A 72,089-nucleotide genomic window follows, 5' to 3' on the forward strand; every position below is an offset into this window, starting at 1 on the left:
GGCTATGGTCGGGCCTCTTCCGCCTCGGGAAGAGGCCAAATAAGATGGCGAAGGATGGCGAATTCCAAACTTTATAGTGAGTGCAAATGAAACTTAGGCATATCCCCGCTCTAACCGCCGTATAACAGAGAAGGAAAGGGGTGAACTAATGCTAAGTCGGGTCATATCGATTACTATAGTCCCTGCCGGATGCCAGATGGCAGGGACTAATAAGGAAAAATGCTCAGGGTCAAATGATCATAGGAAAACATTACAACAAAGATCTTGGACACATATTCTAGAAGTCTTAGGGACCCAAATCAAAGATTCAAGTGGAAATGCCTCAATGAAGACCTCGAAAAAATGAAATAAAAATTAGTTCATTAACCTAACTTGTGAAGATCAGAAATTGAATCTTGGGAACGAAAGTTGATTATGCATCTTTTAAAGTGTAAACACACATGAAATTAAGATAATTACGCCCATGTGTGTTATAGTATGGCTAGAACACACGAAAGAAAATTAATTAGAATAAATTAACTAAAGGAGTGAGAACTTGCTACCTAAGTGCTGGTAAGAAAAATGAAATAAAAATTATTTCAATAACCTGACTTGTGAAGATCAGAAATTGAATCTCGGGAACGAAAGTTGATTATGCATCTTTTAAAGTGTAAACACACATGAAATTAAAATAATTACCCCCATGTGTGTTATAGTATGGCTAGAACACACAAAAGAAAATTAATTAGAATAAATTAACTAAAGGAGGGAGAACTTGGTACCTAAGTGCTGGTAAGAAAAGTCGTAGGGAAGCCTGTGAAACACTGTACAATATTTATGAATTATCAATTAGTAACTTGAAGAAAAAACTTGTGAGAAAGGGGAAGCATTCCACTCTCATTTTTGTAATGAATCTCACATTTCCACTTCAGAAAAAGGAAAACAAAGCAATTAGAGGAACGATTTTACACTTACCTGTCATAGAGGGAAATCTTGATGGCTTGAAAGACACACATTCTGCAACCTTCAAGAAAAATTTGGAAAGACAACCATGATTGGGGTTGCCCAAAACCCTAGCCATTAGTTCCAGGCACTATAAATAGAAATCAAATGATAGTTTAGGAGGACAAAAAAATATACAAAAACACAAAAAATAACTCTAATGGAAGACTTAGCTATTAGGACACATGATTACCTGAGTGAACTAGAATAGAGAAAGGTGAATTTTAGACTTTGAAACCCTATTCCTTCAATGGTTTGCAGAAGTTATTTCCGTAAAGGGGAAACAAACAATTGAGTGGTTTGCTATGATAGTAGGTGAGAGAAATTACCCTGTAATTGTTTGAAAATCAGAAAGGTGGAAATATTTTCCTATACTTTACTTGTTATGTTCTTGATTTCTTATTAGATTTCCTTTATATCTTATTTCTTTAGTTTGTGAAGAAATTACCAAAGGAATAGAACATAAATACATGGACACCAGATATAGGCACATAGCTAGGGAAAAACCCCTCTATGGGGGAAAACCTTGTGAGTAATTCTTCCTTCGATAGTTTTCCTAAAATAATCCAAGACCCTAGAAGTTGACACAAACTTTCCTCCACAGCAAGTTAGCCTTTTTCTTCCTTTGCAGATGACCCTATTTGACTGTGTAGTAGTAGCAGTAGTAGCAACACTATGCAACACTTTCTTGGACCCAGTAACTTCTACCTTGCTTTTGACACTTCCATATTTACTAAAAGACTTTGATCTCAGCTTAGGAACTTCGATCTTGGCCCAATACAACTTCTTGAGGCAACAACACCCAACAACAACAACTTCGACCTATACTTGTTCTAGCAGCAACAACTCGTAGTGAAATCAACAAGAGAACTTTGATCTTCCAATCGAGGGCATGAGGGAGAGAGACGCATCAAAATTTTGATTTTACTTCCTTCTTTCGCCTGGACCAAACTCTCACTTCTTTAGTTCTCTTCCGTCACTTTTCAATTTTCCCAGATTCGAGAGAGATATCGAACTTTCTTGAGTTGATATCCTCCAAGTGAATTCAAACTACTTCTTTTATAGCCTTTAGGTGAGGTGGAATAGCTTTCCTTGAGGCCAACTTGATCATCTTAAGGAGGACTTGGTGTGGAGGCAACATATCCCATTTTTTACTCAATACTAAACCTTTTACATGATTCAAAATCCCAAGAATGGTCTCTTTAAAAGTAAAATGATTCTATTAACTCAAAATAAATCCTGTAAGTCCTCAATAGGGACTTTTACCTAAAAAATGATGACCAAAGAATGAAACTCATGCTTTAATAATTCATAATAATAATAATAATACTTCTTTTTAAATTATTTTCACAAGTGCATTACATGATGACTCAAATGCATTAATGAATACTGAACTTAGTTACATTTTCCAATGCTCCTCTTAATTAGGGAGGTGTTAGCTCCCTATACTACTAGTGTAGCCCCTTATTGTTATTAGTGCAACCACCTTATTATATTTCCATTCCCATGTAGTCCCCATATTTTTATTATTCTGCCCCATAGAAGCCCCCTATTATTATTATTGTGTTCTTACAATATTATTGTTATGTAGGCTCTGATTATATTTTGACCCCTTACACTCCTATATATAGAAAGGAGGTATTGTCATTTGTATCATCTAAGGATTCTTCATTTTTGTAATCTAAAGGTGGTTTCCCCCTCGAGGAGGCTAATTTTCAAGTCTTTGATCTATCTCTTCTTTTATTCTGGGACTTGGTATCACAACATTTGGTATCAAAGCTTTGGATTCTAGGGTTTCAGTGCTTCAAACATGTCATCGTGGAATATTCACTATAACGTTTTTTCTATGAAGCCTCAGATTTTTAAATTAAAACCCATTTGAAATGAAATCGTGATGAAGCTTGTGATTGAATTTTAGATCTTTTGTCACTATAGTTTCGCAGATATGAAATAAGGAAGTTAGCATTTTTACAGGCTCTAGAATTAGATCTCAAACAGGTGACCTTGGGAAAATCATCATAACTTTCACTTTCAGCATAAGATTAAAATTTCGTAAGATGTGTTAGAAAGAGGACGGATCATAGTTTTTGGGGTAGTATTTTGTGGGCCGCAGATTAAAATAGTGACACGTGGAACTTCTTACAATTTTTCTCTACTGAACCAATCTATAATCAACTCATTATGGAAGATTGGGCATAACCCTTTCTTGGAGAATCTAGTCTTGATCATAATTATTGAGCTGGAAAGAAGAGTCACTAGGTTACCATAAGATGAAATTATAGACCTTGGAGATATGAAAATACAGAGATATAACAGATTCAAGATTGAGCTCTTAAAAGCAGAAAAAAATGACTTGAATCAAGAAAATAGAAACATCTAGTAATCGAAATTGTAGGGATGATGTGAAGAATTAGATCAAAGCTATGATCAATACAATCAATGGTATAGAATAAAAATTGAATGGTAACATAGAATATTTGAGGAAAGATATGGAAGGTTTGAAGGAAGGTGGGACAAAGTCGCTACAAGAAATGCTTCCTAATGGCTAAAAGGTAGTAGAGGAAACTCATGATGAGAACAAAAGAAATGGTAATCATGATTTAATAGAACCTAACATTGGATTGAAGACCCACCATATTCTAAAGACCGATATGAGGAAGTTTGATGTCAAGGATCCTGTAACATGGATACTATATATGGAGCAATATTTTGATCTCCATAATGTGAAAAAGACACAAAAAGTACGTATTTCATCTTTATATTTGGAACTGAATCAGTTTGTTTGGTATAAAAGGCTTTGTTCTTTTAAAACACTTGTCACTTGGTCAATTTTCACGAAGGAAATGATAGCACATTACGAGGATACAAAGAGAAACCCCTTCTTTAGCTAAGTGATAAATCTCAAACAAAAGGGTTAAATGGTAGAGAACGATGAGAACTTCCAAAAATTGAATATAAGGGTAAATGATATTCCAGGAAAGCATAGGATTGAGCTCTTCATAGGGACTTTAAAGGATAACATCCAACATGAGTTTTGCATTTTGGAAGATTCATTGGATAAGGCATACAGGTTGGCAAGAAAAATTGAAACCAAAATTATGGCAACAAGGAAACCTACAACTCATAACTATAAAGATGGAAGTGTTTTTTCTCCTAGCCTTCCACAACATACAAGCTTCACACCACAAAAATTGGAATAAAAAGGAGAAAAAGGTATTTGTTACAATTGTAATAGAAAATGCACTAAAGTTCATAAGTGTACTGAGAAGTAATTAATTTACATAGATGGGGAAGAGGAGGGAGAAAAGAAACAAGGAACGTCAAAAGAAGAAGATATACACTAGGAACCAAACCCAGAGAAGGAATAAATTAATATGACCATATCTTGTAATGTATTGATAGGAATTACTACTCCTCAAACACTCAAGATGGAAGGACATATCAAGAAGAAAAATGTAATAATGTTGATTGTTTTGTGTAGTACCCATAATTTTATTCATTGTAAGATAGCCAAGGAATTGAATTGCTTCCTATATCCAGCACCAAAGTGTCAAGTAATGGTTGCAAATGGAGGAACCATAAATTTCTTTGGAAAGTGACATAATATCAAGATATCCATTAGAGAATATGTCTTGAATGGTCAAATTATTTCCAATCCAATGGGTATTCCTGATGTTGTACTAGGAGTCCAGTGGTTACAGTATTTGGGGATGATAACTTTCAATTTTCAAGAAATTTTCTTGAATTTTTTTGGGAAGGAAAGGAAGTTGAATTAAGTGGTATTTCAAGGAAACCAGGAAATATAATCATCTCTAATAGCATGAAAAATCTTCTAAAGAAATAACAACAGCGTGTAATTGCACAATTATGTTCACTAGAGGTTCAGACTGTTATGAAACCAACTCACAAAAAGATAGAAAAGAGAGATAAACGCCTTAGAATTCAGCCTCTTCGAGGGGGAAACCTTCTTTACATTACACAAATGAGCAATTCTTGAATGCCACAAATGAAAAGACCTCCTTTCTATATATAGGCGTCTAAGGGGTCATAACATAATCAGAGCCGACATAACAATAATAATGTAAGGGCATAATAATAACAATAGTGGGCTTCTATGGGGCACAATAGTAACAATATGGGCACTACATGGGTACATCAATATAATAAGTGGGTTGTACTAATAACAATAAGGGGTTACACTAGTAGTATAGGGGCCTAACATGCCCCTCTCACTACAACAAAACCAGCGATTAGCGTCCATTTTTACTTCTTTTTTTGCATCTAGAGCCCATTTTTGGTGCTATTTGCATCCATTTATCAAATATGGTGCAAAACTTGACACAAAATTTGCATCAAGTTTTGCACCAAATCTTACACCAAGTTTAGCACCAGGTATTGCAATAGGTTTTGCACCACGTTTTGCACCAAATTTTATGCCAAGTTTTGTGTCATCCTTTACACCAGGTTTTGTTCCAGGTTTTGCATCAAGTTTGGAACCTAATTTTGTTTGACATACTTTTGCATCCTCATTTGCATCCACTTTTTGCACCTACACTTGCATCAACTTTTGCATCCTTTTTAAAATCATTTTTTGCATCCATTTTTTCATCCATTTGTGCATCCCTTTTGCGCCAAGTTTTACATCGAGTTTTGTGTCTAGTTTTGCATAAAATTTTGCATCTACTTTTGTTGCATCCACTTTTCCCTCTTGTTTGGCATCCATATTTACATCCTCTTTTGCATCTATTATTGTACCCACTATTGCATCTAATATTTTTGTGCCACAATTAGCACCTAGTTTGGCACCTCCTTTTGCACCCACTTTTGATTATAATTTTGCATCCACGTTTGCATCCTCATTTGCGTCTAGGATTTCATCAACTACTACATCTATTTTTGCATCCCTTTTTGTATCCAATTTTGGACCGGGATTTGCATCGGGTTTTGTGTCTCGTTTTGCATCTACTTTTGCATCGACTTATATTGCATCCACTTTTGCACACAATTTTGCATCCACTGTTGCACCCATTTTAAATTTCACTTTTTGCATCCCTTTTTACATCTTCATTTGCATCATACTTTGATTCTTTTTTTGCATCTATCATTACATCCACTTTTGTTATGCCACAATTTGCACCATGTTTTGCACTCACTGTTGTATCCATGTTTGCTTCCAATTTTGCATCCATGTTCACATCCTCTTTTGCATCAAATATTGCATCTATTTTTGCATCCACTTTTATGTCAGGTTTATGCATTGGGTTTTGCATCTCGTTTTGTATCTACTTTTGCATCTACTTACATTATATCCATTTTTTGCATCCAATTTTGTTTTGCCTGTTGCATCAATGTTTGCTTCCACTTTTACATCCATTTTTGCATCTTATTTTGCATATTTTTTGTCTATTGTTACATCCACTTTTGTTGCACCATATCTTACGCCTACCATTGCAACCACATTTGCTTCCACGTTTGCATCCACTTTTGTTTCATCCTTTTTTGCATATACTTTTGTTTCCGTTGTTGCATCCACATTTGTTTCACCACAATTTGTGCCAAGTTTTACACCTACCATTGGACCCATGTTTACTTCCACTTTTGCCTTCATGGTTGCATCCAAGTTTGCATTGACAATTGCATCTACTTTTGCATCCACTTTTATGTCAGGTTTTTCATGTTGTTGTGCATCTACTTATGTTGTATCCACTTTTCATCCAATTTTACTTCTATTGTTGCCCCCATTTCTATGTTCGCTTTTGCATCCCTTTTCCAACACTCATCATATTTTCTGCATTGATGATATTCCTTATGGCATTGACAATTATGAACAATTGATGACAATGTCAATAATATTGACAATGATGAAAATGAAGATGATGGCGATGACATGAATTGTGATTATGATGATAAAGACGATAGTGGTTACAATGACAATGATGATGATGGCAATGATTATGATGATGACGATGCTAATGACGTTGGCGAATCTTCCCAATTTTAGATGTTGTCATTGTCATAATCATAAGCATTATCTTTGGTGTCATGATCATCATTTTCATCTAGGTCATCATCAAAAACAATAATGGCATGAATGATGATGATGCATGATTACAACAATGTCGATAGAAATTACATTAATGATGATGATGGGGATGATAAAAATGACAATGACGATGATAATGGTGGTGATGATGATCATCATCGATCATCTGTCAAAAATAGAGTTGTTATTTCTCTTACGTATATCAATGTGTCCTAAACAACCCTTTTCTAGCACTGATCACATTTTTTGGGTTGATGATATTTCTTACAACATCTACAATTATGAACAATTGCAAACAATGTCCATAATGATGATGATGATGGCATGAATGGTGATTATGATGATAATGTAATGATGGCAATAAAAATGACAAGGATGATGGTGATGATGATGACAATGATTATGATAATGAGAATGACCTTACAATCTTATGGATTCGTGAACAATTACTAGTTTCAATACCATCTTCTGGATATGTATTGCTATCATTCTTCATGCATTACATTTCCATCGACATCTCTACTCTGAGTAGTGGATGGCATGTCATCAATGTATGCTAATTTCATCAATTCCTCAAATTTTTCACGTGGTAGTGCTCTCTTCAATGCTTCTCTTCTTCTCCTAGTATGGTTTAAAGGATGAATTGGATCATCTCGTTGAATTCTTAATGGTCTAGTTGGATCTTGATCATTAATAGGTGTATCATCAACATCGTTTACCTATAATTAAATGCAACCATTATTTAATGTTAGATAGCAATTACTGTATAGAACATGGATCCATTTCAAAGATATACACAATAAATTACTCAACAAAACAACATTATACATGTATACAATAAATTAAAAATATTATTTTTGAACACATTATTTTAAAAACAAGCCACATTAATTTCATATTCTTAGATTTTCTACCTTAGGAACATCCAAAAACAACAATTGTCTCAAATTATTCATCTATGCATGTAGTATCATCATGACCAACCTCTTGTTCATTGTGTTGATTTTCTATTTCATTTACAAACTCCATTGTCATATCCTCTTCCACCCATTTCTTTTTGCGTGATTTAATTGTACGGCGTAGGCCACGTCCATATGCAGGTATTTGTATTGGTCTATCAAAATGATTAAACTCCTCATTTGTTCTAATTCCATTGCCAACCTAAAATAATTGATACATGCATTATTTTTTCCAAGGTTAGAGATTAGACTATATGATGTACTTATATCATCCATTAATTTATAACTAAACTTATTTATAACACCCACAAAGTATAACAATTGTATCAAAGTATTCATTCCATGTATTATCATCATGACTAACCTCTTGTTCATTCCCAACTTTGGTTGAAGATTAAGATGTCATCTAAATACACCACCACAAATGCATTGGTGAAGGGTCACAAGATGTCATCCATCAACTTCATGAAGGTTGCAGTAACATTCGTCAACTTGAAAGGCATGACCAACCATTCGAAAAGTCCCTCCTTGGATTTGAAGGCAGTCTTCGACACATCAGAATTAACCAAACTTCAAGTTAATATTGCTGGAATATTTGGCCCCCTTGAGCTGGTCCAGAAGGTCATCAATCCATGGGATTGGGTACCTATTATAGACAATGATTTTGTTTGGCACCCGATAGTCAATATAGAGTCTCCAGGTCCCATCCTTCTTATGTACCAATACAATCAGACTCCCACAGGGTGATGAGATTTTCCTAATGTGCCCTTTCTGCAACAACTCCTGAATTTGCCTCTTGATCTCATTCTTCTCCAAAACACAACGTCGATATATTGATCCATTGGGAAGGACGCGCTTGGGGTCAGATCGATGGAGTGCTTGACCTGACAATGGAGAGGTACCCCCGCAGGTGAGGTGAAAATGTCCTTGTACTCCTCCATGACCTTGTCCATCTGCTACTACTGTGCGGAGGAGCCATGTTTGGAATTTGTGGCCACAATCTTCTTCTTGTCCTGAGGGTGAATCATAAGGAAAACAAATTTCCTAGTCTGTGAAATGATCTTACTACATTTCTTTGCAGAGATCAAATAGATGGTGGTAGGCGGGGCTACTCGAGCTAAAGGAGTTGGAGACTTTTGGCTAGTCTAGAGAATATCACAAAACAACTCCTAAACTTCAATGCACTCGCTTTCCAACACATACTAAGAAAGGGCAACAAGTTGGTAAACATGCTTGCCAATGAAGGGCTCAACTTCACTTTAGAGGTCATGGAATCTGTATGGGAACAAATTTTTGTTGCTCAATGGAAGCATGAATGTCAGGACATTGTTGAACAAGACAAAGTTCCCTAAGGTGGGTGCACAACATTAATTTTCCTGATTGACCATGATCTGTAGTAATCATATGAGAGGGAGGCAAGATGCCCACACCTAGCGACCTGCATGGCATATCTGCCACCACCATCACAATTCTCAGTAGAGGATGATATTTATGGTATTAGAGGCATTTGTACGAAAGGAGGTGGGCTACTATCATTTCGTAGATCTCACACTCTTCGAATCGAGCACACATTCATGGTTTTGTGTAGGTGAGTACACCACTGTCATTTAAAGAAGCAAAGCATATCATGTTGGATCATTAAGAGAAAAATATAGCCAATTCTCGAAGCCTTTAAAATAGGGCATATGGTCATGGGGTCCTGCAACACTCTATCAATGACTCTAGCTTGCAAGCGCCATGTAATCCCCGATGTTTGCACTTGCAATCAACCCCTTAGGATCTCCACTTTCGGTTATCATCCATGCCTCTCCTTTACAAGGATCTCTATCAATCAAGTTTGGTCTTCTCCTTTACTCCCCTTGCAACTCACTTCAAGATTGGTTCTTTTCCACAACCTCTCTTCTTGCTCCGATTTGGAATTTAGGATCTTGTCTCTCTGTCCCCATGCTTGGCTTTATTTTTGTTGCAGGTTTCCTCACCTGAGCCTCCTCACAATTTTAACCCCCCCCCCACTTTCAGTTAGAAAGGTTAACCTCTATCTAGTTTATTTTTACCCACCATCGACTTGTTCCTCCTTTCAATCGACTTTCTGCCGCCCCTACCTCTCACTCAGTCATGGTTCGATGTTGCACCACCATCTCCACAGAGGCAGAACATAGGGGCAGATCGAGTCAACTCCCCTCTCCTACTCCTCCCTCCCTGCATGCCTCCCATGCTCAGGATTCCACCGGAGCCATCGTGGACCATTATCAACGTCTCGTTCTTGAGGTCATGTAGTGAGCTATCGCTTACATCAAAGGGCAAGTTTGTTAGGCTAGAAGATACGTGCCAAATCATCACGTGGAGCGAGAAACACAAGATTATATTCATGATAACAGAAACTCCACCAGGGCGAGGGCCTCTGCTTAAGAATATTAACCTGTAATGGCATACTGAGACACTCATGGGCCGGGTACTTACTGACAGGGTTGACACCTAACAAGAGCTCCTTATTTGATGTTAGAACTCCTGGACAGAATGAACAACATGGAGAACATGCTGAATGACATGGATGACAACCTCAACCAAATTCTATCTACTACCCAGCCTCCATCAACCACAGGAGATGACTCTCACCCTCGAGCTCATACTTAACACCCTGTAGAATGACAACTCAAGTGCAACTCTAGGAAAAATGATAACTCTCTCTATACCGTCTCTATTCTTCTACTTGTTTCAGAATGTATTTTGGTCTCTTAGTTTATGTAATTTTGTCTATGTATATCCTTGTTTTTGGTTTAAATTCCCAGACTCTCAGGTCAGAAAGAATGCGAGCAATATGAAAATTTTGTTTATGTGCTATTGCTTTGACCTCCCTAACGATAGACCAAACCAATCCATCTATGTTATAATCACGTTTTTTCTCGCAGTAATATAATCTAAATCCTCTAATATTACAAAAATATGTCATTATTAGCTCAAGGCTGAACTCTTATGGGATTAATACCCTTACTTACCGGATTTTATTTTAAAATACTCGTTTATCTAACTTACTTGCTACATTAACCCAACTACCTTGTTATTTACTGCGCTAAGCGCATGAAATAACTCCATTCTTTCAAACAATTCTATCTCTTTATTTATCCTGTAAACTATTTATAACAACATTCTTTAACCCTACCTTATACCTTTATAAAAAGATTTAATTATCATTATAAATCTCCATCAACAATTATATTTTTATAATATCTTTCCTCAATGATCTTATTACCTTGAAATAAAAATTAAAAACTATCCTAATCCCTAAATATAAACCTTTCCCTTTCCCTAGAATGGAAAATGGTCCTTCGCACTCTTATAACCCCTAAAAACATATTCTTTTAAAATATATAGCTATCTCAATTATCACTCCCTTTTAAAAAACACCCTAACATCATATTCACCACTTTTAAAGATTCTCTGCAAAGATTCACCACTTTCGAGGATTCCTTGGGATTGGACTATTCGACATACATAACAAACAACTAAAATGGTCCAATATCAATCAAAATATCCACAATATGACATATTCCATAAATAACTAACACCACTGAAAAAAAAAAAAAACACTTTCCTTTTAAACACACCGAGATTTGCAACACCGAGATTTGCAATGTTTAAATACATTGTAAACTAGTCTGACCCCTAACCAGAGTTTGATAAAAATCTCCTAATATTATTAAATTTATTTAAAAAAATAAAATAAAAAATATCTCTATTTTATAATAACTTAATTAACATTTGACCAACTGAAAATTTCGATCACATGATGTTCCATTCCCGAACCTCGTCCCCCCAAAAGAGGGATTTCTATCACGAGCTGCCTGATTGTCAATAACTAAGAATTTCGCAATAAAATAGATTAAACCAAAGCCCTGCATAGTACCGTGAGGCTTTAAAATCCCTTTTAACAAAGTCGTATCCACACATCTCCATTGATTCGGCCTTTAAGCTCTGGAATCTCCCCCTTCTTCTTCATCTGCCTTCAGCTTGCATTCTTTCAGTGTTACCAGCGGCAAAAATGAGTTCTGCAATGCGACGATTGGTGGGATCTGCACTGAAGAATGCATCATCTTCTTCTTTCAAAACTAATGTTATGCCGAGAAGGTTTTATTCGAGTGGTGGAAGTCCGCCACGGAAGGTTGTTGTGTTGGGAGCTACTGGGGGTATCGGGCAGCCATTGGCTCTTCTGATGAAACTCAATCCTCTGGTGTCAAAGTTGGCGCTCTATGATATCGCTGGCACTCCAGGTGTGGCTGTAGATGTCGGCCACATCAACAGCCGTGCTGAGGTGGGTTCCTCTTTTCCTACCGCGTTTTTTTCGTTCTCTGTATGCTGGATCTGTTCTCTCTGCGAACGATAGAGATGTTTTGATTTTAGTTTCAAGGGATCTCCATTGGGATCGATCGTACGATGACCCACTTGGTAGGATCTACTTTTCGTTAGTGTTTTACCTGTTATTAGTTCTTTGATTTTACATTTCTGATATTGTCCATGGTCAGATAATTTATTTATTTTGGTAAGTGCCTATTTTTTTAAAGGAACCAGGCCTTATACTAGGCTTAGACTCCACTGCTATAACCTGTCAAGGTCTCTGGGATTCTTCGAATGTGGAATTTATTCTTTTGGCCACATTTTTGCAGGAAATATGCCTTCCGGGGATTTTGAACGTGGGTTTGAGCCCTGAAAGCGCAATGATTTAATTTCTTAAACACAACCCAATTCACGTTAATGGTCAACTCAATTCACTTTCATGGTCAGTTTGTAAATGTGTTTGTGCATATTTTGATTGATGAAAAAAAGCACCTAGATATTTATTTCGTGGAAATCCATGGCTGCATCATGTGCACCTACTCGATTAGGGTTTTTAATTTTATGGATCTAGGTGACATTTGGCTCAACAATCCATTGAAGCAACGCCCATCACATTGTCTTTCTAAAACGATTGTAATGTACACTGTGAATATTGGATTTGACTATACCTGACATTCTTTGGGCCATTTCAAAAGAGGCAGATATTGAGGGCTACATTATTATTATTTTCGATTGTTTTCTTGTTGGCAAATGTCTTTCTGTTAACATAGTGGGTTTTGCCCTCATTGTAGATGCTACAAACATAGAATCTCTATTCCACCAATTTCATGCAGGATTTTCTCCTGATCTTGTCTGTTGAATCTCAATATGGTAGTTAACTCCGATGGTGAGATAATGCCGCAACATACTTCTAAGAGGGCACTAAAAGTGCTATGATTTAACTACTTGACTACAATCTGCCTGACATTTATGGCTAGATTGAAATTTGGGTTGTGCTTATTATTATTATTAGCAGTAGTAGTATTTGCTATTGATAGGAGAAGGTTGAAATTGAGGTTGGGCTCACTATTATTGTTTTTGTTTGGTCAAGGCCTTTTGACTGGCGTGGGTGAAACACCTTAATTGCATCTATTCATCAAAGTCACGCATGACTTGCAGATGGGCTCATCTGTGCAAACCTCAATAGCACAGGGGTCATCATTAACAACACCTCTGCATTATCATTGAACTGGTGTTTATCACGTTAACCCGACTTCATATTTTGGAATGACATGGGCAGCCGCATTATCATGGGAATATGCCTCCTCGGTTTTGAACCTGGGTCATCCTCATGACAAGCAACCTACAACTTGCCACTAAACCACAGCCCAATGGACGAGGTAGTTCATATTTTTTTGATGAAAAGTGCATCTATATTTTTAGCAGAATCCACGGCTGGATCATATGCCTCTGCTTAATAGGACTTTTTGATCTAATGGATCTAAGTCATACTTGGCCTAATGACTACTTAGAAGTTAGAATAGTCTCATTGCATTGTCAATTTGTTATTTTGTGAGGATTGAATTGATGACCCTCTGCATATTGGATTTGCCTCTATATCCAACCTTTTTGGGGTCGTTTAGATTTGCCTCTTTATCCATGAGTAGATTAAATCAAAATATTCCTCGCAGTGTAAATTAAACTAAGGTTGAATAAACTCCCTAAAGTGGCTTGTGAGATGCTAATTATTTATCACAGCATCACTTTTATACCTGGATTGGATAAGACTATACCCTGATTGAAATGTCGTATACCTGGATTGGACAAGATTATACCCTGATTGAAACGTGGGTTGGTATAGGTCTTCAATCTCCTACGAGCATAATCATTGCTTTTGGTGCTCTATCTCCTCGGTAAAAGCCAAAAGGTGGATTTTACTATAGAATACAAATAATCCTATTCTTGTTCACTATGAGGAGGACATACCATTGCTTGGGTCATGGAACAAGGATAACAAGTTTTACTTCTTTTGGAACTTTGCAATAATAATTTCTTTTCTTATTTTTTGGTCTACATATTTATCATTTAATTTGGTACTGCCATATTGATTTTATCATGCTTGTGTCACGACCTTGTCAGTAATTCACAGCAGTGTGACCTGGGTTCAGGTTGCAGGATATATGGGAGAGGAACAACTTGGCACGGCATTGGAGAATGCAGATGTTGTGATCATTCCTGCTGGTGTGCCTCGAAAACCTGGCATGACCCGTGATGATCTCTTCAACATCAATGCAGGGATTGTTAAATCTCTTTGCTCTGCAATTGCAAAATACTGCCCAGAGGTAAGTTGTCATGATTTATGATCTTCTTTGAAGTTTTTGTTTTCATGCGATTTTCTTATTGACTATTTCATAGGAATAAGCATGACGTTCATTGTAAGTTGCTTTGTCGAAGGCTTTGTATGTTTGAGATCTATAAAGATGGCAATATATACAAATACATATTTGCAAGAATCTTTAAGCAAGTTGTTGATCTAGATTTACATATTGTTCTTGTATATAATCAATTCTACTGGAGAGGTTAACGAAGCTTGAAGACTTCTTTGAGTCAAACGAATAGGTGATTGACTCATTATTGACTCTTTATTTAGACAAATTGCAGCTAACTTTTGCCCATAAGAAGGAAATACTAATTGAAATGAACTTAAGAGTAATTAGCTATGTAGTCCAATGCAAGTTTGCAGCCACTGTTAAAGCCCTGTTATTCTTGTTTCTCCTCTTGTAGTTAGTAACTTAGCTTTTGGACTTTTGAGAAAATTGGCATATGAATATCAATATAAAAAATATCCTTGGTCTTCTATTTAACTGTGCACAAATCCACTTGATCACGAGGTATCCTCTATAACATTATATATTACATACAATCAGTATGTACTACCATTAGTGTGGCAAGTTAATAGATAAAGAAGTATGTTTCACAATTATTTGTTTTGTTCATGTACTGGTGTGTGTGTACAGTATGTATAGTATATTGTTACATATTATATAGATAGAGATATGGAGAGGGGGAGAGTGTACTGGATAATGTTTTCCTTCTATCAGGAATGGTATATTTGGATTCAAGAAATCATCTAGAATTGGTTTTTATGGCATTGCTGAGGACTTGATATCCATGGCAAGCAATTGTAAATATGATCAGCAATCCTGTAAATTCTACTGTACCAATAGCTGCTGAGGTTTTTAAGAAGGCAGGGACCTATAATGAAAAGAAACTCTTTGGTGTTACTACTCTTGATGTTGTCCACGCAAAGACGTTCTATGCTTCAAAAGCAGGAGTTCCTGTTGAAGGTATTTAAAATTCTGGCTTGTTATGCTTAGCTACTCTCAAATATTTAGTATTCCGTAAAATATTTTTACTTTTTATAATTTAATCATGAAATATGCATCCTGGGCAAACATGCCAGGCACTTCTCCTCATTTCAAGGATGGTATCATAGGGCTCAAGGCCATCAGAAATATAGTCAGCTCAAGATGTCACTTGAGGGAATTGAACCCGGGTGGGAAGGATAACAGTCTTTGCACACAACCATCTGGGCTAGACCCAATACATGATATGCTGCAGGATCTTACCAACATCATGCTTTTATTAACATTAGATACAATTCTCAGTTTTATGTTTGTTGTTGATGTCATCCTATGCTGTCTGCAGAAGTTGATGTTCCTGTTGTAGGTGGACATGCAGGTGTTACAATTCTTCCACTTTTTTCACATGTATATGACTTTGTTGGATCCTCATCTTGAGTTTGTTCTTTACTCTTGGATATTAGAAGATTAATTTATCAAAGATAAAATGAGATCATAATTACCTACCCTTCAATACAGTTAAAAAGGGAACTAACACTTTTTTGTTTTGATAATTTTTTTTAGGCAACACCAAAGCCAAACTCTGTATTGTCTAAGGAGGACATTAAAGCCTTGACAAAGCGCACACAGGATGGAGGAACTGAAGTTGTTGAAGCAAAAGCAGGGAAAGGTTCAGCCACACTGTCTATGGCGTAAGTTTATGTTTTGGTCCTCTATAGTGGCTAATATGCATTCATATCTTTTGAATGTTTTTTTATTCTTATGTGACTGTCTAGAGTGCTGAATTTTTCATCTTGATGCAGTAGTTGGAGTCAGATAATCTTATCATGGTGTGTGCTTCATGATTTCATGCTTGGCATGCAACATGATTTCATGCTTGATAAGTACCTAATCTGAGATTCACTGTCAGTGAGAATATGGCATGAAGGAGCTTCTTTCTCTTTATCTAAATCTTGTACTTCATACATTTGCATGCCTCAAATCTTTTTCCTTAAGCTTAGGTACTTATCCTACATGAAATCATGTAGCATGCATGTCTCAAATCTTTTCCCTTAGGCTTTCTCATTTGCGTCAAACTCAGCGGGTGCTTTTAACCTATGAGGTTTGACCGATGGATTGTTGCCTTTCATTTACCTTAGTTTGATTGAAATGTTCAGAGTTAATCTAGATTCTGCATGCAAAGATCCTTCCCTAAGAAAAGCCATGAGTCTCTTCAAGGATGTTATTCCTTCTTAAACATAAGATATGTCAAATGGATCCCGCAAAAGTTGTGTGCTTGATGATGGGTAAATCTGGGTATGAGATTTACAAATTTGCACTTACATGTATTCCTGTGGTTGCAATTCACAGATAGGCGCATAGCATCCATTCATTACCTCATCTTGAGCATTTGAGCATGGTTCATGCAAAAAACATTGCTGGTCAGTTAAATCCATTAGTTGAAAACTTGGAAGTGAAGAGTAGTGTTGTAGTCTTCTCTATGTTGATGAATGCTTTTTGAGACTTCAAAATGTTTAGACATGCAATTCCTTTTTCATCTTGCTCCTGTGTTCTCAAAATTTTTTTTTTCTACTGTTTTTTTAGGCCAAATATAAAACATGGGATATATATTTTTCCTACCGCGTTTTTTTCGTTCTCTGTATGCTGGATCTGTTCTCTCTGCGAACGATAGAGATGTTTTGATTTTAGTTTCAAGGGATCTCCATTGGGATCGATCGTACGACGACCCACTTGGTAGGATCTACTTTTCGTTAGTGTTTTACCTGTTATTAGTTCTTTGATTTTACGTTTTTGATATTGTCCATGGTCAGATAATTTATTTATTTTGGTAAGTGCCTATTTTTTTAAAGGAACCAGGCCTTATACTAGGCTTAGACTCCACTGCTATAACCTGTCAAGGTCTCTGGGATTCTTCGAATGTGGAATTTATTCTTTTGGCCACATTTTTGCAGGAAATATGCCTTCCGGGGCTTTTGAACGTGGGTTTGAGCCCTGAAAGCGCAATGATTTAATTTCTTAAACACAACCCAATTCACGTTAATGGTCAACTCAATTCACTTTCATGGTCAGTTTGTAAATGTGTTTGTGCATATTTTGATTGATGAAAAAAAGCACCTAGATATTTATTTCGTGGAAATCCATGGCTGCATCATGTGCACCTACTCGATTAGGGTTTTTAATTTTATGGATCTAGGTGACATTTGGCCCAACAATCCATTGAAGCAACACCCATCGCATTGTCATTCTAAAACGATTGTATTGTACATCGTGAATATTGGATTTGACTATACCTGACATTCTTTGGGCCATTTCAAAAGAGGCAGATATTGAGGGCTACATTATTATTATTTTTGATTGTTTTCTTGTTGGCAAATGTCTTTCTGTTAACATAGTGGGTTTTGCCCTCATTGTAGATGCTACAAACATAGAATCTCTATTCCACCAATTTCATGCAGGATTTGCACCAGATCTTGTTTGTTGAATCTCAATATGGTAGTTAACTCCGATGGTGAGATAATGTCGCAACATACTTCTAAGAGGGCACTGAAAGTGCTATGATTTAACTACTTGACTACAATCTGCCTGACATTTATGGCTAGATTGAAATTTGGGTTGTGCTTATTATTATTATTAGCAGTAGTAGTATTTGCTATTGATAGGAGAAGGTTGAAATTGAGGTTGGGCTCACTATTATTGTTTTTGTTTGGTCAAGGCCTTTTGACTGGCGTGGGTGAAACACCTTAATTGCATCTATTCATCAAAGTCACGCATGACTTGCAGATGGGCTCATCTGTGCAAACCTCAATAGCACAGGGGTCATCATTAACAACACCTTTGCATTATCATTGAACTGGTGTTTATCACGTTAACCCGACTTCATATTTTGGAATGACATGGGCAGCCGCATTATCATGGGAATATGCCTCCTGGGTTTTGAACCTGGGTCATCCTCATGACAAGCACCCTACAACTTGCCACTAAACCACAACCCAATGGACGAGGTAGTTCATATTTTTTTGATGAAAAGTGCATCTATATTTTTAGCAGAATCCACGACTGGATCATATGCCTCTGCTTAATAGGACTTTTTGATCTGATGGATCTAAGTCATACTTGGCCTAATGACTACTTAGAAGTTAGAATAGTCTCATTGCATTGTCAATTTGTTATTTTGTGAGGATTGAATTGATGACCCTCTGCATATTGGATTTGCCTCTATATCCAACCTTTTTGGGGTCGTTTAGATTTGCCTCTTTATCCATGAGTAGATTAAATCAAAATAGTCTTCGCAGCATAAATTAAACTAAGGTTGAATAAACTCCCTAAAGTGGCTTGTGAGATGCTAATTATTTATCACAGCATCACTTTTATACCTGGATTGGATAAGACTATACCCTGATTGAAATTTTGTATACCTGGATTGGACAAGATTATACCCTGATTGAAACGTGGGTTGGTATAGGTCTTCAATCTCCTACGAGCATAATCATTGCTTTTGGTGCTCTATCTCCTCGGTAAAAGCCAAAAGGTGGATTTTACTATAGAATACAAATAATCCTATTCTTGTTCACTATGAGGAGGACATACCATTGCTTGGGTCATGGAACAAGGATAACAAGTTTTACTTCTTTTGGAACTTTGCGATAATAATTTCTTTTCTTATTTTTTGGTCTACATATTTATCATTTAATTTGGTACTGCCATATTGATTTTATCATGCTTGTGTCACGACCTTGTCAGTAATTCACAGCAGTGTGACCTGGGTGCAGGTTGCAGGATATATGGGAGAGGAACAACTTGGCACGGCATTGGAGAATGCAGATGTTGTGATCATTCCTGCTGGTGTGCCTCGAAAACCTGGCATGACCCGTGATGATCTCTTCAACATCAATGCAGGGATTGTTAAATCTCTTTGCTCTGCAATTGCAAAATACTGCACAGAGGTAAGTTGTCATGATTTATGATCTTCTTTGAAGTTTTTGTTTTCATGCGATTTTCTTATTGACTATTTCATAGGAATAAGCATGACGTTCATTGTAAGTTGCTTTGTCGAAGGCTTTGTATGTTTGAGATCTATAGAGATGGCAATATATACAAATACATATTTGCAAGAATCTTTAAGCAAGTTGTTGATCTAGATTTACATATTGTTCTTGTATATAATCAATTCTACTGGAGAGGTTAACGAAGCTTGAAGACTTCTTTGAGTCAAACGAATAGGTGATTGACTCATTATTGACTCTTTATTTAGACAAATTGCAGCTAACTTTTTCCCATGAGAAGGAAATACTAATTGAAATGAACTTAAGAGTAATTAGCTGTGTAGTCCAATGCAAGTTTGCAGCCACTGTTAAAGCCCTATTATTCTTGTTTCTCCTCTTGTAGTTAGTAACTTAGCTTTTGGACTTTTGAGAAAATTGGCATATGAATATCAATATAAAAAATATCCTTGGTCTTCTATTTAACTGTGCACAAATCCACTTGATCACGAGGTATCCTCTATAACATTATATATTACATACAATCAGTATGTACTACCATTAGTGTGGCAAGTCAATAGATAAAGAAGTATGTTTCACAATTATTTGTTTTGTTCATGTACTGGTGTGTGTGTACAGTATGTATAGTATATTGTTACATATTATATAGATAGAGATATGGAGAGGGGGGAGAGTGTACTGGATAATGTTTTCCTTCTATCAGGAATGGTATATTTGGATTCAAGAAATCATCTAGAATTGGTTTTTATGGCATTGCTGAGGACTTGATATCCATGGCAGGCAATTGTAAATATGATCAGCAATCCTGTAAATTCTACTGTACCAATAGAGGTTTTTAAGAAGGCAGGGACCTATAATGAAAAGAAACTCTTTGGTGTTACTACTCTTGATGTTGTCTGTGCAAAGGCGTTCTATGCTTCAAAAGCAGGAGTTCCTGTTGAAGGTATTTAAAATTCTAGCTTGTTATGCTTAGCTACTCTCAAATATTTAGTATTCTGTAAAATATTTTTATTTTTTATAATTTAATCATGAAATATGCATCCTGGGCAAACATGCCAGGCACTTCTCCTCATTTCAAGGATGGTATCATAGGGCTCAAGGCCATCAGAAATATAGTCAGCTCAAGATGTCACTTGAGGGAATTGAACCCGGGTGGGAAGGATAACAGTCTTTGCACACAACCATCTGGGCTAGACCCAATACATGATATGCTGTAGGATCTTACCAACATCATGCTTTTTTTAACATTAGATACAATTCTCAGTTTTATGTTTGTTGTTGATGTCATCCTATGTTGTCTGCAGAAGTTGATGTTCCTGTTGTAGGTGGACATGCGGGTGTTACAATTCTTCCACTTTTTTCACATGTATATGACTTTGTTGGATCCTCATCTTGAGTTTGTTCTTTACTCTTGGATATTAGAAGATTAATTTATCAAAGATAAAATGAGATCATAATTACCTACCCTTCAATACAGTTAAAAAGGGAACATACACTTTTTTGTTTTGATAATTTTTTTTAGGCAACACCAAAGCCAAACTCTGTATTATCTGAGGAGGACATTAAAGCCTTGACAAAGCGCACACAGGATGGAGGAACTGAAGTTGTTGAAGCAAAAGCAAGGAAAGGTTCAGCCACACTGTCTATGGCGTAAGTTTATGTTTTGGTCCTCTATAGTGGCTAATATGCATTCATATCTTTTGAATGTTTTTTTATTCTTATGTGACTGTCTAGAGTGCTGAATTTTTCATCTTGATGCAGTAGTTGGAGTCATATAATCTTATCATGGTTTGTGCTTCATGATTTCATGCTTGGCATGCAACATGATTTCATGCTTGATAAATACCTAATCTGAGATTCACTGTCAGTGAGAATATGGCATGAAGGAGCTTCTTTCTCTTTATCTGAATCTTGTACTTCATACATTTGCATGTCTCAAATCTTTTGCCTTAAGCTTAGGTACTTATCCTACATGAAATCATGTAGCATGCATGTCTCAAATCTTTTCCCTTAGGCTTTCTCATTTGTGTGAAACTCAGCGGGTGCTTTTAACGTGTGAGGTTTGACCGATGGATTGTTGCCTTTCATTTACCTTAGTTTGATTGAAATGTTCAGAGTTAATCTAGATTCTGCATGTAAAGATCCTTCCCTAAGAAAAGCCATGAGTCTCTTCAAGGATGTTATTCCTTCTTAGACATAAGATATGTCAAATGGATCCCGCAAAAGTTGTGTGCTTGATGATGGGTAAATCTGGGTATGAGATTTACAAATTTTCACTTACATGTATGCCTGTGGTTGCAATTCACAGATAGGCGCATAGCATCCATTCATTACCTCATCTTGAGCATTTGAGCATGGTTCATGCAAAAAACATTGCTGGTCAGTTAAATCCATTAGTTGAAAACTTGGAAGTGAAGAGTAGTGTTGTAGTCTTCTCTATGTTGATGAATGCTTTTTGAGACTTCAAAATGTTTAGACATGCAATTCATTTTTCATCTTGCTCCTGTGTTCTCAATTTTTTTTTTTCTACTATTTTTTAAGGCCAAATATAAACCATGGGATATATATATTTTTACCCTGCAGACCTCCAAATCATTTGGAAAAGGAGGTGCTGCAGCAAAAGAGATGGGTTGAATTTGTTGTTTGGATGGACTCTATGGTATGTAATCTTAGTTGGATTTCCAATATACTTTTAAACCATATTTTCATTTTATTTTTTAGTACTATTAGATATTATATCTTACCTCATTTTATGGTTAACATTGTATAACAAAAACATGCGTTGTGTTATGTAATTAATACTAACATGTAATATTGATTTTTTTTGTCAGAATGCTATAGGTAATGATTGCCAAGACGATGATCCAAATTATGTTCAACATATATCAGGAGATGATGAGGATGAGGATGAGGATGATGGTGGTGAAGGAGGAGATGATGATGATAGTTGTGGTGTTGGTGATGATGTGGATCAGAGTAATGAGGATGGTCAAGATGATCATGATGATCTTGGTGGTGGTAGCTAGGCATGCACATGCATTGTTTTTTATGAAGAAATTATTGTGTAGAATGACATTGTTATGTTTAGATGGGTGTTGTGAATTTACCCTATATCAATGAGACATTTTGATTTTGTAATCATACGATGAGTTTGATTTATGTATGTTGTTAATTTATCGTAACGATATTCATGAAATATTTTGATTTGTTAATCATATTTGAATTTTAGTTGTTTTGATTAAAAATAATACTGATTTTATTAGTATTATGTTGCTATTTTATACATGTTTTGAAAATTGTTAATGACACATTGTTATTTTTTTGGATGGATGTTGTCAATTTCTCTTAAATGTCTTTACAAATGATTTTGAATTGTGATATCTGCTTTAATGATATTTAGAAACTATCATATATTTCACTATGAATCTATAAAGGGGGTCATATATGTAAAGAAAAATATACTCTATATAAGAAGTCAAATGCGGATGTAACCATGGATGCAAAATTGAAAGTAAAATTGGATGTTAAACTAGGAATTCATACAAAATGCAAACAATTGACATACAAAGTGTTTTAAATTAGAAGTGAAAAATTGTGCAATAGTTGACACAAAGAAGGGAACAAAACATGGCATACAAAAGGATATCAAATTGGGCAAAAACAAGGACACATAAATGGGCACCAAATTAGATGCAAAAAAAGACAACAACTAGATGTAAAATAAGATGCAAAGTTGAGCGTTAAAAAGAAACAAAAAATGTCACAAATTAATATGCCAAATGATGATGCAAATAATGGTGTAAATTTGGGATGCAAACTTGGGTGAAAAAAAGGAAAAAAAAAAGATGTAAGAAAAGACATAAAACAAGATGCAATATGGGGCTGAAAAAAGGTGAAACCAAGGATGCCATATTGATGTAAAAAATGATTCCTAATCACATGCAAATTTAGGCTCGAACTCAGACACAAAATTATATGCAAATGTGGACACAAAATGAGGCAAAAAAAGATGCAAATTTGAATGGTGAAAACGATGTAAAACTAGACACCAAAAAAATGCAAAATTGGATGAAAAAGTTGGTGTAAATAATGGTGCAACATTGGACACAAGTAGACACAAAAAAATGGTGCAAAAAGGGGCATAAAATAGCTTAAAATTGGATGCAAAACTTGGTGCAAAAACAAATACAAAAGTAGACGTAAAAAATGGCTCTAAATTGAATGTACCATTAGACACAAAATAAGATGCAAAGGTGGACACAACACATGACTCAACATAAGATGCAAATATAAATGCAAATTTCGATGCTCAAAATGATGTAACATTAGATGCAAGAGATGGTGTTAAAAATGATGCAAAATTGGATGAAACAAATGACGCAAAATATGGTGCAAAATGAGATGGGAAAAATGGAGACAAATCAAATGTAAATGTGGATGTAAAAAATGGTCCAAAAAAAGATGCAAAAATGGGCACAAAAATGGATGCAAAATTTGGTGCTAAATCAAATTCAACACATGGTGCAAAGATAGGCACCAAAGATGGTGCAAAAATAGAAGCAAAAACTAGTGTAAGACTAGATACAAAACCTGGCGTAAGACTAGATGCAAAAACTGACACAAAATGGATGCATAAAAAGACGTTAAATTGGATTCAAAAGACAGTGTAAACTTGATGCAAATGATGGTGGAAAAATGGAAGCAAAGAATGACACAAAATAGGAAGCAAAAGAGAATGAAAAATAGATGCAAAAAATGACACAAAACTGGAAGCAAAACCTGTCATAAAATAAGATGCAAATCTTGGTTCAAAATTTGACACAAAAAATGATGCATAGTTTGGTGTAAAAAATGATGCAAAATCTAGCGTGAAAAGGGATGCAAAATCAGGTGCAAAAAAGGACGCTTTAAAAATTGTACAATAGAGCCAGATTTAGCGCTAGGTTGCTCACCACAATTACAAAAAAAATGCACTAAAATCTGGCGCAAATCGCTGGTTTTGTTGTAGTGTCTCCTTCAAAAAGCATTGTCCTCAACGCTTGAGTAGTTCTTGATGCTTCTGTATAAAATTCTTGTCCTCCCATGTGGAATCTCCAGTGTGTAAGTTCTTCCACTTGATGAGATACTCTAAAATTGATCGATTTCGTAGTTGTCAGGTTCTTGTTTCTGTGACTGCTCCAGGTTCCAATATGATTTTTCCTTCCTCTTCAATTTCTGGCAATATTGTTTGAATTGGGATCTTTTGCAACTTTTGAATAAGTGGCCATACTTCTTCGTCCTTCTTCCGTTCATCCCTTGCTTCGTTTATCCAATCTAGTTGGATAATAGAAATAGCACAAAATAATGCTTCCACATCCTCATCCTTGAAGAGTCTTCCCATTCGGTAAGGTCGCCATTTTTTAAGTGCATGTAGTATTGCCAACATTTCCTTCTCATAAATAGCTTTCTTGAGATGTAGCAGTAAAAATACCCAATCACCTACATCAAAACATTTTTCACTACGATGTTGATCTACCTATTGTTTCGTTTGATTTTGCACAGAAGTGGCGTTATCCTTTAAAAGTTGGAGAACTTGTTGTTGATGCTTGATGTGATCTTTCACTACTTGAACCTTTTTCTTCTTGATATGTCCTTCTATCTTGAGAGTTTGAGGAGTGGTAATTCTTGCCAATGCTTTACAAGATATGGTTTGATTCATTTATTCTTTCTCTGGGGTGGGGTCCTGGCATATATCTTCTTATTTTGATGTTTCTTGATCCTTTTCTTCCTCCTCTTCATATTCTATGTAAAATAATTTCTTCTCAGCACACTTATGACCTTTAGTGCGTTTGCTATCACAATTGTAACAAAGCCCTTTTTCTCTTTTTTCTTCCAATTGTTGTGGTGTAACCCTTGTAGGTTGTGGAAGGCTAGGAGAAACAACACTTCCATCTTTATAGTTGTGAGGGTTATGCTTCCTGGTTTCCATAATTTTGCTTTCCACTATTTCACAAAGCCCTTTTACTCTTTCCAATTGTTGTGGTGTTGCTCTAAAGAAGGTTTTTCTCTTTGTATCCTCATAATGTGCTATCATTTCGTCCATGAAAATTGACCACGTAACAAGTTGTTTATGAGAACAAAGCCCTTCATACCATAAAAATTGATCCGGTTGTAAATATGAAGATGCAATACATACCTTTTGTAATAGTGGTATACCATGTAGATCAAAATATTTCTCCATCTGAAGTATCCAATTTATCGGATCCTTGCCATCAAACTTCCTCATCTTACTTTTTCTTGATCTTAGGATCTCGATATTGAAACAACTGTAACTCTGTACTTTCATATCTTTAAGTTATGAAATTGCCATCTATAGTAGCCCTCTGTGTCCTCTTTCCAATGCCACCAGTCTGATCCAAATTGGATTCTCCAAGAAAGAGTTATGCACAATCTCCCAAGATGACCTGATTATAGACCTTTCCAGAAGAGCGAACTTGTATGAAGTGCCACCTGTCACTGTTTCGACCTTTGGCACTAAACAATATATACAAGAAACTAAAATCTATCCTATTTCTATACCTTCTTACAAAATTTCAATCCGATGCTCAGAGAGAAAGTTATGACGATTTTCCCCAGGTCACCTGTTTGGAATTTAATTCAGGAGTCTTCAAAAGGACCAACTTCCTCAGATCATATCTCCACAAATATAGCGCAAAAAGCTCTGAAATTTGGACCCAAGGTTCAATGCGATTTCATCTCAAATAGGTTTTTCTTTTAGTTTCTGAAACATCGCAGAAAAAAAGTTACAGCGAAAATTCCATGATGACCTATTTGGAGCAACGAAACCCTAGAATCCAAAGCTCTAATACCAAATGTTATGAAACCAACTCACAAAAAGATAGAAAAGAGAGATAAACACCTTAGAATTCAGCCTCTTCGAGGGGGAAACCTCCTTTACATTACACAAATGAGCAATTCTTGGATGCCACAAATGAAAAGACCTCCTTTCTATATATAGGAGTCTAAGGGGTCATAACATAATTAGAGCCGACATAACAATAATAATGTAAGGTCACAATAATAACAATAGTGGGCTTCTATGGGGCACAATAGTAACAATATGGGCACTACATGGATACATCAATATAATAAGTGGGTTGTACTAATAACAATAAGAGTTTACACTAGTAGTATATGGGCCTAACACAAATAGTGGAAGATCACATTGATCATCAACAACAAGTTCTCAAGCTCTTAAAGGATAACCTCACTTTTTGCACAAAATCAAATGAAACAACAAGAATATCAACATCGCAGCGAAAGAACCTTTGGTGTAGGTGACTGTAAATTTTTAAGGCTATAACGATACAAAAAAATCCCCTCAAGAAAGCTATGAAGGATAATAAATTATAACCAAAGTATTATGGTCCTTACAAGGTGTTGCCAAATATTGATACTATGGCATACAAATTGGAGTTTCTTGCATCTTCCTGAGTGCACCAAGTTCTCCATATTTCATACTTAGATAAGGTTATAGGTGACAAGCTCATAGTTCAAATGATTGTGCTAGAACTTGACGAGGAAGGAAAAATCATATTGGAACCTGAAGTAGTCACGGAAACAAGAACCCGACAACTACGAAATTGATCAATTCCAGAGTATCTCATCAAGCAGAAGAACTTACCCGCTAAAGATTCCACATGGGAGGATGAGAATGTTATACAGAAATATCTAGAACTACTCAAGCATTGAGGAAAAAACCTTTTTTGAAGGAGAGGGGCATGTTAGGTCCCTATACTACTAGCTTAGCCCCTTATTGTTGTTAGTGCAACCCCCTTATTGTATTGTTACACCCATATAGTCCCCATATTGTTATTATTGTGCCCCATATAAGCCTTGTTGTGCCCTTACAATATTATTATTATGTAGGTTTGATTATATTCTGACCCCTTATACCACTACATATAGATAGGATGTATTGTAATTTGTATCATCCAAGAATTGTTCATTTGTGTAATGTAAAGGAGGTTTCCCCCTCAAAGAAGCCAGTTTTGAAGTTGTTGATCTATCTCTTATTTTATTTTGTGAGATGGTTGTATAATAGGAGGTATTCATCATATACAAGTACAAAGAATATCTCAAATATATGAACCATGAAGAATTCTAGGCACCGGAATGCCATGGACTAGATTCCTGACTAAGGAAATCTATCCAGGTGGGACTAAGATGGACTCAAGCTCTCAGCTTCTCTAAGTACCATCAAGCTTACTTGGGAACCATTAACCCAAGGATCAAGGTGTGTATTCAAGGCCATAGCTCTATCCTCGACACCACCTTTCCAACTTCAGGACCTAGACATCAACACAAAGTGCCAAATAGATGTCCTCCTAGGCAATGCTTCACTCACAAATCCTCAACACTTCTTGATCTAGTAGATCAATGAAAAAAATCTCTCTTGATCAAACTGATCGGTAATCAACATGATATTAAAACCTTAAATAAAATTACCTATACAAACAAAACCCCAATCAATAATATACTTTCACATTTTGTTTATAAACAAACACAAACCTTTAGGGTCTTTTAGACAATAGATGTTGCTTCTAATCATAGTAGGACTATCAACCGAATCTTTTACATAATATTCCTCAATCATTTAGTTTCCTTTCCTACTTCACATGTAGCAACATATCTTTCAAAATTCATTCTCCAATCAATTTTACGCTCTCCCTCTCAACCATGGAGATTTCTTCTATCTAGGCTCCCTCTTAACTTGAAGGAGATTTTTTCTATCTGACATCAGAGAATCTTTTGTGGCTTCCAAATATCTCATCAAAGTTATCATTACCATCACTGTTCACATATGCTTATCATACAAAAATTATTTTATGAACATCTTCACTTTCTTGAAGATTGTGTACTTGCACAACTTAAATATCAAGTACAACCAAATCTATAGAAGCAAGAAGTTAGCCATATCTGAATCATGAAAGAATTTCAACTTTATATATATCAGATACCCAAACAAGATATGCATGCTCTTCAACATCTTACTAGGGACTTTGTCATAAACCCTGGACTACTTCATCAAGGCTTATTTCATAACAACTTTCATTACATATAAGGTTTCAATGTTTCTTCCAATGGTATGACATACCCTACTACAACTTATAGAAAACCCTAGAAACAATTCAAACAAATATAGATCTACAAAGCATCTAACAACTTTCAAAATTCATATGTTAGACTTCCTACTAGGGTTTCATACAAACCCTAGATTTCATATATAATCTTTTAACAACCAAGAACCAATCACAACTCAATCTAGCATCCACTAGGGTTTTATACAAACCCTATATTTTCTTATTTCAACAATCACTATATATATTAATAGTTCCAGATTGTCATATAACACATACTAAAGAGTTTAACTAATATTAGGTTTTTGCTACAAAACCCTAGATTTCCCAAACAACATCATCCTAGAATTACAAACTCACACAAGGGCTTATATTATACCCTAAGACTTATGACCATCAATAATTAGGTCAACACACATATCTAGGAATTCACTATCATGCATAAGCACATCATATGTCAGACAACATCAATAAATTAGATATTACATTGACCTAGATCAAGATAGGGTTTCGATCAAATGGACACATATATATACCAAGCGATTCATTCCCAGGATCTTACATAACAAATGTTTTTCTTATAGGTCCAACCAAACCATAAATACCAAGTAGGTGGCAATCCTAATAGAGAAATGATCACAAGTTGTTTATCTGGAACAATTTCATCAATGGCCAAAAGATCATCTCCGATTTTTTCTATTTTCACAAAGAAGGAGGCCATTGTCTTCTTTATTCATCTTTGTGGTCCTTAGTTCATTCTTCAAATGTGCTACTTAACCAATGTTATTAATAGTGAATAACTTTGACAAGGCCTCATACATTTCTTGAGAATGGTCAATGTTGGATATCAATGGGACAAGGGTGTCCTTTATTCCTTATACCATTAGAGTCGTGGCAACTAATTCTAATCCTCTCAACTTCACTTTATCAACACCACTGGAGTCTTTTGTAGGCTTATTTACTTTTCCTCTGACCAAGTCTAGTACCTTGTTGTTTTCAAGAATGAGGTCAATCCTCCTTTTCCAAGACATGTAGTTCGAGGCTCCTTCAAGTTTGTTTTCTCAGTTTATTGTATTAAATATTTTCCTTGAAGATAGTAGACTCCTTCCCTTGAATAATTATTTTGAATGATTCCTTGATCAAGTGCTTGAGACTACCCTTTTATTCTTTCCTCACCAAAGCTTTGATACCATGTTAGAAAATCAGAAAGGAAAAAAAAAATTCTTATACTTGATAATTACTTATGTTGTTCTTTATTTCTTATTATATTTCCTTTATATCTTATTTTTTCTATTTTATCAAGAAATTACCAAAGCAATATCACATAAATTAGTGGACACCAGATATAGGCACATAGCTAGGGGGAAACCCCTCTCTAGGGGAAAATCCAATCCATAATTATCCCTTCGTTAGTTTTCCTAAAATAATCCAAGACTCCAGACCTTGACACAAACTTTCCTCCACACCAAGTCAGCATTCTTCTTCCTTTGCAAATGATCCTATTTGATGTGGCAACAACAACAGTAGTAGCAACACTATGTAGCACTTTCTTGGACATGTTAACTTCGATCTTTCTTTCGAGACTTTGATCTTGGCTTAGGAACTTTGATATTGGCCGAATACAACTTCTTGAGGCAACAACACCCAACAACATCAACTTTGACCTATACTTGTTCTAGTAGCAACAAATGGTAGTGGCATCAACAAGAGAACTTCAATCTTCCAATTCAGGGCATGACGGAGAGAGAGAGATGCACCAAAATTTCAGTTTTCCTCCCTTCTTTCACGTTTTTGAAACTCACACTTCTTTATCCCTCTTCCTTCACTTCACACTTTTCCCAAATTCCAGAGAAATGGTGAACTTGGTTGAGTTGATATCCTCCAAATGAATTCAAAATGCTTCTTTTATAGCCTTTAGGTGAGGTCAAATAGCCTTCCTTGAGGCCAAATTGATCATCTTAAGGCCTACTTGGTGTGGAGGAAACATATTTCATTTTTGATTGAATAATAAACCTTTTTACATGATTCAAAAGCCCAATAAGGGTCTCTTTAAAAGTACAATGACTCTATTAACTCAGAATAAATCCTAGAAGTCATCAATGGAGACTTTGACCTAAAACATGATGTGCCAAGCATGAAACCCATGCTTTGATCAGTCATAATAATAACAATAAAAATTCTTTTCTTTATTCTTTTAACATGTAAATTACATGATTACTCAAATACATTAATGAAGACCGAACATAGTTACATTTTCCAGTAATAACCACCTCCTCCATTATCTACTGTCGATCTAACCCTAGCCAACATATACCCTTGATATGTCATACCATCAAAATATTTGTAAGTGGCAGACAATTGTAGTAAATCAAGAAGATTTAGAGAGTTCCCACATTCCAAACATAGGGAATAAACATACATTAACCTTAGGCCTTGTAACTTTATGTAATATTAAGAACCCAGAAGTCATATATGTGTCCATTAGCACGAGGGAAACAAACTTCTAGTTGTTTGAATGGTGAGTGTTTTGTAATGAGAACATATTAACTTTAGTAAAGAAAATTTACAACATAATTTTGGCCTAAAACAATTTTAAACTTTTCAACTCAAAATTACAAGCAATTACTATGACTAAGTAGTAAAATTTGACTGGTGTAATGTTTACTAAGGTAACAAACACATCTTTTGTAGAGGTATGTTACAAGTGGTATCAAAGCCTAAGGTTACACTATTGTTCACTATCATCCAGTCTATAGCTAAGCATAACTTTCAAATGAACAAAACTTGCCATGAAAAATTACTAATTAAGGAGTTGGAAATGAAGAACCCTATCATGGGTACATTGAAAGGAATTTAGTTGCATAAATTTATGAAATACAAATTTGTCGAAATGCCCTTACTTACAAGAGCTGATATGTTAGTTGTGTAAGTGAGAAAAAACAAGGCTATTGAAGGAAAGAGCCCATGTTTGATTTTTGGTTTAGGTGAAGAAAACGAGGGTATGTTACTTCATCTAAAATGTTTTAGGAGAGTGTTGCCTCTGTAGCATTGTGGTTTCTGCACTGTTAAAGCATTTATCAAGGAATAAATAGAATTATGCAAGTTTCAAACACTGGCAACGTCAAAAGGCATAGTGCCATGCTGGTGAATGAAGGGTGAAAAGAGAAGTTTCTAATCATAATTGTGCTAGATACGAGAGTTTGAGATCATTGTTTCACAGGAAGAGTACTTGTGTGAATCCACCAACCGTGACTATGGAAATCTTCAGTCATGATAAAATAGAAGGTCTATGTGCATTTATTTATAGTTTGGGAAAAAGAAACATGTGAGCCTAATCAACTAAATATTTAAATGCAATTTGTTAGAATTTATTACTCTTCTTTGTTTGAATATATTAAATAAGAAAAAGTTCTCATAAATTTTTTGGAATTGTAAAAATTTACATTAAGCATAGTTATCTCCATGTAGTGGTTTTTTTAGAAAATATTCATTCCAAAAATCATTAGGGAATCTAAAATAAAACTCAACTAAGAGAAGAGAAATAAGACCAAAGAAACTCCATGTTGGATGATAATGTTGAAGTGCAAGCCAATGAAGAGGATGTGAGGAAAAATGGATCTTGGACCATTCAGAAATTTCTACAAGAATGTAAAAAGAATAGTGAAAAAAAATTTGATATTCCATTATTATCTTTTGTTGGTGTTTTTGCAATGCTGCTATGTTTGATGATTAGTCATTCCTAAGTTCGCTTAAAAGAATTATAGTAGTTGGAAGGGAGTTATAGTTATGTGTTCAGTTGCATGAACTGTTCGTTAAGTGGAGCACTTTAAATCCTGATTAGCATGTGCATAAACTGTAATACTGAGATGGATACATTTCATATCCAGAATACTTCATAGAGAAGTAGTGAATATAATGAAGGGAACCCATGTATATTAGTAGATGGAAGTATATCCTTATGATTCTTAGTTTATCAATGTTTACAATCAGACCCTGGAGCACAAGAGGCTCTCGATCAATCTAAGGTGTTAGTTGTCTAAATTTTTCTATCTTGTACATGAGAACAACTCTTTAGGTGAAGGAAGAAGCATGTATACTATTTGAGCTATAAGTTACTTTTATTTTTTTCTTTCCTAAAACCAAGATTGGTTATAAGTTGAAAAAAATTGGAAGGGGCTTGGTATATTCAACGAAGTTGTCTCAGCCTAATTAATGAAAAATATTGTCAAATATTGACTGAAGATATACAACACTTACAAAATACATGTATGAACATGAATTGTAGTGGTCTTGGGTGATTAGTGCCAATAATGGGAACACCTTTTATCTAAATAAGAAAATGATATTGCAAACATAGATAAAAACATGTGTGTCAATAGTATAAGATGGGTATAAATAAGTATAATACAGAAATCACCAACTAGTATAGATTCCATCACTGATGAAAACAGCCTTATGAGAGAATTAACAAACTTGCTTACTCGAACAGATTCTTCATGAATAGAGTGGAGCCATAGAGAGACATGTTACAACACTAGAATAATTGATACAAACCATAGCATGAAGAATCTCATAACTCAAGTAATTTATAATTACAATAGAATCACCTGATCAAATACTAGTTTACAAAAACAATGAAATAGAAGTCAGTTGTGATAAGATGTCATAATAAATTGTAATGGAAAGGAGACAAGCCTTGGAAATGGTGAAGTGGTATATAGTAGACTCTTAAGTTGGGAGAAGTACATAGATCACTCCAAGACATTTAATAAGAACGGAAGCACATTAGAACAATGTTCTTGATACTTGAAAGAATATTAGTTTTACACCAATTTTGTAAATATATAGAGAGCAAGATGAGAATTAATTTCAACATATATAATTTTTCTGAGAAGAATATGCAACGACTCCTAAAATATAGATTGGGAATGTTGACAACCTTTGAGTTTCCTCTACCTAATGGATGTAAGGGGCGAATAAATATGGGTGATTTACAAACTTGTAATATTGAATCATGGAATGATTCACTATTGGTTAAGTATGATCACAATTAAGATAACCAAAAAATTTGGTTAATTTAAATAATTCTTGGTGCAATAAAATGAATAGGAATAGAAGCAAGCTAGATCCCTAGGGAAATGTAGTAGGAATATAAAAAAACATATATATTAAAGTTATGGTAAAGAAAAACATTGGTAGTATATTGGCACAAATGTTACATGTGTATGTCATCATGTGATGTGTTAACATGGAAAGTGAAATATACCATCGGTCATTGGTACACGAGATAGGTACGTTAAAAGATATTTGCATGATTTTAAAGATACACATTAAGTCTCATCAAATAGTTGATTATAATGAAAATATGCCTAAAAATCATTATGTCAAGAGAACCACCCTAAGATAGTATATATAGGTGGCTGACATACACTAAGATGGCAAAAGGAAATTCTCGTAGTGCTCATCTGGAATTTCACACATGCTTATGTATTGTAGACAAGATAAGCTGAATATATATATATATCTATGTGTGTGTGTGTGTGGAAGTTCCATTATGTTGGACATGGTTTGCAGGGGTCATTAGAATATAAGATGACTGCTTAGGGTAGCATGAGAAAAAAAAACTACATATTGAACATGAATTAACAAGGAAATTATGATACGAAATAAGCAATTAAGAAAGAGAAATCCTACTAAGTGGGACTCTTATATTGAGCAGAAGAGGCAGTGTGGCCTAGTTTGCATGAATAGAAATGATGTGGTCTCTGAAATTGTATGTGATACTCTATAATATGTCTAGCAATGTGTTTATGTGCATGTGTATTATGTATGGTGCCACATAAACGTGGCAATGGGAACCGGGGAATATGATGGTCATTGGTTATGTGGGAGGTACATATTGGTGTGATAGTTAATCAAATATTCGTTGAGTTTATTTTATAGTATAAGCATGTAAACATTGATTGGATTTCTTGGAGCAACCCAACATAATTGCAAGCTTTTATGACATGAAATAACCAAGTTGAAAAACCAAAGATTGTGGTGAGGTTGTGTATTTATAATTAGGAAGAGAAAACCTAGTTTGTGCGAGTTGAGTTAATGTGTAAATGGGTGCAAAGGAAGAGACCCCATGGATGTACATATAGACACATTAATTGTAACCTTCATTAACAACATGTAATGTAGGATGACAAAGGGCTAAAGCTAAAAGAATGTTATAACACATAATATTGATTTTTCACAAAAGGAAAATAGAAATGCAACCCAAGGTGAGCATATTTAAGTCTAATTGGGCAAGTAGAAAGCAATATAGTTGCCTTAAACATGGAAGGAAAATTAGGTTATCCTAAAAATTTATTCATGCATAATTAATAGATATGCAATATTTGCTATTAAGCTAACAATATAGTAGTGCTACCTGAACAATAACACATTGGTTGCAATTTATATTTGAAAACAAGAACGATAAATGATTTTTGAAATATTATTACCACTATATAAATAGTGCAAATTGGATTGGTACTTCCATGGTTAAAATCTATGGTGGAACCATGTGGTGTGGTCATTGTCATTTGGTATCACCACTCGGTAAGTACAAGTAATTTATTGTCATTATAAATGAGATTACAATGATGCTACTAATTCATAATGAAAATAGGTTGTTAACCCTGGTTGGGTTATGATGCATGTCGAAGACCCTTGCTGTGTATATAAATAATAATTGATGATGTCTGTAATAAAATTGGAACAATTATATATGTTTTTTAAATAATAATTAATGGGAATTAATGACACCCATCGTGATAGTGGATGTAGGTCAAACCTGGCGAAGTATTCCTAGTTGAACCTTTGTGAAGAAAAAGTGTACTATAAAAGTGAGCTTTCATCTAGGTTAAAGTGAAATTGAGGCACTCAAGGTAGCCAGAGATTACTTGGAAAGATGAAAATTCTATGAAAATTTTATTTGTAAGGCTGATTCCAACGTGTTTTGAAAAACTGAGCTGTAATACCCTTTAGTGAGTAAGTAAATATTTTAATTTACTTTTACTAAAAGTAACTTGGCACACTTTGGGCTAATACAAGTTCGGATATATTGTTAGACATACATGCTTATTTTTATTGTAATTAAATTAACAAGATTAGTTATGGTCAGCCAAGGAATTGCAGGAAGGCGGAAAATGTTGAATGTTTCATCTATAATGTAGTTAATGTACAATTACTCCCCACCCTAGAGATAAATATCTCAGTTGGGGAAGAGAGAGCCAGATAGAGGAGAAGAGAACTTACTACCTCAGACCAAAGGTTATTGAGGTAAACCTTGAGCTCATTGTGGCCAATGGAATTTCTGTACAGACTTATGAGTATGTGATAAAAAAATGTTTGTGCTTGTTAGGGCCAACGGGATTTCTGTGCGCCCATGGTTGGTCTTTGTCCAAGAGAAAATGTCATTGAGGGAAATTAGCTTGGGGGAGAGCTGGTGTTATTACCATGCACATTGGTTGGGAGGAGCATTCTTACCATGCTGTGCTCATTGTTTGGGAAGAGTATTCTCCCTTCCCTAGAGATTCCTCTGGCAACCTAAGTGACATAAAAAGACAAGTGTTGCTTCATAATTCTTGTTATGTTTTCCTTCCATATTAACTATTTTACGTAAGTAATGTGCCATGATATATTACTATGTTTTTGTAAGTAATGTCTCATGATATATTCTGTGAGTAATATGCTATAATATCTTCTTTTACAAAGACTAATTAATCTTTGTAGGTAACATACTATGTTCTTATATAAGATTGAGTGATGTCTGTAAATAATACGTTACACGATGTTTCCTCACAAAGCGTTGATTGACCGTGCTAGATAATATGATATGTGTTTAAGAAAATTAAAAGGGTTAAATTGTAACCTAAGCCAAGAGAGGTTGCTATAGTACCTAACTATGTTATGGACCAGAGTTTTGCCAGGTAGTTACAAGCAGCCCAGAAAAGTAGTTCTGAGTCCCTATGGTCCCAAGTGGAGAGATGGGCCTCATGAAGGCCACTATGAACTTTCAGAATAAAACAATAACCTGCTAGAAATTACAATGGATACTCAAGGGGAATAATCAAACTGTGTAAATTTGTTGAGGAAAATTTAAAGGCACAAAACCCTCCAACCATGGAAAATTTTAGGGGCTAATATTTGCAAATGGGCTACTTTTCCATAGTTTTTCCTATAAAAAGATTCGTCAATTTCCATCTTTTTCTGAAAATGATTCGCCCAAATTTTATAGTATAAAATTATTTTACCTTAAAAATCACCAAAATTATATAAAGACTAAATATAAAACCATTAGAAATTTGAATGTTTTTGCAAAAATATCAACAAACATTTTATAATTTCCATATTAGGTTCTAATAAGATTCGCCAAAATTTCTAAACTTTAATAAAAAAATGTATCCTTAAAATTGTCCTTACCTCCAACTATACCAAGAATTCATTGCAAAAGTCCCATATTATAACTAGAAAAGTATATACAGAGAAAATGCATGCACAAGTCTTATGTTAAAAGAAAACAATGCATTTATATGTGCTTGACCAATGAAATAAACCGCCATTTTGGAAACAAATAATACACATTTAATTAATGTAAACACGCCCCCAAAAAAAAGAAAAGTCAGTGTGCCAAAAAGTGAAAAGTTGGACAAAGGTTATATTCATATTTAAACAAAAGTCACCATACATAAGAAAAGAGACCCTTGAATCTTCTGGGGTTCATAGTTACCAATGAACTCAAACAATAACAAGAATAAGAGCTGAAGGCTAGACTCAACATCATTAGAGTAACGAGAACTTGACATTAAAGAAATTTTATATAGTTTTGAGGGCTATAATGGAGGAAAGCCCGAATTGGGCTAAAACTAATTTAATAGGGAAAAGCGCTCAGGGCCTAATGGCCGTAAGCAAACATTGCAGCATAGATCTTGGAGACATATTCTAGAAACCTTAAAAAAATGAATCAAAGATTCCAGTGGAAATTGCTCAATGAAGACCTATAAATAATGAAATAAAAATTAGTCCCAGAACCTGGCTTGTGAAGAACAGAAAGTGAAACTTGGGAACCAAAACTTATTGTGCATCTTTAAGTGTAAACACTCCTGCAATTAAAAGAATTACCCCTATGTCAGTTACGGTATGGAAACAACCAAAAAAAAAGGTCAAGGAGTGAGAACCTGGTGCCTAAGTAGTGGTAAGAAAAATCGTAGGGAAGCTCGTGAAACATTGTATAGTGTTCAAGAATTATCAATTAGTAACTTAAAAAAAACAAACCTACAAGAGAGGGGCAGCATTCCACTCTCATTTCTATAATAAACCTCATCAATCTAACCCTCGCCAATAGATACCCTTGATCTGACAGTTAAAAATAATGGAGAAACGGTTATATGGTTGTAACGTATCTCCTTAGTTTAGGATTAGTTCCTAGAGTTTAGGAGGTTGTTTACAACTACCTATTTTTCAGTGATGTATTTAATATTGTAATATTCATTTGATGTAATGTAGAGTGAACGAGAGTGAGAGTCTCCTCTTTGTTTGAGTGCAGTCTCCCAGGTGCCGTACACACCTGTGAGCTGCAACTCCTTCATTTAATTCAAAGTGTGATTTTTATCTTGGTATCAGAGCTTAGGGTAGAGATAGCCTCATTTTTTTTTAGGGATGTATCATTAGTTACATTTTTGTAGTGGTAGGAGTACATGTAAATGTGTCTATGTGATCAGGTGGAACTGCAGTAACACCTGGAGCGAAGGGTCTCAGATGACTGATCATCTCTGAGCCAAAGAAATGGTTGAGCAATTGGCGCGGATTTTTTGAAGATGGTCACGCCAATCCAGAACAAAACAGAAAGGTGTGATTTTTTAAAGAATAGAAGCGCCCATTGGCGCGGGTTTGGGGCTGATAAGAGCGCCAACAAAATTATAACTAAATTGGTGCGGATCCGTGGCTGTTAAGCGCGCCAATTTCCGTGGAAACTGTGAATTTTTCCTTTCTGCAATTGGCGCGGATTTGTAGCTGTCCAGAGCGCCATAGAGCCAACCTCTTTCTCTCTGGAAATCTGCAATTTTTTGTTGCAGATCGGAGTTGCCCCGTGGTGGCACGTGGAGATTTCTGCTTGGTGGTAGCAGATTTGATTTGCCTGGTGGTGGCGAATTGAGGTTCCTTGATCCGCTCGGATCGGACCTACCTGGTGGTGGCGAATTGGGGTTCCGTGATCTGCTCGGAGGTAGCAGATCGGACCTGCCCGGTGGTGGCGAATCAGAGCTCTGTGATCTTCTCGGTGGAAACAGATCGATTTTTTGCCTGATGGTTGTGCAGTGCAGCTCCTTGATTTGTTCGGTGGAAGCAGATCGCCTTTGCCCAGTGGTGGCGTGTTGGAGCTTGCTTGTTGATCTGTTCGGTGGTAGCAGATCGGTTTTGCCCGATGGTGGCACAGTGAAGTCCCTGATCTGTTCGATGGCAGCAGATCGGACTTGCTCGGAGGTGGCATAGTGAAGTTCCTGATATGTTCGGTGGAAGCAGATCGGACTTGCCCGGTGGTGGCCGATTGGAGTGTTCAGTTGGGCGAAAATGAACAACAGTATAGAATCATACCTCCACGAGTCTGGAAAACTCGATGGAACGAATTTCTCCAACTGGAAATTCAAAATGCAAACTTTGCTGGAGAGCGTAAATGCATGGGCGATCGTTGAGGGAAATGAGCCGAAATCTGGAACAGCGACCCAAGAACAAGACTGGGATAAAAGAGAAACGAAAGAAAAAGTTATATTGAAGATGTCCGTTAAGGACAATATTATCCCACATATCAGAGATTCCAAGTCAGCCGCTAATATATGGACAACGATCAAGAGCCATGTATGAGACTTAGAATACAAATCATGTTCTGGCACTTAAGGGAAAGTTGTTTGCATTGAAGATGGACGAGAACGAGTCCGTTGGTGGATTCATGGCCAGAGTCAAGGATCTGAGAGACAAACTGGGAGCTATTGGAGAAAAAGTGTCCGACTCATATCTAGTTACACTCACATTGAACAGAATGACGGATGAATATCAGACATTCATCACAGGACTGTCAGCAAGGGAGAAATCCCCTTTAATTGATGAGCTGACAGCGATTCTGCTCTAGGAGGAGGAGCGAAGACAGAATCTGAAAACTCAGAGCAATGACCTAGCTCTGATGGCGAAGAGGCGACAGTACAGAGGAAAGTAGCACCAGCACCAACATCAGCACCAGCAACCGTAGCAGCAGCAGCAGAAGGGGGCCAACTCTTTTCGAAAGAGACCATTCAGAGGTATGACTGATAATTATGTTAAGAGATGTTTTTATTGTGGGAAACCTGGTCATCAGATTAAAGAATGTTATAAGAGGCAGGCGGATGAAATAAAAGGCAAATAGAGGAAACATCAGGGTTGTTTTGCTGGAGAAGAGGAAGACCATAGCCATGATCTTCGACTATTTACAGTCGATTGTGCTCTTTCAGCATCAAAGGGAGATGAGGACGACATACGGTATGTCGACTCTGGTGCATCCTCACACATGACCGGTAAGAAGGACTATTTTGAATTTCTTGAAGAATCTGCATGTGGATCAAAAATTTATCTAGGAGATGACAGTGGGTATGAGATCAAAGGAAGTGGAGATATTCCTGTGAAGCTACCTAGTGGCAAAATTAAACATCTTAAAAATGTATTATATGTTCCATGAATTAATAAAAACTTGATCTCTGTCTCAATGATTACAGACCAGGACATGCAGGTGCAATTCTTTAAGAATGGTTGTGTCATTAAGGATAGCCAGATGGAAACAGTTGCAACAGGAGTGCGCGTGGGGAATTTGTACAGACTGGATGCAAAGAGTATGCCACGACAAGAAATGGTTGCAGCTGGATCAACAGTCAAAAATCTCTGGCATCAGAGATTTGGACATCTCAATTTGCAAGACCTCATCTTACTTCAGAAGAAAGGTATGGTCGATGGACTCCCTGTTTTTCATAATGTCAAGCTGGAATGTGATGGATGTGCATTAGGGAAAATGCATCGAGAAGAGTTCCCTTTTCATGTCAACAGAAAGGAAAGAGACATCCTAGAACTAGTGCATACAGATATTTGTGGACCTATGCAAACTAGGTCCTTAGGAGGTGCATATTATTTTTTGCTGTTTACAGATGACTGCACTAGGTTTTCATGGGTGTATTTTTTAAGTAAAAAGAGTCAAGCCTTTCGGTACTTTAAAGAGTTCAAATCTATGATAGAGAACCAAATAGGAAAGAGGATAAAGATTCTCCACTCGGATCAAGGGGGAGAATACAGGTTAGGAGAGTTCATGAACTTCTGCAAGCAGCATGGGATTATGCAGAAATTTACAGTGCCACACACTCCACAACAGAATGGAGTAGCAGAACGCAAGAACAAAACTCTTGTGGAGTGCGCGAGAAGTATGCTTCAAGGTAAAGGTATATCAAATGATCTTTGGGCAAAAGCCATTAATACTGTTGTTTATTTAAAGAATAGGAGTCCTACTAAATGTCTAGGCTTCAAAACCCCCTTTGAAGCATTGTTTGGACTCAAACCAACAGTTAGTCATCTAAGAATATTTGGATCTAAAGCTTATGCTCATATACCAAAAGCAGATAGAAAGAAGTTAGACCCCAAAGCCTTGAAATGTATATTTGTAGGATATGGCACAAAGTATAAGGCATACAAGTTATATAATCTTGTGACTCATAAAGTTTTTGCAAGCAGAGATGTTGTTTCTCATGAACAGAATGAAGATGGAAAGGAAGACTCTAGAAATGACAGCCACATTCCATTGCTGATAGAGATGAACAGTGACGAAGATGAAGAGCAGGAGCAGGAGCAGAAACAGGAAGAAGTAGTAGCAGATAGTGTAATAAGTGATGATGCAGGCCCGGAAAGTGCTGAAACAGATAGAGTTGAGGTAAGTCCTCTACCTAGAAGATCAGGTAGGAAGACTAGACTACCTGAAATATTGAAAGGCTATGCTTTAATGTCCAAAATTTTAAACATTGTAGAACCTTCAAATTATGAAGAAGCAAGTAAATCATATGAATGGAGGGCTGCAATGCATGAGGAAATTGAATCAATATATAGAAATCATACTTGGGATTTAGTTGAGTTGCCTGAAGGAAAAACCCCTATAGGTTGTAAGTGGCTGTATAAACCAAAGATAAATGCAGATGGGAGTGTAGAAAAATTCAAAGCTAGACTGGTAGCAAAGGGTTATTCACAGCAAGAAGGCATAGATTTCGATGACACCTTTGCCCCTGTAGCTAAACTAAATACAATTAGAATGCTAATCTCTTTAGCAAAAAAACATAAATGGAAGCTACACCAGCTAGATGTTAAGTTTGCATTTCTGAAGGGAGAATTAAAGGAAGAAATTTATTTAGTACAACCTCCTAGTTTTGTAAAAGAGGGGCATGAGCATTTAGTGTGTAAATTGCATAAGGCACTTTATGGTTTGAAACAAGCACCCAGGTCATGGTATGAGAAAATTGATTCATTTTTTATACAACATGGTTTTCATAGGAGCCTCAACGACCCAAACCTGTATACCAAGATAAATAAATAGAGGCAAATCATTTTGATTTCTTTGTATGTGGATGACATGATCATAACAGGAAATGCAAATAATTTGATCAAAGAAATCATGCAGCAAATGTCACATGTATTTGAAATCAAAGACCTTGGAGATCTTCATTATTGCATAGATTTGGAGGTGTGGAAAGATTCTGGTCAAACTTTTCTAACCCAAGGAAAGTATGCCAGAACCCTGTTGGAAAGATTCAGAATGGAACAGTGTAAAACTACAGCAACACCATTGCAACAGAATCTCAAGTTAAATAGTGATGATGGCACAAAACAGGTGGATGCCACTTTGTATAGAAAGCTAGTGGGAAGTTTGATATATCTCACGAAAACTAGACCTGATTTGGCATATTCTATTAGTGTGCTGAGCCAGTTTATGTCCAGACCACTTGAAAGTCACTAGATTGCAGCAAAATGTGTGTTGAGGTACCTTAGTGGTACTTGTAATTATGGTATTTTATACACTGACATTTCTGATGTTACTTTAGCAGGTTATTCAGATTCTGATTGGGCAGGTGACCTGGATGATCGTAGATCCATCACAGGTTATGCATTTAGTATTAGATCCAGGGTTATCTCGTGGAGTAGCAAAAAGCAAAGTACTGTAGCATTATCATCATGTGAAGCTGAGTACCAGGCGTTGTGTGCAGCAACATGCGAAGCCATCTAGTTGAGGAGATTGCTTAGCGATGCAGGTGAAAGTCAGAAAGAGGCAACCAACATCAAAACTGACAACCAGAGCACAATAAAGCTTGCATACAATCCAGTTTTCCATAAAAATACTAAACATATTGACACTCAGTTTCATTTTGTTCGAGAAAAGATATAGTCAAAAGAAATATGTGTGGAGTATTGTAATACTTGTGATAATTTAGCTGATATTTTTACTAAGCCTCTAGGGCGAGTAAATTTTGAGTTATTTAGAGGGATGTTAGGAGTGCAGAATAACCCTTTCTCCATTAAGGGGGGGAGTTAAAAATAATGGAGAAATGGTTATATGGTTGCAATGTATCTCTTTAGTTTAGGACTAGTTCCTAGAGTTTAGGAGGTTGTTTACAACTACCTATTTTTCAGTGATGTATTTAATATTGTAATATTCATTTGATGTAATGTAGAGTGAATGAGAGTGAGAGTCTCCTCTTTGTTTGAGTGCAGTCTCCCAGGTGCCGTACACACCTGTGAGCTGCAACTCCTTCATTTAATTCAAAGTGTGATTTTTATCTCTGACATCCCATCAAAATTGATGCAAGTGGTCAACAATTGTAATACATCGAGAAGAATGAGAGAGTTACCACATTCCAAATGTAGGGCATAAACATACATTAACCTTGGGCCTTGTAACTTTATGTAATATTAAGAACCCAGAAGTCATATATGTGTATATTAGCACGGGGTCAACAAACTTCTAGCATGATATGTGAGTCTTCCGTAATTAAAACGTATTAACTTGAGTGAAGAACACTGACGACATAGTTCTGGCCTAAAACAATTTGAAACTTTACAACTCAAAATTACAAGTCAGTACTATGACTAAGCAGTAATATATTATCGATATAATATTTATTAAGATAAAAAAAAAAATTTAGAGGTATAATACAACAACATAACGTTAATTATCATAAATGGGATTAAGTTGAGTTGGAATGCAAACCAATAACTACCATAAATTGGATAGAACTAAAATGTAGAAAAATAATTTATTAACATAAAGGATAAATTTACATTCTCACTATTATACCTTATACATTGATGATAACAAAGTATTTTCCTTAAATTACAAGTGTGACATAACTAATTTCATGAATGAAAGTTTCACTTATGAACGATAAAGGTTCTTATGAGAGAGATACTGGATGGAAGGGGATAACCTCTGAGTTATGACATGGATGAATAAGGAATATTTTTCAAAATTTATAATGATCGAAGATAAAATAAATTATTTATAAAATGTATACTAATGGTGTGTAAGTAGAGAATAGCATTGCAATAATCTTTTTACTTATATTCTTTTTCATATTTATAACAATCTCATTTCCAACTAAATAACTTAAAAAATATGATAAAACTCAAGTATTAGGTATTACAACCATACAAATAGTTTCAATTGACCTTTATCTAAATAGCTCATTAAAATTTAAAACCCAAATTAAAATGTATAATTAACTAAACCTAAAATTTGAGGTTTCAAAATTTTTAACTCATCACTTTTAACATTTCAAAATTTTCCTATGCCATCCATCAAGAATATGGTTTCAAATCTTTAACTCAATCACTGTTAACGTTTTAAAATTTTCCTTCGCCATCCCATCAAGATTTTACCAAAAATTAACATGAACACAAATATCTTTGACCTCATCCGCCGAACGATCTAATAATTCAGTGATCATGTCACTTCTGTGTTATCAACTTTTTTACTTTTCCAAAATAAACACTTTCCAAATATGAAAATGGCCCTCGATACACAACCTTCCTAAAATGTTGATTCTGTGATAAATATGAGCATTAGCCTTAATACACAACCTGCATTAAACATCAATTGTTTGATGAATATCCTTCACCCGATCCATCAAATAATCTAACAATCCACTGGTAGTGTTATTTGTGAACTACTAATTTTTTTTTCATATATAAACACCTTCTAACAATCCAGTGATAATATTATTTGTGAACTACTAATTTCTTTTATTCATATATAAATACCTTCTAACAATCCACTAGTAATGTTATTTGTGGATTACTAATCATTTTTTTCCATAGGTAATTTCCATAATCTATGCCATAATATTTCTTTGATGTTTTAAAGGGTTTTCAATATATTTTCGATCAAAATTGTTTAAAATTTTGTAAAGATTTATTCACATCACAAGCACAAATTGTGAAATATTCACAATTTAAATGTTCTCAATACTCATCAATAAAATTTAAACAACAAAAATGAAAATGTATACAAATTTATTTTCACTATATTCCAATGAAAAAACATCTAACAATTCAACAACACCTTTGTAAACACACAAAAAAAACATCTAATAGTTAAACAACACCTCCACACAGTGACTGAACTTGACCTTACTAAGCAAACCCCAAAACATTTAGTCGTTAAACCACACCTCTATAAAACTACACTAACCTTGACCTTAATACGCTCGCTGGACCCACTTGCTGCCAAAAAGACATATATGTGCTACTGAGTGTTGTCCTCATTGAAATGCAATCTAGTCATCTTACTCACCCATATCCTATCCTATTGTCCTTTGTATCTTTATCCCATAGAGGGCTTCCTCGGTGCCCACTGAGTTATAATATTTGCAGCTTGGCTCCCCATTTTAAACATTCACCATTTGGCTTTCAAATTGTGAAGATATAAAAATGAAGTTGGGTTTAGTGCGACTTTTTGGACTTTCCGGTGCTGGAATCTAGTGAAAAAAATTTAAGGTGAAATCTTGATTTGTGTTATTTAAACTGGTTTTTTGATTGCATATATGGATTCACCACCCTGAAAAACCCCTAGGGCACTTGCATTTTGTAGGGGTTACACATCAAAATTGTGATTTCAATAAATTCCTTCTGGATTTTAAGGAAATTAGACGAGAAAAACCCACTAGAAAAGCTTCCAAAAAGTTGCACTAAATACAACTCGTATAAAAACACACATTCTAATTCGCTAGTTTTTTATTTTGATGGCTTCTGAGGGCTCAATAATAGCATTGGTGTTGGCGTTGTTACTCAGTGAGAAACTCCTACAATAAATTTTTCATGCTCCTCATGTGTAAACTCTAACATGATGAGTTTGGTATATTTATTGGTTTGTTGGTTTTTGTAGGGTGTAGTATAGTGAGCGGGACTATGTTCACATTACTGAACAACTGTAACGAGACAATCTGGTCGGGTATCCTGGTGGGAAACAACAGGGCGTCCCTCATTGGCGACGGTTTTTCCCTCAACACGAGCTAGTCCTTGGCAGTGTTGGATCCACCAGTAGGCTGGTCACGCTGCTTCTGGGGCCACACAAGCTGCACCTTCAGCACTTTAGGAACCATTTCCTATGCCACGAGGGACTGTAGACGTGATCTCAAGTGCGATGTGTGATGGCATTGGCGGGAGTTGCCTGTTACCCTGCCGGAGGTCACACACGACAGCAATGGAAACAAGGATTTCTATGACATGAGCCTTGTCGACAACTATAACGTCCCATTGAACATCACAGCGGAGGGTGGTACCAGAGACTGCCTGACGACTAAGTGCATCTCTGATCTTCGAATCCGCTGCCACACCTCACTCATTATCACTGAAAAAGAGGTGCAAGTGATTTCCTACAGGAGTTCGTGATGCATTCAAGCTTCCAGAGAATGAATGAATGAAATTTTAATGTCCAACACACTAGATATAGTTTATGGGACCACTAGCTTCCTTGCTTTTTGCATTTTGCAATTCAATCTTAATGACTAGATATAGTCTATGGGACCACTAGCTTCCCTATTTTTTGTCTTTTGCAATTCAATATTCTTATTATTCAAATTAATGTTGAGCTAACACAACCTTCTAACAATCCCCTCACTGAAAAGAGAATGCAAGGAACTGATGTTAATATAATGATGTAACTATCTCTCATGTCTCTGAAAGAATCACATTCCAAAATGAAATGTTTTTCCAATTCCACTGCCCCAGAGGTGCAAAAGGTACACACCCACTCTTCCCAAGCTTCTTTAGGTCTTTTACACTGAACTGTTTCTCACTGTAATTGATGCGAGTTAGTTCTTAGTTGAGCAATAATAATCTTTTCTCTCCATGGAATGCTAGCTAGATGTACTCTTTTTGTTGGAGATCACATGTGGGGTTGAACTCTTGAACATAGTACTTCTTCTTTTTACCCAAATCGTTTCCCAATATATGGTTACGAAACTTCTCCATAGCATAACTCTTTAAATCCTTGCTATTTGTGGGACATACATTGAGGTAAATATTCCATTTTTCATCAATTTGTTGTTTTGTCTCATCCAAGATTTCTTTATTTCAGTCATTCCTTAATTGAAGATATCTTTAGGCCATCTACCTTCTCCCATTTGCTAAATCTTGAAGATACCTTATGAGACACACTATAGCAATTTCTTTGATGAAAGTTGCTCCTGTTATACTTAGCATTATCTCATAAGAAATTGAATTTTTTATTTTAAACTTGCTCATGATCAAGCGTTTTTGGATTTTCTTAATTCACTTCCATTTTGAGACATGGATATTGCTAGCCCACAATTTACATCCATATAATATTACTAGACAAACAAGGAGCCAAAAAATCACTTTAATTTTTTTCTAATCCCATAACTCTCCCTCTCTACATCTATTTTGAAGAGGATATAATGCTTTCCACCCTCCTAAAATGCTCTTTTTTCTAGTGTGCTCCCAATTAAGCTTGTTGTTGAAATCCATCTCGAGGTACTTGTATTCATTTACTTCTTCAAGAATGTTTCCTTCAAAGAATAACGTATGTTGCCTCAGCTTCTTTTTATTTGAGAAAATCATTATTTTGTTCTTGTTGATATTGACTTGCATCCCCACTGCTTTACAAAAATGTTTAAGGGCATATAAGTACATCTGCAATCCCTAGGCTGATTTAGCAATCAATACAAGGTCATCATCATATAAAATAAGCTTTATCAAAAACTCCCCCAACCAAACACCATCCCCACCTTTCAAATTTAGCCACTCTTCCAATTTATCAATATATAAACCAAAAAGTGTAAGGGATAAAGGGAATCCTCGCTTGACTCCGATGTCACTTCTAAATATTTATGAGATGCCTACTGAAGTTCTAATTTTGACTTTCACCTCTTCATAAAGCCTATGGACAACAACTCTATAATGTAAAGGAATTTCAAGTTCTTCCATTCTACTCCACAAATTATCTATAGGGACCATGTCAAATGCCTTTTTAAAGTCAACAAAGCAGCAAAATACTTCTTCTTTTCCCTCCCAAAACTTTTGAATAATATGTCTCAACGTGATACCATGATCTACTATATAATTATTCAGCCTAAAACCTTCTTTCCCTTTTGCCCTCTTTTCTTTGACTTCCTCCCACTTATTTTATTTTCCAGCTTGCTATTAAAGAGCTTTACAAACAAAGGATTGATCATAATGGTTCTATAGTTGGAAGCATTATTAATGTCTCCACTTTTGAAAAGGGGTATTGCTAGACTAGTTATCCAATCTCTTGGCAATCCTTGTTGAATGACGTTGTTGAATATTTCCATGATGTGTGGTGCAAGAATGTTCAATCTCCACTTTAGATATTCTACTTGAATTTCAACCAAGTCCTTTGCGTTTCCTATTTTCAACTTCTTAATTCCTATCTCTACTTCTTGTAATGTGAAAAGATTTGTAGTTGTGTTGATCCTAGGAGGAGGCTCCTCCTTTGATTCTTTCTCATAGAGCTGTCTCGCATAGTCAAACCATTGATTAGATGTAATATTATTTTCAATTTGCTTCTTCCTTGGTTGAAGTTCCTACCAAAAATGCTTTGGGTGAGTCTTGCCTAGATATATTAACTCTTCCCACCTTGTTTGCATGAACTCATCTTTTTCCTCTATTAAAATGTTCTTATAGAACTTTATATTCATCTTCTCCCCGCCTTCCTTTTTCAAGGTTTTCCTTTCCATTTTTCATTCCTCATCAAACCAAGCATTTACAGGAAAACAATTTGATTCCGATTTCCTATTTTCTTCTCTTTTGCACTTCTCAAGTGCACTTTGAATTATATTTGTTAACTTATGACTATTGACACTTTGGGAACCGCTCTTCCTCTTTTGAATTGATCTCTTCGACGTCTTTTTGAAGATAGTGCAATTTTCTTGTGTTAGAAGAAGTTTGCCCCTTGATATCGATTGTCGAGAACATTGGGTTTTCCTCCTATGTTGACTTTCTTCTAACCAAGATAGCATTATATAAATTGGGTTATGGTGTTATTGAAAGTCCCATGTATGCTCTTGAATCTTAACTTCATCTATCCTTTCTATCAAGCTTTGTGAACAAATAACGTAGTCAACAACACTTGCCCCATTGTATGTGCTGCAAGTGAACTTCCTAGACCTTTTCCATTTATCTAGACCATTGAAGATAATTAAGTTGAAATCACCACACAAAGTGAGAAACTCCTCTCCAAAATGATTGCTAACTTTGTCATCTTCTGAACATCTCAACCATTGGGGATTCTCCTCTTAAATGAGCCACATAGGATTGTGATCCTCTTTGCAACAAACAATACTATCTTGTTGATTTGTTGTTCTAGAATTGAAATCTCCCACTAAAATAACTTCCCCCTATTGAGAGTATATAGAAATATCTTGTTTTAAAGTTGCATATGGGTCTTTGCCATCTAGCCCCTTATTTTTGTAAGTTTTTGAGACTTGAGATGCAAAATAGCATGTTGCAATTCTTATGTGGTTCCCATTCTCTATTATTTTGAACCATAAATATTGTTTATTTGTATCTTCTTTCATAAACTGTATGTGATGACCTTATTTTTCTTTCAGTAAAACTAGTATTCCTCCATACCCTTTGTCATTTTTTGTTGCCTTGTTCCAAACTGCTAATTTCAAATAACCATCAAACATAGGAGTTTTACAACCATCATGTTCATGAGTTTCTGTGAGACAAATTATGTCTCTACCTTCTGCAATAGGCCCTATCCCAGGTCCCCTCCTCCAAGGGTAACCTCTATAGTTCCAACAAACTAGACTTAGGTAGTTTTGGGTAGGATTTGATTCCTACGTCGCTTGGCACACAAGACTCAAATTTGAGTCTTAACCCCTTTTCATCCATTTTGATAATGTTGATTTCCTCCCTGTTATGGAATTAACTGTTTTTTCTTTACTGCCAAATTGTTGGGCTACTTTGACATGAGGCCCATGTCAAGTACTGCTACATGAGCGACCATGATACCCCTCAGTCATGTCCTCCTAATGAGTACTCGAAGATTTCAAGGTTGCCTGTATCATGACATACAACTATGCTTATGAGCCACAATGATGTAACCAACACTTTCACGTGTAGTGGTGCTAATTATACCACCACCTTCTATCTGAATACTTAGATCATATCAACTTGTCTGCTTTTTTATGTTAGTCTTTTTGGAGGCTTACTTATACTTTGCCTCCGCTGTTGTGTTATTAGTCAATAATTTCAACACCTTTCTCTCTGCTTCCTATGAAGAGTGTCTTCTAGTTATGGAAAAGCTCGTCTATTGTGTAGTGTAGCACATAATTATCTACACGTACATTAGCTACTATATATGACTTAGTATGGGAAGTTTGAATTACGTGCACTACTTTTGTTGTTATTAGACTTAATATTGTTATTAGAAAAGTTTGAATTTTGTGCACTCACTTTAGTTTTAATTATTTGCCCCCACTTTCCTTTTATGGAACTCAGTCTTGATATTGAAGAAGACATGAGCCATGTGAGTAGTTTATTTTTAATTTTTTAATTTTTTCCTAACTACTATTAGTTTAGGGTGAGCTACACTATAACACAAAGGGGGTTTTAAGACAATATTTTAGACAATTTTTGGATAAATTGTCTTAATTTAAGACAAAAAAGACTTGTGTATTGTCTTAAATGTTGTCTTTAAGCCGGGTGTCTCAAATTATTGTCTTAAAAATTTGTCTCTATAAAGACAATATATAACACAAGTGTTATTTCCTCTTAGGAGACAATTTCATTTTTGTCTCTCCGGAGACAATTTCATTTTTGTTTATCTAGAAATAATAGTTGGATTAAAAACATATTTTCTTTATAAAATACAATATGTTGGTTGTATCTTTAAAGGAAATATATAACAATGGATCCAAAAAAATATCTCACCATTGAAAAAAAATATATATAAAAATTATTTAATTAAAAATAAATTATAATTTCATTTTTGTCTCTCTAGAGACAATAGTTGGATCAAAAACATGTTGTCTTTATAAAAATATAATATGTTATTTGTCTCTTTAAATATAATATATAACAATGGATACATAAAAATATCTCACCATTGAAATAAATAAATATAAAAAGTGTTTAATTAAAAATAAACTACAATATTATTGATTAATTCATGTTAGGGCATAGTGGAATCAAACCACTAACCTCCTACTTACAAGGCAGGTGCTCTTCCATTGAGATATCACCCTTTAAAAAAATATATGAGGAGTTATGGCAATCCTTGAAATAGAATGCCTAGGCATTGATAGTTCACATGTGAAGTTCATACTGTGTTGGGCTCATCATCTAGTCATTCCAGATCTTAATACCAAAGGTTAACTACCACTATTCACAACCTGTCTTCAAGTTGGGTATATTCATCTCATACTTAAGTTTCAGATTTCATAAAAACTATAATAATTGCTAAGAAACTGAATCCTCTGCCCAAAGAGTCACTCCTCATGGATGTCAGTTTAACTTCATACTAGAATTCAAATTCTAAATTATTGAATCTCTTGATATTACAAGTGAATTTAGTTTTGCATGAAATAAACAATGTGAGAACGATATACCTCCAACGTAGCTCCAAATGAAAATTTTCCTTCCTAGACATTCAAGTTCGTATGCATGAGTGATATACCTTGCAGCACACATCAATTAGGCAATCTTTACCTTCCAATTCTTAAAAGCTATTTTATGACCTTTTTTGCAACTCAAAGCAATGATCAACTCCAACGTTGAATAACCATGATCTCAAAACCCTTCAATGCACCATCAATAGCAACTTCCACCTACACATATCATTTACATATAATATCATAATTCTGGTATATTCAAGCAATTAACCATCAATTTCTCACAAAGTGACGAAGATCTTTGCATAGTAGATTTTTTTATTTCTAGAAAAAACCTACAAATAATGTTTCCAAAAAAGAGACCCCAAATATATTACCTTGACCACACCTTGGTTAATGATCCATCTAGGATATTCCACAACAAATGAATCTATCAATATTTCTTAGCGCAAAGCAATTTTCCCACAAACCATAATCCAATCCATCCAACATGATTTCATATAATATTTAAACACACGAAGATGTTTAAGTCAAATACACATAGTTTGACCAATTTTGGAATCCATCGCCTCCTTCAAAATTGCACCAACAAATTTAAAAGGTAGAATTTCGAATCAGCGTTGTTGGGCCTTAAATATGTCCATGTTTTCATCATACAATACCACCAATCATAACCTATGTTCATGTACTTTTAACCCATTTCATACCATAATTCCATAACTTGTCGTCAAATACATATCTTACACTCTATGGTTGGTTATCATTAGTTTTCTTGATGCTTCTATGATTAAAGATGATTTTTCCATGATTTTTTAATGACGGTTTTGCTAAGTTCCTTTGTTGCAGGGTTCCATCGCCAAAATTCTTCACAAATCAGTTAAACTAGTTACTATAAGGTTGAGTAGGGAATGAGATTTCTGTAGGTGAAAATATGAATTTTGTGATAAAATGGTGAAGAATCTTGACATTCCGAGACATGCATCATGCTCAAAATACCATCTTTCATATAACCTAGAAACCGTTCGGAAAAATTCATCACGAAAAGGAAGTTACGGTCAAAATAATTCTTAAGTACAAAATCACGTTGAATGTGAATGGTCTGAACAAGTCAAGTTGGGTTTGGTCCTGAACGCCTTTTGCTGAACAAACTTGTGCTAAACATGGAAGTTGTTCCTCCATCCACGCATTGATCAGACTGAATCCAACCCGAAGGCTCTCCAGAAGAATTAGATATTGCATCTTTTACTTTGTTGTTATGTTTTCTTTGGAAAATAGTTATGATTTGTTTTCATCAACAACTCTGTATAAATCCAAAGCTCTGGCTGTACATTGGATGGGGATGTAATTTTCTGTTGTTATTAATTTTACAAACTTATGTTTTGGAGATCCTAAACTATGTATGACTACATCTCAGCTTTGATTTAATTCAGTCTCAACATTATATTGCTGTAAGTAATGGTGTTTGTGTTTTGATTTACATTTTACTAAATTAGGTTCCATTTTTCGAGGGGTGGGAAAGGCCCACCACCTCTGGAAACGAGTCTTGTAGTTAATTAAGAACTTAGAACTGGTTTGCTTGGTTGATATATAATAGAAATCATGTGTGATGAATGATCATCTAGATTTTGAATTATTATAATAAATTTTGTACTTAAATTCTTACTGTGGTTTCATGGATTAAAATCAACAGCAATAAATATTATTTCCCGTTGACATAAATAAATAAAAAGTCATGCTGGGTAATGGTTTGACATGTCACAATTTCCTTTGAGAAACTCTGTCACACAGAACACCTATGAAATCGTATTAATTCAAGTTTACAGTTGAAATGTTGAAAGGTATTTTACTTTGCATGTTTCTGAAGATTGTTATTGTCATATGAATGTTGCAGTTCCACATTCATTGATTGATAATATGATACAATGAGGGAAGAGTTGTGTCAGAAGTAAGGTTTGGTGTGCATTTCTGTAGGATGTCTTGAGTTTTAGCTTCAATTTCTTCGAGTTTTGTTATGAAAAGTAAATTTGATTTTTTTGAGTTTTTCGATGAACATTAAATTCAATTTCTCTGACCTTTTAGATTCGATTCCTTTGAGTTTTCTTAAGATGGTAGACCAGATTTCTTCATTTTCTTGACTGCAGGGTTTCTTGAGTCTTTATGATTCGATTTTTCTGAGTTTTTCTTTTTTGCCCAGATTCTGGCCACTTTTAACCATCCGAGCAATTCCTCCGCCTCTTTAGAGGATTCCTTTTATTAATGTAAATATTCATTAATAATTTTATTAATTTTGTTTATAAAAAAGATGTGTAATTTTGTTCATCGTTAAAAAGAAAATTACATTTTGCATATATTCCAAGCACATTCCATACAACAATCACCATGTAAAGCAAGGAAAAAAAATTACATACAAAAAGCCATAAGGCAAGAAACCCTAAGCCACAAGAGAATGAAAAGAAAAAAAATATCAAGCATGTAGGCTTGCTGCAAAACACCAAAGGGAGCATTGTTACAAAGCCAAAAAATAGGCACCCATCAATGCAAGGTTGGACAACAAACCCCCGCAGAAAAACATTAAGTAAAAGGGCACAATGCCCGCATATCAAAACCCCAAGGGACACTAAACATCGAGGATAAGAACTAAGAAAACAACATAGAGATGGGTGACAGGAAACAGGCCACAAATCCTTGCATCGACAATGACCCTGTCCCACCACCAATGAAGCACAATGACCGATGGCCTTCGGAAGCCCAGAATGATGCAGGGATGAAAGCACAGGATGATGAGAGAAATCTCATCATTCAGTGACAATGTGCATAGGAACAAAACAAGGAATCCAAAAATAATAGTGAAACTTGGCGTTGGAAAATAAGAAACCAAGCATGAACTCAACACCAAACATGAACGCACAACAAAACACCCATCATTAAAGCACATATGAGAGAATAAGCAACCATTGCACTTGCAAATTAGGAAAAACTACCAGCGACAACGAAAAGAGGCACGAACCAGAGGGCCAGGGTAGTTAGTGTTCCAAATTCTTCGCCATTCACTCCCTCAACTCCACTTTGAGTGCTTGAATTTACTATGGACTAAATTCTAGTCCATATGTTATAGTATTTTTTTATATGATATCTATGTAATTGGCTTTTTAAATGTTAAGAAGGGAAGGAATTACTCACAATTTTTTATAATTTTATCTTTGTATCTGAAAAATATCAAGAAAATGATTCCAAAATTTGTATAGTTTTACTAAGTTAAATGGTTAAGAAGAAGACCATTCAAAGATCTCTATAGTTTTACTAAGTTAACATGTTAAGAAAGGTGGTCACGTGATTATAAATCTTCTGAGACTAAGATCTAATCTCAATATATGTAAAGAATCCTAAGAAAAAGGGTTCTTTATTTTCTGTCTTCTTAGTGTCACAAATGTGACATAATCTTTCATCCAATTTGGGGAATTCATTACGAACTCATCAGAATTAGTTTTTATTTTAGCACGATTCTCTTCTCTACACTCTTAAAAACATAGAGATACTTTTGTTGTTGTAAAATATGTTTGATATCCTCTTTATAATATTCCTATTTTTTTCTTATCTCTAACTCTTTAAAACACCATACTTTTTCATTAACTTTTTATGTAATAAAATTTTAATTGCACTGAGAGGCACTCTACGGCCTAGTATGGTGTAGATGTGTAGGTGTTAGATGTTATATGTATAGGGGTTAGATTTTAGATGTGTAAGAGTTACAAATTTGAATTTTTTTATAGCGTAGTCTAACTTATAGACGAAATAACCTTTTCACCAGAATTCACCAAAATATGGCAATACAATTTCAATATTTTTTGTTGTTCAAAATACATTTTTTAATCCATAAATGGATTCAACACCTTGAAAATCCACTGCAGCACTAAAATTATGCAGATTAGACAATTTAAAGTCAAGTTTTTAAAAAATTATGTCGGTTTTTTATTAAAATTAACCAGAAAAATCGTTGTGGAAAAGGCCATTATGTCTATACGTTAGACTAAGCCTTTATTTTATTGTTGGGTTCGTAAATGTACACATGTTATGTTATGTAAATATTTTGACTTGGTCAAATTACATAAAAAAATAAAATTTTAAAATACTTAAAATAAATAAAATACATAAAAAGTTAATAATTAAAATACAATTGAGATAAAAAATTAAATTTACTAAAAAAAATTGGGCTCTATGTTTTGGAAACCCATGGTTATGCCCATGGTATTATTTTCTAATGGTGAAATTATATGACAACGGGTAAAAAATAAATAAATTAATAATTAATAATTTTAATAAAATTGAGATAAAATAATAAATCTATGGATGAAGGTTTTTGGGCTTCGAGTTTTCACAACCCATGGTTTTTTCCATAGTATACTTTTCTAATGGTCAATTACATTAAGAAATAATAAAATTAGATAAGTTAAAAAAAAAATTAGAAAAAAAAAATATAATAAATAATTAATAATTAAGATAAAAATGAGAAAAAATAGTAATATAGGGATGGAGGTTTTTGGACTCCATAACCCATTATTTTTCTCGTGGTATTATTCTCTAATGTAGCATATTTAAAGGTATTCTTAGCTAATGTGAGATATTCATTTGAAAAAAATCTTTTAGTTACAACAAAATAAATTGTAATTTCAACCCGAGCAATTTTCATGCACACTACATGAAGAATTTATAGCTATACAAATGCATGTCTTCTAGGTAAAACTTGGGAAAAAAAACCTCGCTCACTTTGTTACATAGCCTTCAAAGATTAGATTTTCCTATATTGTTTTGTGTGTTATTCATTTTATTTTTAATGTTGGAAGGTTTACTCTTGAGTGTGAAGAAGAGAAACATGATGCAAACAATCCTACTTGTGTTTTCTCTACATTAGAGATTATTGGAATTGCTCAGTTTAGATTGTGTCAACTGTTGGCTTTAACCTTTGCATGAAAAATCACTTAAATATGTATCTTATATGTTCATATCAACGTAATTTAAATACAATTATTATTGAATTTCATTTAGGAGATTGAATGACAACATTAAAGATAAAATTAAACCAAGGATAGTTATTATCATCGACTTTTGCAAAGATAGAGGTATATATTCTTATTGGGTTTTACGGTATAACATAGAAACTTGTTAGGTTTTACAATCTAACAATAGAGCTTCAAGTGGATTGGCTTAACTGCCAAGCTTATGTATATCGAACGAACCTAGATCCATCTTAACTCCAGATCATTGTGTTAACTACTAAGCTTATATATATATATATATATATATATATATATATATATATATATATATATATATATATATATATATATATCAAACTAACATAGATTCATCTTAAATCCGGATCTATTAAGCACTGAGAGGTATTAATTCTCTTGAGGTGTAAACATTTCCTCAAGTTTTTCACTCAAAAAATAGTTTACACCATAAAAAAATTGATCCCTCTCAACGCTTCATAGATCGAGAGTTAGGATGGATCTAGGCTGGATTCATCTTAAATCTGCTAAATAATATCTTCCTCTGGGCTTCAATAGACATCCTTATGATATCCTTACTTGATCTTGAGATGCTTTAGGTTGGATTTAAAACATATTCAATACAAAAGAAGAGAGAATAAATATGAATAGAGGATTTGTATTGATTTATAAATGAAAACATATATAACAAAGAAGAAATTTTTAAAAAATAAAGAAAAGTATATGTAAGAGCATGTGTTTCTTATTAAGAGGTGATACCTGTATGTACAACCCCAAAATAGGTTCCTTGATCCACATAAAATGGGTTTGCATTAAATTTTGTGTCTCACTTGGGGTGACTTTAAAGATAAATTATTATTGTTGTTATTATTATTATAAAAAATTATCATTTTTAAAATTTATTTACAAAACATTGTAAAAAGTAATTAATATGTAAAAATTAAATTCGAACTATTAATTAGGTATAGGTTGCATAGTTTGCATAGAGCTCATTAGTTATCATATTTTAAGTTTAATTCTTATTGGAGACTATACATGATAGATTAACCACTGATCTATATTTATCTAAACTCAGAATTTATGAAGTATCCAAAAATTATCAAATCTATTTTGATTGTACTTTAAAGAGATTTAATCTAAAATTAATAAATCTGAAATTAAAATAGATCTTAATTAAATAAAATTATTATTATTATTATTATTATTATTATTATTATTTTTGGTTGATAAATGGGTGAATCTTGAAAATCACGCTTACCCTGTGGCTGAGAGGCCATGACTCAGAGGCATCTAAGCCATCAAAGTCATCCAGGGATCACACCCGGCCTGAGCCGCACCAGCGGAAACCATGCTGGATTTTTTGATATCAGCAAGGCTCGAACCGATGACCTTTGCTTACGGAACGTCTTAACAGCGCGCTCCTTCACCTATAAATTTTTTTAATTATTTTATTTAAAATTTAGTTTTGAATAAAAATAATAAAATAATAAATATTAATCTTTACCATTATATTAAACATTTGAAAAAGGTAAATATTTATATTTAAAAAAACTGTAATTTTAATAATCAAAAAATATAATTTCAATAATTCTTTTACTACTAAATTTTAATAATAATTATTCAAAAATCAAGTAGCAAAATAGTTAAGCTTGTTTCGATCATTATATTTTGAAACTTGACTTCATCAATATATTCATGTAATAGATTACTTATGCAATTATTATTTAAGTAAAATATAATTTTCACAATGTAGATCGATTTTTTTTTTAACGGTAAAATAACAATGATTAATCCTAGTGTTTTTTTTCGGGACAACCTTAATATTTACACCCACTCTATCATCGTTATTAAACCTAAAGTAGGGGTTGAACTTTACTCCATTAATTACTTGCACTATATTATTGCATTAGAATATAATTTTTACAATGGAGGGCAAGTCTTTTTTTGAAATGTCAAAAACAACGATTAGATCAGAGAATTTGTTTACTTTGGGACAACATTAATATTTGGACACATTCTCTTCGTATAAATGTTATACTTATTTGATGTTTAAATTAAAAAAAAAATACAAATGACATACTATCTAAGGAATATGTATTTCTTTTATGAAGATGACAGGTTTACATTCAAAGGCAAAGATAGCATACACATGTTTAACGAAGGCGGTCTTTATGGGCAGCCGAGATAAAGGCAATGCCATTATTGAGTAATATCACAACACCGGACATTAGGTGTAATTAAACTTTTGAAGAGATTTTAAAGCAGAGAAGTTGACACAATCTAATTATGTGGACAGAAGGTGATGGTATAAGTATCATCGCTGCATGTGAACGTGCTGGTGGCGTCGTCGTAAGCGTAGCTGTACGCCGACGGGCAAGCGGCCTTGAAAACCTTCGAGTACTCGTTGGGAGAGCACGTCTGAGGGGTATTGTGGTCGCCCGTGCAGCAATACTCGGGAAGCTTGAATGCATCGCACGCGCTCTTGCAGGCAATCGTTCGCCCCTCTTTGTCGGCGATGATGAGTGAGGCCGGGCAGCTGCTCAGAAGATCAGAGACGCACCCGGCCGGCCGGCAGTCTCCGGTGCCACTATCCGCGCTGATGTTCATGGGAAGGTTATAGCCGTCGACGAGGCTCACATCGTAGAAATCCTTGTTGCCGTCGCCATTGAGTGTGAACTCCGCCAGGGTAACGGGCGGCGCCCCGCCGGCGCCCTCGCACTGGAGGCCGCGTCCGCAGTCCCCCGTGGCGCAGGAGCCGGTTCCTGAAGTGCTGAAGTCGCAGCCTGTCCGGCCCCAGAAGCGGCCCGACCATCCTACTGGTGCGTCCAGCGCCGGTGAGGACTGGCTCGGGTTGAGGGCAAAGCCGCCGCCCGCGAGGGACGCCCCATTTCCCGCCAGGATGCCCGGCCAGATCATCTCGTTGCACCTGTTCACTAATGTGAACGTCCTCCCGCTTACTCCGCTGCACCCTGCAACTACACAAACAAATAAATAAATGTACCAAAACGCATCAGTCAGAGTTTACACACGAGGAGGATGAGGGAATTTATTGACGGAGTTTCTTACCGAGTGAGAGTGCCAGCGCCAACGTTACGATCGGGCCCTCAGAAGCCATCGAAATAGAAACTAGCCGAGCAGAATTTGTGTTTTTATATCTTCACAAGATGGAAGCCAAACCGAGCGGCGAATATTTAAAATGGTGAGCCAAGGAGCCAATATTGATATCTCTGTGGGCACAGAGGAAGCCCTGTGACATAAAGGTAAAGAAGAGAATAGGATCGGATATTGGTGGAGGGGATTTGATTTCAACGAGGAGAGAAAATAATATGGTTACCTGAAAGTGAAGTCTGAGTAGAAGTCGGTAAGGGTCAAGTGATATAGGTGGTAGTTGAAAAGGTGACAAGGTTATCGTGTCCTAGTTGTAAGTTCCCTCCTTCCCCGGCTTCTGTTTTCTTCACCGTTATTGGATCGAAGATTGTAAACCATCTCCATCTTCTTTTAGTCAGTGTCAAACTTGTTACCAAATCACGCAGAACAGGTGCGTAAGTCTGGTGGGCAGAGCTCTAAGCCCATTTTAAGCCAGCAAGTTGGTAAGAAAGTGTTAGGAAAGGGGAACCGCTCTTTTTTTTGGTTAATTTTGACTCGTGATTACTTTTATTTAATTTTTTTTAATTATTATTACTGTGTTATAATTTTTTTCCCATATTTTTATCCTCACACTTATAATTTTTTTCCCATATTTTTATCCTCACACTTAGTAACAAGTTGAAGATTTTTTTGACATGAAGTGAATGCAAGTTGTGTATTAAGATTAGTGTTTCTATTTGTGAATTAATATTCTCACACTTTCGAGTAACAAGTTTAATATATTTTGACATGAAGTGAATGCAAATTACATGAACTGAATGCATCTTGTGTATTAAGATTAGCGTTTATATTTATGAACTGAATGCAAGTTGTGTATTAAGATCAGTGTTTATATTTGTGAATTAATATCGCACGTTGTCGAATTAGTTTTTATTTATTTTTAATATTTGCGTTGAATTAATTTTTTTTTTTTTTTTTTTTTTAAATATTTGTCATAAAGTTCGAGGAATTTATCTTTTCTTTTATTATATAGGTGGTTAAGATTTGAGATTAAATGAATATTTTTAATAGATTAGATGGTTGAGATTTATTTTTCACTATCATTTTTTTACCTAATATAATTTATTTTTAATTATTTTTACTATGTTATAATTTTTCCCTATATTTTTATTCTCACAATGTCAGGTGGTAACAGGTTTAAGATTTTTTTGGACATGGAGTGAATGCAAGTTGTGTGTTAAGATGACTGTTCATATTGGTGAATTAATAGTTCACAATGTCTAATAATATGTAAGTTGTGTATTAAGATTAGTGTTCATACTTGTGAATTAACTGTCCACAATGTGTAATAACATGTAAGTTGTGTGTTAAGATTAGTTTTTATATTTGTAAATTAATAGCCCACACTAAGTTGTGTCTTAAGATTTAAGATTAGTCTTTATATTTGTAAATTAATAGCCCACAGTGTATAACACGTTTAGGTTCTTTTTTACACTGTTGAATAACATGTTTAGGCTTTTTTCTACATTAACTGAATGCAAGTTGTGTATTAAAATTAGTGTTTAAATTTATAAATTAATTATGTCAATAAGATCAAAGGAATTTATATTTTTTATTAAATAAATGATTAAGATTTGAAATCAGAATATTTTTAATCCTATACCAGAATAGATTATTGAGATTTATTTTCCATCATCTTATGTGTTTTCCTTTTTTTCATAATATAATTATTGCCAATTGTCTCCTTTCCTGGTTTTAATCGATAGCTAAAGAATCGTTTCCATTCAGGTTTATATCAATGGATTGTTGAGGGTTGCGGTGATCGTTTTTCGTTTAATAGGTTTTCAAAACATACGTTATACGAAAATGGGAGGCATTACTTTCGAAACTGTTTAATTCAAGGTGCTGACGACTTCATATGTGGAAATGGAAAATCTATCAAGGTGCTGACGACTTCATATGTGGAAATGGAAAATCTATCAAGGTGCTGTCGATTTCATATGTGGAAATGGAAAATTTATCTATCAAGTAAAGTCACACAAATCACAAACAATGTTTTGATTTTTTTCTTGTATCATATTATTTTTATAAATATTTGTTAGAAAGGTAGAGGAGACAAAGCATAAATTGACACATAAAACACGAGTTGCTGTTTTTCTATTGATTGCTGTTTTTTTATTGATTACACAATACATGATTATCACAATAAACCCATGAAGGGTATTTAACTTTTTCCAACTAGCCATTTGCCTAAAATATCTTCACATACACATATTTAACTAAGTTAACTCACACTCTAAATATGGACTGCACTTAACTCATCATGCATCACTCGACTGGACTCAACTTTCACTTAACTTCTTTATCCATCACTCACTTGACTCAACACTTAACTTCTTCATCCATCACTCACTTCACCCAAAGCTCACTTAACTGACTCTTTAATTTCAACTAACTCCACATATGAGAGTAATTACAATTTATAACCATATTAATACAATATTTTATATTTGTGGATGCCAGAGCTGTGAATTACACGCTGATTTTTTTAAATTTTTTTTCTTCTGTTTCATATATTTTTTTTATAACATTAATATAATATTTTCTATTTGTTCATGCCAGAGGTCTGAATTACATGCCTTCTCTCTATATTGTTAAAATAATAATTTACACTGCAAGTTTATTTGCGATGCGATCCATCGCAGATCGCAGATCGCAAATTCAATTTTTTGTGCGTTAAGTCCTCCGGAATGATGCGATGCGATCCGATCGCATATCGCAGATCGCATCATATGTGTGTGCCCCAAATTTTGTGTTTCGACCAAATGGGATTCTGCGATGCGATCTAATTAAAGTCAATGGGTGAAGTATGGGCCAGCATTAAATGAAATTTGACTTGAAGTAAAAGTTACATTTATTGACCGCCAGTAAATGTCAGTAAAGCAGTAAATGGAATTTATTGTGGTTGGTAAGTTTTGGTAAAGTTTTTAATTTTATTTCAGCGGGAGTATGGGCTCAAGTAATAGTCGGTAAAAGCATTTAATTTCCATTATTTCTTTTACGGCAGCTTGGCAAGTGAAAACGTATGTAAGTCCATATATATTGTGTAATGTTTTTTTTTTGTGTAAGTAGAGTGTGAGAAAAGGGAAGAACGCAGCAGTGCGTATGAAATATACACAGCAGTGTAAATGAATTGTAATGCACAGCAGTGCAATGTTAATGTAATATGCAGCAGCGTAGCATAGCAATGTGAGAGGAATGCACAGTAGTGCAGAAATGTTTATGTTTGTTCTGTAACAGTTTGAATGTTTTGTTAAGCAGTCTCTTGGTGAATCCCTCTGTGAGAGAGGAAGAAATTTGTAACAGCAGTTACTTTTATTAATGAATAGAAATTTGTGGTGTGTGTGAAAACTCTGTCAGCTGTGAGTAATTTTTTTTAAGTTTCCGCTGTGTTAAGATCCTCTGGATGCCAGAGTGGCCATTCTTCACCTTGTTTGTGTTAAGTCTAAAATTTTCCGAAATGTTCGTAGTTTCTTGGGTCCTTTCTTATCCATCCATAGTAAATTTATAAATAAATCCATTTTGATAGTGCAGCACGTTTGTGTTCATCGGATCTCTGGACAACGAGTTTGGCTTCAAGATTATTCATCTTAAATTATTGGTTAAAATCAATAAATGGAATAATTGAAAATAAACGAAAATTATTGGTTAAAGGTTAAAAGCTTCTGGCAAAACAGCTTCCAATGAAATTGCTTCGTTTAGGCTAACCTTCAAGAATCCCTGCGAAATACAACTATAGACTTGACCTTCTTTTGATTGGAAGTTTATTCAGATTTTCTCCACTGATTCTTATCACACTCACGTTATGGATTCTACCCATGAGACCCCCTCATTTTTGTTGCTAATTTCGCACGTTAATTTCATGTTTGTTTATGTGCTTGGCCTCCACGCATCGAAGCATTTACATCTTTGATTGTAATTTGTAAAGTCAAGAGCTGAGCACAGTAGGGCACACAACCCTAATCCAGAGGCCTCACTTGTTATATAACCGCTGTTGGGTAGGCTTTCTTTAAATTGTGAAGTCTCATGCATAATCACTCGTTGTGGAGTTTTTGATTCACATTGTTGTCACCACATGAATTGAATTCACCACTTTGAGTTGTTTCACCATTGGGTTATCTTTGTGAGAGATATTTATATAACATGCCAATTCATGGCACAATAAATAGTAGTCCTAATTTTATGATACATTAAAATTAATACATTATTTCCGGTTAATGCATACATTAATAAGTTTATATCTATTGAATATGAAAAGAGGTTGTCTATCTTTTTCCAAATAGAATTTGGAAAAAGGGATATGTGGTCAAGCTTTATAAACCCTTATTATAAATTTAAGGAGGTTTTAATGGAATATATTTGTTGAATTTTACTATGCATTAATATATATTAAATTAATTTTTGTAAATATTAAATTAATATGCTTTAATGTATACATTTCATACCTATACTTAAAAATGGTTGACTTGAGTCAATTTTGTTCAATTTTTGTCAATCATATTTAGGCTTATTTAACCATTTTCAACTTTACTATACTTTATTATATTTACTATGTTGACCTAAGTTTACTAAGTTGACCTAGATTTTCTAGGCTCGCCTAGGTTTATTATTATGTTTAATATTAAATATTCAAAACCATGGTCAATAATATTCACGCATAGTAAATCTATCATATGGTATCCAAATTATAGTGAACCATAGATATCCTTAGTCATCCTTTAACTTTGGTTTATTAGTTTCACTGAGGTTTATTTGTTTATTAGTTTCACTGAGGTTTATTTGGTTTAATATTAAATACTGACAACCATGGTCAACAATGTTGACCCATAGTGAACCACAAATGACCACAGTTACCCATAGTCAACCATATATTAACCAATCCATTGTCAACCTTATTCATCTATAGTTAACTTTAGTGATCCTTACTCAAGCTTAGTCAATCATATTAAACTATAGTCAACATTGCTTGATCTTCGTCAACCATGGTCAGTGATAGTCAACATTGACCATAATTTATTAGGTTTATTACGTTGACCTAGGTTTACTAAGTTGACCTAATTTTATTAAGTTGACCTTCATCTACTAGGTTGGCCTAGGTTTATTATTTTTAATATTAAATATTGACAACCATGGTCAACAATTTTCACCTGTAATGAGCCACAATTAACCATAGTTAACCATGGTCAATATTAGTTTACCTTACTCATCCATAGTCAACCATATGTTCAACAAACCATAGTTAATCTTATTCATCCATAATAAACTTCAATCATCCTTACTGTTGACATTGCAACAAGATGATGGAGCTTAGTGAAAAGAGTTGCCTTCACTAAGTGGGCCCGTAGGAAAATTATGGCGCAAGTTCTATTTTTGGATCACAGCAGGAGTGATCATATCAGGAGTGATCACAGTAGGAGTGACCACAGCAGGAGTGATCACAGCAAGAGTGATCAAAGTCTATTTTTAGACTGGCTGTCAAAAATAGAAAAGTCAAATATTATTGTCTCATAATAATATTTAGACTATAAACTTTATCTTATTCTCTTGGAGCACTTTAGTTTAAGCTACAGATGTGGCACATGCAGCTGTCAGAAAGAAATACGCTTTCTTTGTGGGTCAGTTGAGTTGTTGCATGCATGACTTCAGTTAGAACTCAATTAGTTGAGTTTGGTGGAGTTGATTGTGGAGTTGATGGAGTTGTGTTCAGTTTGACTTGGTTAAACTGGTTGTAATTAGTGTAACTGCAAATAGACTAATGATGAGTTGTTAAACTAATTATTAACTCATAATGCAACTAAAGAATACATCAGTTAACTCAGTTGCATGTACAGTTCAGCAGGGACAGGTGTTAGAGGATCAGATTGCTATCAGTTGTGACTATAGTTGTGCATGAGGATTTGCACAATCAAGGGATTGAGTATGCCAATGAGTATTGCCCAGTATTTGCCCAGTAATATAGCCTGTGCTCACGTGATTTCCAGTGTGAGTGATTCTCAGCAGGTAAATACGAGTTTGGTTAAGTCATTCTCATTCATTCTTGAGCAGGTATTGTGCAGTGGAGGCAGGCAAGCAGTGGAGTAGATTTGGAGATCAGATCTGAGCTGTATTGTGTGTAACAGGTGGAGATAGTGCTAGATACTTGTGAGGAGTATTGACTATTGTAATGTTACATGTTCTCAATCATTAATATACAGATAGTGTGGGGTTTTCAGCTGTAAGATTTCCCCGGGTTACATACTATGTTAATGTGTGCATGCTATTGATGTTTATTGTTATTGATGCTGCTAAATTGATGATCAACGTAGAGGAGCTTATGTATTGTGTATGTATTCCACAATAATACATGATAAGGATAATCTCCATTGAATATGTGTTTATTATTCAAAATTTCTACATGGTATCGGAGCTATTGATCATCAGATCTACTATTCAGGAAGTGTTTACATTCTATTTCTTCAGGCAGAATCTGTAATCAGGCCAGGTAGCCTCTGGATTCATCCTTCCTTTGGAAGATGAGATATCTAGTGAATTCCCATACAGTCAATCTCTGTACGAGAAATATTTTGTTCTCACGAATCTTAGATCCGAGGCGGTTGAGTTTGGAGTTGGTGGAATTCGAATTTGTAGCAGTGTTTTCTTGCTGTCAACAAGGCAATGTCTTTCAATGGATTGCGATTGGAGTATGCTCTTGAGGGCAGCTCAAACTATATTGCATGGAAGGACAAGATGGAGGCAGTATTGGATGATAACAGGCTGAAGGAGTTCATAGAGACGGATGTCCCAAAGCCTACCGATGCTACTCAAGCTGATGCTTGGCAAAAGAAGACCGCAAAATGTCGAAGGTTTCTGTTGGAAGGCATGAAGGATCACATTGTGTCCAGCGTGCATGGAAAGACTTCTCCATATTTGATGTGGAAGGCTTTAACAGATCTATTCCAAAGCAAGAGTGATTAGAGGAAGCTGGCGCTCAAAGATAAACTCAGAAACATCAAATGTGAGAAGGGTGACAGTATGCCCAAGTATCTCACGAAGTTCACTCAGTGTCGAGATGAGTTGGGAAGTGTGGGGGTTACTGTCAATGATGAGGACTTGGTGATCTTGGCTCTCCTTGGTCTTCTGAAGAGTTGGCATTCCTATCAGGAATCTGTCAATGGTCGGGAGAAATTTCCAGGATGGGAAAGACTGTGGTCAGATCTTGTGCAGGAGGAGATCAGGCGGAGTATCAGGGATGGATCTTCATCAAAGGGAGCTAATGAAGAAAATTGTGTTGTGGCTGCCAAAGCAAAGAAGGGGAAGAGCAAGAAAGCTTCTCAGTCTGGTGCGAAAGGCAAGAAGCAGGACATGTCCAAGGTGAAGTGTTTTCACTATCACCAGCACGAACACTATGCCACTAATTGTCCGCAGAAGAAGAAGAACAAGCAAGCTGCTGGATCTGTAGCAGGAGAGGCTCTAGCCTCGCAGTTTGAGCTTGATTTTTCATTGATCGCATGCTTGGTTTCAAGTGTGATGGGATCGGTGTGGTTCTTGGACAGTGGTGCGTCTTTTCACATGATGGGAGATCAAGATTTGTTTTCTTATGGTAGATACAGTGCAACCAGTATCAGTACCATTTCCTTTGAGAGGGAGTATGGTAAACCCTTCGTATTGAAGGAAGTGATGCATGTTCCAGGATTGAAGAAGAATCTTATCTCTGTGGCAATGTTAGAAGACAAGGGATATGATGTTGTTTTCAGCAAGGGAAAAGATTTCCTGCGCAACAAGACAACTGGTGAAACCCGAAAGATAGGGGTTCGAGTGAGGAACCTTTATCAGTTGCATGTAGATGGATGCACAGCAATGGCAGGAAAGGCAGAAGGATTGGTGAGCCGGGATGATGGCGAGTTGTGGCATAGGAGATTGGGTCACCTTCACCATGGAGCCTTGAAGATACTGTAGCAGATCACTACAGGGCTTCCTAAAGGCACTCTTGTGCAGTCAGATCAGTGCAAGGGGTGTACTTTGGGAAAGTTTGTGAAAGCCACCTTTCACGAGAAGGATAGTCATGCCACGACGATCCTTGAGAGAATTCACACAGACGTGTGTGGACCTTTCTCAATTGCTTCGATAGCAAAAAACAAGTATTATGTGATTTTTGTTGAAGATTTCTCTCATAAATGTTGGATCTTCTTCATGCAGAAGAAGAGCAAAACATATTCAAAGTTTTGTGAATTCAAAGCACTGGTCGAGAAGGAGTCAGGGAAGAAGGTGAAGGCTCTTAGGAGCGATAATGGTGGTGAATACATCTCTGACGAGTTCAAGGATTTCTGCAAGGCAGAAGGGATTCGAAGAGAGCTCATAGCTCCCCATAACCCACAACAGAACGGGGTTGCTAAGCAGAAGAACAAAACGATCGTGGGTGCTGCACGGGCGATGTTGCATGATCAGGGCCTACCCCTTCACTTGTGGGCCGAAGCATGCAATACAGTAGTTTATGTGTAGAACTATTGTCCTCACAGGATACTTGGCATGAGTACACCCCAGGAGGCTTATTCTGGTAAGAAGCCTGATCTTTCTCATTTCAGGATTTTTGGTGCTAACGTTTACATGCATGTGACGAAGGATGCCAGGAAGAAGTTGGAGCCGACCGTAGAGGTTGGGATATTTGTGGGGTACACTGATATGCCCCACAACTATCATGTGTATTTGCCAGACAGTGGTAAAACTGTTGCGCGACGGGATATAAAATTTCAGGAGGAGAAAGCCATGAAGTGTTTGCTTGAGAGGGAGCTACACTTGCATGCAGATGAGGAGCTATTAGTTCCTAAAGGTGAGCTTTAGGACATGGATCAGCCACAGGACAAGGTTCATGGAGTGGAAGAGACCACTCATGCAGTGCCAACCATCAGAGGGTGAAAGCACTTGACAGAAGCTGAGCGACTGGCTCAAGATGCAGAGAAAGTTGTAGGACCACCTACAGCCCAACGTATGTTAAGAAATTTACTGCATAACATAAATAATTATTGAGAGGAATAAATATAAAAATAACCAGCAACAACCATAAACACATAAACAAAAATGTTTATCCGGGAAAACCCCAAATCCGGGGAAAAACCCAACCTAATAAGATCTCATTAGCATTGGCCAAAACCCTGGCCAATCCGACCAAGTGAGCCTTCACCGCTCACCTCCAGTTCTTGCATTACAATGAAGTCCTTCCAGCCTTTTATAAGCTCCATTACATATAATACGACGGGCAGAATACTATAGGTGCACAATACCATGTGCCCCAAAACCATCATTGTTTAACCTGGCCAACTTTGACTCTATCCTAAGTGAAGTTTACCTAACAATTCCCCCCTTAAACTTGACTTGGGTTCCTTGACTAACTTCAACCAAACCTGCTAAGTGAGACAATCCCGCTCACTCTAGCCCTTACCCCCCTCAGAGTTTTTACCCAGGGTATTGTTAACCTGACATCTCCCCTATCACCTAGGTCTAACCCAGACTTTTCCGGTGATCACCGAGGCGTACACATGCCTTACCAGGTCTTACAGTAGTATGCCCATTTACATGCAATAATTTTGACTTCATTAATTTTTTTTTTTGTTTATTGCTACTGCGATTCTGATCCATCCTCTCTCAATATTATTTGCTCAAAATTTGTTATCAAACTGCTCCAATTGCGAGCCTGACGAGAACCTCGTAGATTCTAGCACCGGTGGCCTCACGTAGCAGAAAACGAACAATTTTCGAAGCTGCATGAACAATTTTCTTCTGCTGACCTGCATGCAGCCCATGCTTAAACTTGACTTGGGTTCCTTGACTAACTTCAACCAAACCTGCTAAGTGAGACAATCCCGCTCACTCTAGCCCTTACCCCCCTCAGAGTTTTTACCCGGGGTATTGTTAACCCTGACATCTCCCCTATCACCTAGGTCTAACCCAGACTTTTTCGGTGATCACCGAGGCGTACACATGCCTTACCAGGTCTTACAGTAGTATGCCCATTTACATGCAATAATTTTGACTTCATTAATTTTTTTTTTGTTTATTGCTACTGCGATTCTGATCCATCCTCTCTCAATTTGATTTGCTCAAAATTTTTTATCAAACTGCTCCAACTGCGAGCCTGACGAGAACCTCGTAGATTCCAGCACCGATGGCCTCACGTAGCAGAAAACGAACAATTTTCAAAGCTGCATGAACAATTTTCTTCTGCTGACCTGCATGCAGCCCATGCCTACTCCATCTTTCAACACGACATATAACACATAGGAAATATCCCTTATCGATTCCCTACGAAAAAAGCTCCGAACAAAATCAGCCTTAAATTTCAATATTACCAAAGGTATATCTCAACCTTCTTTAAATAGCCGCATGAATCCTGAACAATTCGTCAGCATCTTCCAAACCGGTAAATATCACAAATGCATTGCGATCCTTGGGAGTTATGGCACTATCTTCTGCACATTCTCCTCGAGGTTCTTCCGCATACGATTGTTCCACCATTATTTTCCAGACCCAGATCTGGAAAAACACTTCATTGATTTTATCAGGGACTATAAACCCCTGGCATCAAAGAATCCCTTTGAATCCAATCTCTGGCTCTGATACCAGTTGTTAAGAAATTTACTGCATAACATAAATAATTATTGAGAGGAATAAATATAAAAATAACCAGCAACAACCATAAACACATAAACAAAAATGTTTATTCGGGAAAACCCCAAATCCGGGGAAAAACCCAACCTAATAAGATCTCATTAGCATTGGCCAAAACCCTGGCCAATCCGACCAAGTGAGCCTTCACCGCTCACCTCCAGGTCTTGCATTACAATGAAGTCCTTCCAGCCTTTTATAAGCTCCATTACATATAATACGACGGGCAGAATACTATAGGTGCACAATACCATGTGCCCCAAAACCATCACTGTTTAACCTGGCCAACTTTGACTCTATCCTGAGTGAAGTTTACCTAACAACGTAGGCAGAGACAGTCACCTGATCGGTACACTAGATACATGGCTCTTATGAGCAAGTGTGTTGTGACTGAGCCATCCTCTTTCGAGGAAGCTGTGGAGGATCCCGCATGGGTAGATGCCATGGTGGAAGAGTATGATTCTATTGTCAGAAACAGTGCATGGGAGATTGTTCCTAGATTGAAGGGAAATCAGTGGTGGGTTCGAGATGGATAGTTAAGCAGGCAGCTGACGGGAGTGTGGAGAAGTACAAGGCAAGATTTGTTGCCCGAGGCTTTTCACAGATATAGGGGATTGATTATGAGGAGACCTTTGCACCTGTCGCAAGGTATTCTTCCATACGGACGATTCTTGCTCTCTCAGTGCAGATGGGATGGCACATTCATCAGATGGATGTGAAGATTGTGTTCCTCAACGGAGTCATTGAGGAGGAGGTGTACATTGAGCAGCTCGAAGGTTTTGAGATCTTCAGCAGCGAGTCGCATGTGTGCAGGATCAAGAGAGCGCTATATGGGTTGAAACAAGCACCACGTGCTTGGTACACATGGATAGGCTAGTATTTCACAGGACTTGGATTCTCCAAGAGCGAGGCGAATCCTAACCTATACTAGATTGTGGTGGAGGGTAAGTTGCTTATCATTGTACTGTATGTTGATGATTTGATTCTAACGGGTGATGAGCTGTTGATACTTTCATGCAAGGATAATCTTGCTAAGGAGTTTGAGATGAAGGACTTGGGCATCCTTCACTATTTCCTAGGATTGAAAATATGGCAGCACAGTGGTGGACTGTTTGTTTCTCAGGGTAAGTATGCTCGGGAGATACTGGAGAAGTTCAACATGGATGGCTGGAAGCCTGTTGATACTCCTCTTCCTAGTGGTTGGAGGAAGGAGGATGTCACTTCGGTAGAAGAAGTGTATGCCACTGTTTATCGACAGTTGGTGGGGTCGCTTATGTATCTGGTCAATACACGACCCGATATATGCTATGCAGTTAACCAGCTTTCACAAGCTATGGTTAAG

General features: G+C 35.6%; 3 protein-coding genes across 4 annotated transcripts; 2 read left to right on the forward strand and 1 right to left on the reverse strand.

Annotated features, from left to right (window-relative positions):
• The first annotated feature begins 11,865 nt into the window (after window positions 1-11,865).
• On the forward strand, window positions 11,866-22,849 carry LOC149166614 (malate dehydrogenase, mitochondrial-like). Its single transcript, XM_089432704.1, has 3 exons — window positions 11,866-12,292; window positions 14,463-14,636; window positions 22,489-22,849. The coding sequence occupies exons 1-3, from the start codon at window positions 12,023-12,025 to the stop codon at window positions 22,681-22,683; spliced, it is 639 nt and encodes a 212-aa protein (XP_089288830.1). The 5' UTR covers window positions 11,866-12,022; the 3' UTR covers window positions 22,684-22,849.
• Window positions 15,479-19,564, forward strand: LOC149166615 (malate dehydrogenase, mitochondrial-like). Its single transcript, XM_089432705.1, has 3 exons — window positions 15,479-15,641; window positions 16,003-16,348; window positions 19,427-19,564. The coding sequence occupies exons 1-2, from the start codon at window positions 15,485-15,487 to the stop codon at window positions 16,092-16,094; spliced, it is 249 nt and encodes an 82-aa protein (XP_089288831.1). The 5' UTR covers window positions 15,479-15,484; the 3' UTR covers window positions 16,095-16,348; window positions 19,427-19,564.
• Window positions 22,850-59,085: 36,236 nt separating the features above from the next.
• Window positions 59,086-60,158, reverse strand: LOC149166616 (pathogenesis-related thaumatin-like protein 3.5). Of its 2 annotated transcripts, none has more exons than XM_089431376.1 (2): window positions 60,029-60,158; window positions 59,086-59,931 (listed from the first exon to the last, which is right to left on the reverse strand). In XM_089431376.1, exons 1-2 carry the CDS (start codon window positions 60,075-60,077, stop codon window positions 59,243-59,245), a joined length of 738 nt encoding a protein of 245 aa, XP_089287502.1. In that variant the 5' UTR covers window positions 60,078-60,158; the 3' UTR covers window positions 59,086-59,242. The 2 variants fall into 2 exon arrangements, with proteins under 2 accessions (XP_089287502.1, XP_089287501.1); XM_089431375.1 differs by having other exon boundaries at window positions 59,086-59,937; window positions 60,029-60,138.
• Window positions 60,159-72,089: the final 11,931 nt, after the last annotated feature.

This window comes from Pinus tabuliformis, chromosome 5_1 (genome assembly GCF_031772625.1).
Source record: "Pinus tabuliformis cultivar Carrire ecotype Pingquan chromosome 5_1, CPIR1, whole genome shotgun sequence".
Taxonomy (NCBI): domain Eukaryota; kingdom Viridiplantae; phylum Streptophyta; class Pinopsida; order Pinales; family Pinaceae; genus Pinus; species Pinus tabuliformis.

What these genes read in the sequence shown, in the direction of transcription:
- LOC149166614 (XM_089432704.1), top strand. Translation starts at nt 12,023, where the DNA reads ATGAGTTCTGCAATGCGACGATTGGTGGGATCTGCACTGAAGAATGCA. An exon ending in ACATCAACAGCCGTGCTGAG is followed by an intron (nt 12,293 to 14,462) that starts GTGGGTTCCTCT and finishes ACCTGGGTTCAG; the next exon opens with GTTGCAGGATATATGGGAGA. An exon ending in TTGCAAAATACTGCCCAGAG is followed by an intron (nt 14,637 to 22,488) that starts GTAAGTTGTCAT and finishes TTTTTTTGTCAG; the next exon opens with AATGCTATAGGTAATGATTG.
- LOC149166615 (XM_089432705.1), top strand. Translation starts at nt 15,485, where the DNA reads ATGATCAGCAATCCTGTAAATTCTACTGTACCAATAGCTGCTGAGGTT. An exon ending in AGCAGGAGTTCCTGTTGAAG is followed by an intron (nt 15,642 to 16,002) that starts GTATTTAAAATT and finishes TGCTGTCTGCAG; the next exon opens with AAGTTGATGTTCCTGTTGTA.
- LOC149166616 (XM_089431375.1), bottom strand. Translation starts at nt 60,077, where the DNA reads ATGGCTTCTGAGGGCCCGATCGTAACGTTGGCGCTGGCACTCTCACTC. An exon ending in GGCGCTGGCACTCTCACTCG is followed by an intron (nt 59,938 to 60,028) that starts GTAAGAAACTCC and finishes TTGTTTGTGTAG; the next exon opens with TTGCAGGGTGCAGCGGAGTA.